General features: G+C 45.4%; 2 protein-coding genes, 1 long non-coding RNA gene and 1 other non-coding gene across 7 annotated transcripts; 1 reads left to right on the forward strand and 3 right to left on the reverse strand.

Annotated features, from left to right (window-relative positions):
• Nucleotides 1–4,788: 4,788 nt before the first annotated feature.
• LOC119161294 (uncharacterized) lies at nucleotides 4,789–13,982 on the reverse strand. Its single transcript, XR_005108444.2, has 2 exons — nucleotides 13,874–13,982; nucleotides 4,789–8,437 (listed from the first exon to the last, which is right to left on the reverse strand). It is a non-coding gene; the product is annotated as an uncharacterized LOC119161294 (long non-coding RNA).
• On the reverse strand, nucleotides 12,895–12,967 carry TRNAS-ACU (transfer RNA serine (anticodon ACU)). Its single transcript has one exon. It is a non-coding gene; the product is annotated as a tRNA-Ser (tRNA).
• Nucleotides 13,983–31,101: 17,119 nt separating the features above from the next.
• On the reverse strand, nucleotides 31,102–35,098 carry LOC142776245 (uncharacterized). Its single transcript, XM_075879573.1, has 8 exons — nucleotides 34,780–35,098; nucleotides 34,135–34,232; nucleotides 33,711–34,047; nucleotides 33,320–33,456; nucleotides 32,588–32,726; nucleotides 32,436–32,510; nucleotides 31,559–31,679; nucleotides 31,102–31,212 (listed from the first exon to the last, which is right to left on the reverse strand). Exons 1-8 carry the CDS (start codon nucleotides 34,964–34,966, stop codon nucleotides 31,179–31,181), a joined length of 1,128 nt encoding a protein of 375 aa, XP_075735688.1. The 5' UTR covers nucleotides 34,967–35,098; the 3' UTR covers nucleotides 31,102–31,178.
• Nucleotides 35,099–35,189: 91 nt separating this feature from the next.
• On the forward strand, nucleotides 35,190–40,009 carry LOC142776244 (uncharacterized). Of its 4 annotated transcripts, none has more exons than XM_075879569.1 (6): nucleotides 35,190–35,446; nucleotides 35,741–35,911; nucleotides 36,001–36,177; nucleotides 36,251–36,325; nucleotides 36,626–36,697; nucleotides 37,045–40,009. In XM_075879569.1, exons 5-6 carry the CDS (start codon nucleotides 36,695–36,697, stop codon nucleotides 39,229–39,231), a joined length of 2,190 nt encoding a protein of 729 aa, XP_075735684.1. In that variant the 5' UTR covers nucleotides 35,190–35,446; nucleotides 35,741–35,911; nucleotides 36,001–36,177; nucleotides 36,251–36,325; nucleotides 36,626–36,694; the 3' UTR covers nucleotides 39,232–40,009. The 4 variants fall into 4 exon arrangements, 3 of the variants coding, with proteins under 3 accessions (XP_075735684.1, XP_075735686.1, XP_075735687.1); XM_075879571.1 differs by having other exon boundaries at nucleotides 37,048–40,009; XR_012887391.1 differs by lacking the exon at nucleotides 36,626–36,697 and having other exon boundaries at nucleotides 35,195–35,446; nucleotides 37,045–37,210.
• Nucleotides 40,010–58,562: the final 18,553 nt, after the last annotated feature.

The following is a 58,562-nucleotide window of genomic DNA, read 5'->3' on the forward strand; positions in this document are numbered from 1 at the left end:
CCTGCCTACTTCACGGCTTCGCGATTGGGAACCTGATCGGATAGGTGAACCCACAGGACATCATATGCTCATTTGATCACAAAAAAGCATGCCATGTATTCATCGATAAGTAATATCTTACAAGTTTAAACCAAGGCAGGATTTAGCGAGTTGTTCGTGAGCATGATGTGGCATGATTCGAGCTTTGTGTTCTCGATCACGTTAGATTCTGCCCAGGCGGGGCTACGAAGGATGAATGAATAAAGCAGTGCAGGTCGTGCAATGTCGAGCAGGTTCGTTGGTGCAGAAGCAGTGCGCAACGAAAGATAAGTTTTCCTTTATTTCTTTGTGTTTGTGAACACCATATTATTTTTCCTCTCCTAATCAATAACTTGCGTTGCGAATACAGTAGGTGTGGGACACGGGCAACGTTGCAGTGAGGTTGACCACGTGAATGGGGTAGGCGACTGTTTTGAAGAAGTTCGGAGCGCCAGGTTAGTTGTTAAACAGCTAGAGCCGAACTTGAAGGGGACCTAATGAGAGTCTATTAGCGAAATTGAACACGTGTGTGCGCGGGCTAGACAGCACCTTCTAACAGTTGTTGAGGTAGGAGAGTTAGCGGAGGCGGCTGGATTGCGGGATTAGGGTTGAGCTTGGCGCTGTCGGGCGCTTGGTTCGATGGTCGGGCGGGCGATGGCTAAGGAGACTAGGAAAACCACGGGCGAGAGTGAGCTGGTGCAGTGCAAAGAATGTAAGCGCTGATGCTTCTTAAATGAGACAAAATTCTAGAGTTTGGCCGACGCGCAGAAGGCAAGCTTCGTGTGCAGGCTGTGCGAGGCACTGAAGGCGGCCGTGCAGCGCATGGAGACTAGCATCAAGGGGCTTCAGGGGGAGCTTAGGGCGGAACAAGAGCAGAGGATAGAACTCCAAAAACAGCTCGTAGCATCGCTTGAGAGGGAGGAGGCTACTGCCAGCCTATTAGAGCAAATGAAGGGTGACCTCCGAAAAGAACGGGAAGGGCGGACCAAGCTCGAGCAGCGGGTAAAGGAGCTAATGGCGCTTTGCCCCGGCCCCGAGCGATGCGAGACGGAAGGCATGGGTAGCGGAGAAGGCGACAGGCAGGAAGGAACAGGCGAGAAGGAGGGTCAGGGGGCCGCAGTGTCTGGCCACAGCACGAAGGCTCCGAGAACATACAGCTCGGTGGCGCGGCAGTGTTCGAGCAGGAGGGTCGGTAACAGAATCGGTCGCCAAGTCATAGCTTTTTTAGTGGGACCCAGAGCCTTGAGGCCAACAGTGTAGCCAAAGATGGACCTAAAGGGGCACAAATATTCAAGCCACACGAAGTCTGTGGGAGAAGAAATCGACGTAAGCACAAAGGCCGAGCTAAGTCAGACGTAGGCTATATTAACATGCAGGGTGGCAGGAATAGGTTAAAGTGGGAAGAGAGAGAAGAGCAGTTGAGGCAGGAGGAGCTGATGGTATATAGGGTTGTGGAGACGCATCTTTGGGACATAGAGCAACCACCTTGCAATCCGGACTACGTATGGGAATATTGCAATAGAACAGAAGGCAGCAAAAATGGGGGTGGAATTGGTGCATTCATACATAAGAGCATGGGTTGGCAAAGAGTCAAGCAGGGATGCATGGAACATCTATGGTTAAGTGGGAATGTAGCTGGGCAGATGACACTCCGTTGTTTGGTGTACTTGTGGACGGGAGCAAAGGCCAGAGATGAAAACCAGGCAATGGTGGAGTGTATATCAAAGGACATTGACGAATTAGGAGGAGCGTGCAAGATAATTATACTGGGAGATATGAATGCGCACATAGAAGATATAGATGGATATACTGACTCAACAGGCAAAATGATCATGGATATGTTTGAAAGGGATGATTTGATCATTTGCAACAGTACTGAGAAGTGTGAAGGGCAAATAACGCTGGATGTAGGAAGGCTGCAGTCAACGATAGATTACGCACTGATGTCACATAGGAAGTATGATAAGCTCAGGGGAATGCACATAGATGAAGGTGGCTCCAAAATCTGGGTAGTGATCACAAACATATCAAGCTAAGTTTTCGAAAAGCAGAGAAAGTGGAAAGGAGACAAAATGAGCAATTACAGGAAAATTTTCATTCAGAAAGGCAAATAGAAATTGCTACTAAAGAAGTTTAGAAAGTAATCACTGAGGATAATAAAACAGTGTGGACATACACAAATTTAATTAGACTGTTTGGGCTAGACCTTGCTAAGGCACAATACAAGTCACCCCGAAAAAGAAGACACAAACCCAAGAGTTGGTGGGATGAGGAAGTTAAGAGAGCCATAGCAAAACGTCAGGAGGCCTCTAGGGAACACAGACATGCTAAGCAGCGGAGTGAACCAACAGATGATGTCGAAAGAAAATGGGACATCTTTTCAAGTTCTAGAAGGGAAGCATCCCTCCTGATCAATGAAAAGATTAGAAGAAAGGGTGCCCAGTGGCTGGCATAAGTACATAAAAAGGACAGAAAAGCAGCTGCGAAATTTTGGAACCATCTAAACTCCCTAAGAAATGAAACAAGCCTAGAGTAGAGGTTTATAACTACAGCTCAAGGTGCTAGGCTAGAAGGGGACGAAGCTATTGAATATATAGAAACAAGGCTGACAGAAAAATTTCAACAAAGAAGTGCCTTATGCACCACAATAGACAAGGATGGATTAAGTGGCACAATGGCTCCATTTTCACGAGAGTGAGAAAGGGCTGTTAAGAGGGTTCCAAGTAGTACATCAACAGACCCAGATGGCATCTTAATTATGCTGATAAAGACATTGGGTCCGAAGTCTATACAGACTTTGAGAGAGGCAGTGAGCAGAACAATAATCGATGGTGAAGTCCCCGATGGATGGAAACTTAGCAGGATGAACATGATCTATAAAGGAAAGGGGGACAAAGCTGACAAAAACAACTACCATCCTATAATAGTGAAATCAGTGGTCTACAGGCTGGCAATGCAGATTATAAAGGAAAGATTGCAGGCATGTATAGAAGATGAGGGGGTGCTGGGGGAACTGCAGAATGGGTTTCGAAAACACAGGAGGTCGGAATACAATCTATTATCAATGACGCAGTGCATCGAAATAACAGAAAAGAAACTCAGGCCCCTGTGGCTAGCATTTTTGGATATCAAGGGAGTGCACGATAGCATGGTTCAAGAGAAATTGTGGGGAATACTGGACACACTAGGCGTGGTACATGTAGTCACTAATCTTTTAAATGGTATTTATAAAGATAACAAGGTAGTTATAAAGTGGGAAAAACAGGTATCCAAGCCTGCAGAGGTAAAACGGGGGCTCAGGCAGGGGTATCTCGGACATACGACCGTGTGCGTCGCCGCTTCTTTTGGCTCGGTCTCGCCAGGTCGGTTCGCCGTTGCGTGTCCTCCTGCGATAAATGCCAATGTAGGAAGCGACCTACTGCGCCCGCGGCTGAACTTCTTCAACCGATCTCCATCCCAACTGAACCTTTCTTCTGTGTTGGTATAGATCTTCTCGGTCCTTTTCCTGAGTCAAAACGGGCAACAAGTGGGTCGTCGTTGCTATAGACTACGCGACTAGATATGCCATCACTCGAGCACTCCCAACCAGCACCGCTACTGACGTTGCGGACTTTTTGCTCCACGATGTCATCCTACACCATGGCGCTCCTCACCAATTACTCGCGAATCGCAGCTGCGCATTTTTGTCCCAAGTAATCGACGATCTTCTGCGCTCTTCCTCAACGCAGCATAAGTTGACTACTTCCTATCATTCTCAAACAAATGGCCTTACCGAACGCCTAAATCACACCCTCACGAACATGCTCGCGATGTATGCGTCTTCCGACCACCATGACTGGGACCTGGTCCTACCTCACGTGACCTTCGCGTACAATTCTTCGCGCCACGACACCACTGGTTATTCACCCTTTTATTTGCTCTATGGCCGTGATCCGACATTACCACCTGACACTCTTACTTCCAACCACTACAACCTCGTCAACCGAATATGCACACGACGATTTTGCTTGTGTCGACCACGCACGTTAGATCGCCCAATCTAGACATTCGGCTTCGCAAGCCACCCAGAAAGCCATCTACGACAGCTGGCATGTTGACGTTCGCTTCTCACCCGGTTCTCTCGTTCTCCTGTGGTGCCCAGTTCGTCGAGTAGGCTTATCAGAAAACTTGTTGTCTTACTACATCGGTTCTTACCGTATCATCTGCCAGGTAACCGACGTCACCTATACGATCATTCCTGCATCTGAGACCACAAGCTTGCCTGCAACCACACCCAGTGATGTTGTGCACGTCAGCAGGCTAAAACCTTACCACCTGCCTTCTCCAAACCGTAATTAATATGCACCGAGATGGCGCTTTTACCGCCGGGGTGTAATTAATGCTACGTAGCTGACATATCAGCGGTCAGAAGACGACAACGAGGAAGTGGTCCGTCGGTTGAGCGTGCCGTCCTCCATCTTAGTCGATGCTATAGGCATAAGTGTCAATATAAATTCTGAATAGACACGCCTCGCTTCATTTTTACATAACAATATTATATTTTGATATTTTGCAAGCAACAAAACAGAGGGCACCAGATTCAAGTTTACAGAAAACAAAGACAGAAAAAAAGCACCATACCACAAGTAAATGAGTAAATACTTTGCATAAGAATGGAAGCTTGAGCGAGTTCATATGGGTTCATCTCTCCGAGATGGTAAATTGAATTCAGAATGAGAGACAGAACAAACATTACGTGAACTTGAGCTAATATGACAGTACCCCAAAGTGTTCATTAATGAAATGCAAAATTTTATTTACAACATCATAGAGCAGGATTCGTGGCATCTGTTCAAATTACAAATTCAGACGAAATGGCCAAACAGTCACATAAAGTTTCTTTAAAATAAAAGATTCAGAGCTCTCATTTGAGTATGCAACTTGTTAATGTTTTTAACAACCAAAAAAAAGATGCTGGCACAATTACCAAAGCATTCATATTCATTCTGATCCCCAAAGATAACTTTCCTACAAAAAGGTAAATTGTCACTTAAAGAAAAACAATACAAAAGACACATGGAATCCCACTTGTTTAGTGAACATGTCCACTGAACCATTCACATTTAATAGGTAACTTTCTATGTATGAACACTTGGCATGTAAACTTTTTATTGCTGCCACCCCTGGGATGTGGCCCTCCATTGCTCAGAGCTGAACGCCCAGCGCTGGGCCGTCTAGCACGCCGAGGATGCTGCCAGAGTCCAGGGAGTCAATGCCGCCGCCTAAAGCCACCAAGCCCAAACTGCCGGCCCACTGTGTATATTGATATAGTCTTTTCTCTCTCTCTCCCTCAAGAATGTTAACAGAGTCAACAAACTTTCAATAGGAGATCTAATATTAGGCATTTACTATGATGGAGTGTACCGACACAAGTCCTCAAAAGGCAGTATTAAACAATTAGTGCTCTTGAATGCACGGAAAACCAAGCAATATCACATGGTCATAGATTATCTTTCAATGATCTATGACCACAGAATCTTGAGTTTCTGATTTATCAAATGTCACAAAGAGAACACATGGTGTGCATGAAGTGCACATGAAACAACCAGAAATCACTTGTGCAGCCCTTAGAATGCTTAGTAATTGTCAGCATTTTCTGCAATGTTGGATGCACATTCCGCCTTGTATGACCTTTGTTCTGGTGAAAACAACACAGTTTTACGAAAACACTTACTTATACTCTACCTAATCATCACGTGCTGTTAATTCCCTTTCCTTTATTCCTTTCAGCGCACTCACAATGATAGCTTTCCTCTATTCGTACAAGAAACAAACTTCTATGCTCCACTCTTCCTCGTTGGGAACTCTGGTAAGCTTTTCTTTGGGATCTTGCCGCATACTCAGTGCAAGGCATGTTATAATCTTATTTCACTGTCACATTACATGAACGACTACATCAGTAACTATATTGTGTTTGCAGGGTACCTGTAACTGCAGTTGCAGTAATGCTTTTTACCCAATTCTGTAGATTACAGTGAAGCAATAAGTACTCCCGAAATACCAACAAAAAAAATATATCTTACAACACTTGGTGACTCAACAGTACTATGTCTTCATCGTCACCCATGAGCACAAATAAATTGGTTTTCACTGACCTAATAATCTACAAAATATTCTAATCATCAATGAAGAAGAGCTTCAAGAAGCAATGAAAAGAAATGATGCATTTTTACTGCACTATTCTACATGAATACATATGTTTTGGAAATAATCACAAAGTGATGTCACTACGAAAACTACAACTTTGTAATTTCTTATGTAACTGAAAGTTACATTGTACTATAATAGCACTCCTAACTTGACATTGTGCACGATATAACAAATACTACAGCAGAGATTAAAATGTTTTCATTTGGTTTAACAGCTACAACGCAGTACCTCTTATGCTCAGGAAAACAAATGTTACTAGAGCCTCCTTAAAAGGGCCCTAAACAGTCTTCGAAGATACAAAAAACGAGGTCTTTTTCTCCAGCAGTTTCTCATCCTTTTGGCACAATTTGCGAAGCCAGAAGGACGATTCAGGTAATTAATGCACAAATCGTCAATTGGCCCATATACGAAAATCATCAGTTGGTAATTGTCTCCTACCCTACTTTCCTACGCTGTCATCCACCTGTGCTTCCATGTCTCACATGACTATTGGACCCAACCAATTGATTTCACTGGGCTTTATCTGTTTCTAACTGCCCAAAAAATCATACTAGCGCATAGCCGACAAGCGCGAAAAACCTTATAAACTCAAAAATTGCCGATGTTGTACACATGCTTCATGAAGAAATAAATGGCGAGAAGTCGATACTGTCCGTAACAAGGACTGTGTTCGAAGGCGCGACAGATACCACTCTCTCGTCTATGCACTAGAAGTGGTTCAGGGCCCTGTGTTAAAGGTGTCTTAAGAAAAAAAAAAAGCTTTACTAAGAGAATGGCTTTTTACAACAAAGCATTTCCACAATAATAGTTGCTACTAATGTAAATTTCTCGCTGTAACAATACTCAATGGCAATAATAAATAATTAAATCAGACCCATCACTCGGCTTGCATGGGAACATATTAAACATACACAAATGCCAGCAAAGACTGAAATACCAGGATTACAAGACATTCAGAAGATACAGTATTTTATTTAGTGTGAATAAATGTAATAAATCAAGTGATAGTTTTACAGATAAACAAGTGCTTACTTTGTGCAAAGTGCTTGTTGCAAAGACTAGAATAAGAAAGCTAAAAAATAATACCAGGAAGCAAAAAAGGCTCTCAATAAAGCTTACATGTACAGGGCACAGAGATATCAACAAAATGAACGTAAAATGCAGAGACCGCATCATATCATTCACCAATCCACACTGCAGATTGCACCAGTCATACAAGTAAAGATAGTTTATGTTATGTAAAACAATATCCCTGTGGCTTTTCGAGATAACGCGTAGACTTTTACAGCACGACTACAATTTCAAGAAGCACATGTAAGCTGATTTACAATTTAGACTTCCAAAATTATTACAATATTTTAATGTATGCAGCATGTCTCTCTGGTTGCTCATTAGCACAAATACATAGCTTTTTCCCCAAACTTGTAGCATGCACAGTAATTGACCACTAATCAAAGACTGCGAAGCGAACAACACCACTAAGAAATATCACTAGCTTCAGAGCAAGAAAGGCCAACCACTGATAAGAACGAATGGGTGTCAAATCGTGGGGCCAGTTTTTAGTTTTACTATTGTAACTTGTATACTAAGCATGACTGAATAGTGTTTTATTCACATAATTTATACCAAGCCAAAAAGACCTCTGCCAAATATGTTTATGTTTAAAACATTCTACCCTCATTTTACGGCATATGTATAGATGCTCTATTGAGAATTAAACCTCCTATTATTGTTAATAGTGGGGCTTTATTGTGTCACATAACTCAGCAATTCTACAGTGCTCCAGAAGAAATCAAAAGTACTATTAGAAAGACAGATCCCGTACAGTAGAAACTTCATTAAAATTGTCACTGCTATTTGTGCTCATGCATATGTCGGGTCCGATCTACCCTAAACCTGAACCTCTTGAAGCATATAGGGCATTGATATTTTTTTTCTCCTGTGTGAGTACACAGGTGATCTTTCAATGTGGCATTTAGTGCGAAACATTTGTCACACAAATGGCATTTATACGGGCGCTCTCCTCTATGGGTCTTAACGTGTTCATTGAAGTTGGACTTTGCTGAAAAGTCTTTCGGACAATAATGGCAATTAAATGGCCTCTCCTTTGTATGAACCCTAAAGTGCTGTGTCAGGTTATACTGACGATCAGTTTCGTAGCCAAAAAGGTCGCATCGCCGACGTTTCTTGTCCACGCCAGTAGTTGCAGGAGGGATGAAAGACCCCGATGCTGCACAAGAAAAACAAGACAAGTTACTCAAGCGTTTCTTTTTATTTGAAAACAAAACAAAGCCTAATTCTAGAATTTCACAACGCACCATTGTTTCAAAACTGTCGTGTCACAAAAGCGAAACCTCGGGTAATTTTGAGCCAGCGAGGATTTTTGCAATTTGTGCATTAGGCGAAGTTCACAGGTGTTCTATTATATTGTCCCTATCGAAATGCTGCCACTGTAGTTGTGTGCTAAACATTTGAAGAAATGAAATCAAAGTAAAGTTGACTTACACAATGCCTGATGACAAAAAAATTCAAGACTAGGCTAGTACGACTTAGGAGTTTTAAGTTTCATTCGAAATTATTCAGCCCAAATCACTATTCGCTTCGAACTACAATGGTATGTATGACATATTTGAAGAAAAATGGGCATAATGTTTCATGACCCAACTAATCTGCACACTATATATTTTTTAATTGAAGCAAAGCTTGTGCAAACACCTGTTTTTTTTTGTTCATAGGAAATGGAAACAACTTTGACTAATAGCAGGATTTCACTTTCGGCAGAACGCAAATGATGATCTGTAAAACTTGTTACGTCTTAAAATTTACTACACTTAGAAGATACAAAGCAGCATAACAAGCTTCTAAACTAAAAAATAAACAATAAAACGATGTGTGGGTAACATGTTCATTTAACCTTAAAGTGGGGCTTCTAGTCAGCACAGATTTCTTTCGAATAGATGTTTTCACGGCTTAGCATCCTGCAACGCAGTGAAGACACCTTTATAAGAGGTCAATTGCGGATTTTTATTGAACCTATTCGTTCATATCGAATAATTCGAAATGTTCAAGAATTTATATTCAAATCGAAGCAAATTCGACTATAATAATTCTCATTCAAATATTCCAAGCATTGAATATTTGCACAAGCCTATTAAAAATAACAATGTCTATATGATAGCATGTGTCATACTGTTACAGTTATTAAGGAAATGTATTATACTCAATCCATTGCTGCAGTATCGTAATATACCTTGATATCATTCAGTAAATGTACTATATAAGCGTGTGCAGGAATGTGCAGCTTGTATGCAGTAAAATATAAGCATTCCTCACGCGCAAGCATAGTGGAAAGTAAGCTACAATAATATAATATAGGACAACTAAGAAAGAACAACAGATAATCTCTTCAGCACTAAAGGCGAAAGCTTAGGGTGATGCCAGTCATAGGGGTTGGTAAGAAAATGCACATTTCATCCCCTGCTTACAAAAGACACATCATATAAAAGACAAGAATTTCTCACTGGTGCACGTAACATATAAAGGAGCTCAACTGCATTAAAGAAATGACCAGGCAAAGAAAAACCTGAAAATAGAATTTTGAAAATGCGTAGCACATTCTCAGATCAATTTTCAGGGATTATTACCAATGAAAGTACATTAATAAAACACATTGTATAACAAAAATAATTGATTAAACATGTATTAGATCAATTAACTTCCGATGACACTCGGTATAATATATAGTAGATGTCTTATCTACCTTTCATGTGAGCATTAAAATATGAAGAATGCCAAACTAGCAAAAAGCACAGTAACCTGTGTAGTGAAGCAAAACGTACTTGCAGAACTAATTATGCAATGAAATTCTGAATGCCTAATTGGTACAAAGTGGCTATGAAAAAACAACAACTAGAAAGCTATAGTACCACGATGAGAAAGTAAAAATGAGCTGCAAGAAAGCTTGCTTGCACAGAACATAGAGCTAACAAAAGTGTGAGCCTAAAAGATAAAAATTACATCTCATCATTAGGCGAGCAAAAATTTAGAAGGCACCAGTCATAAATTTAGAGGTAACAAAGACATAGAAACAAAAGTCACCTTTCCACAAATAAATGGGTAAATATTGAAGAGAGAGTAATGTTGAATGTAATAGCATAAATTTCAAGGTTGCACTGGAACATTCTGTGAAGGTACCTTGACATTAAAAAACGAGAGCATAGAGAGAATTGCTGTTCTAACAAAAAGGCAAGGCATTATTACATACAACAATTCATTAAAGTCACATGCAAAGAGGGTTGCTGGTCCTACCTAATGGGGGAATTTTGTCTGAACTGATTAATGAGCTCGGCTACTTGTGTATAAAACAGATGATCATCCCTCAGTTGCTGAACAACTGACTTCGAATGAAAATGCGTAAATGAAATGCAATTATGAAAGAGACAAATGGAAGTGGGAAAATGCGTAGCACAAATATTACGAGGTCCTTGCTGTGATCCGACAGTGTGCAATGTATACTCACAAAGCTAACAGGAATATTCATTTCTGCAGACTTTGGAAGACCAGAGATTATTGGCAAAGTAGGGTATACACACAGCCCTGTATGACTGTTGTGGTTGGAAGAAACAAAGTTAAAAAGTTGCTTAATTATTTACAGCCCCATTGTCACATGTGGAACATTCGTTTGCCTCCACCCTTCCATGCACAACCATGACCATAACTTTTCTCTATTTGCAAAGTGCACATCAATTCCTAGGTAGGCCCCACTACTCAGGAGAAGGATGGTGGCGTGAACTAATGGAGTTTTTTTTTTCAAGATTCCACGCGGGGTGCAAAGCGTGGTGTGATTGTATTGCACTCACTAATACGAACTGTTATACTAATGACATGATTACATTTGCAGCATCTCTATGACTGGAATCGCAGCAATGTTTGTACCCAATTCTCTGGAATGTCACAAAGAAAATCAATAATGTGTGAATGCCAAGATCACGCTCATACAATTATTACATAATGTACACCTACACAGCATGGTGGCATAACTATATTATCTACGTTTTCACAACTCTCGAGTACAAATACAGAGGTTTTCCATGACCCCACCGAAAAATATGAACTTTACGAAAGTACAAAACATGTTGAGACTTTCTCGGTACAATTCGCTGCATGCTTGTACATGCTGGCGGCATAGGCGTGTGCAAGGTACTTCATCAAAGGGGCCCAAGGTTCACCACAATGCCCCCCCTCCCCCCCTGGCAAAGCCAACATATTGGGCAGATCGGGTGACCCCCCCCCCCCCCCCACCTCCTTGGTGGTGACTCCCTTAAGTCATCAAAGTCCCCAGATTTTCTTTTTTTCAAAGTTTTTTTTTTCATTCAGTATTTATACGGCAGCTTGCCCGTGTGGGTTCACAGGAGCTTCAGTGCTGTGCTACCACCGAAACCTTTGGAGAACAGATGGCATTCATATGGCCACTATCCTGCATGAGCTCCGATGTTTTGCTTAATATTGGTCACACTATCAATCTCTTAGCTGGAGATGTGGCAACGGTGGTGGTGTCTCCATGTGGCTTTTCAGCATTCATAGTCATTGGCTGAGTGATAGACCTTAAAGCTGCAAACAAAAAAAGGTTCGAAGTCAGGTTACTAAAGCACGGGTGGAACAGGGTATGTGTGTTTGGGAGCAGTCCTGGGAGCAGGCAAAAGTGTCTTTTGTAGCAGGCTTGAAACAGGTGGAAAGGCGTTTTGGAGCAGGCATGGAGTAGCCAAAAAGACCTTTTCGTGCAAGTTTAGAGCAGATTTGGCTTTAACTGGTATGAGCTGGTCTCAGTTAGGAACTAACTGATCCCAGTTGATTTCAGTTGAAACTGGTTCCAGTTAGCGAGTTGTCCCAGTTGGGAACTAACTGGTGCCAGTTGAAACTGGTTCCAGTTAGCGAGTTGTCCCAGTTGAGAACTAACTGGTGCCAGTTGAAACTGGTTCCAGTTAGCAACTGGTATCAGTTACAACTCAACTGCTATAGTACTGTCGCGGTTAAACGAGTACAAAAAAAGATGGCCGAGAAACGCTTTTATGATGTGCACGGGGACTTCTTGCAGAAGATAGCTCCATCAACCACCGAAGATGAGAGACGTGCAACAAAGAAGCTGTTTCCAAACAGCGTACGTGCATGTCGATTGCGAAAGGCTAAACGACCTAACTTTTTTTGCTATACCGCATTTTTTTTTATCATCCCCAAAAAGTTTTTATAAAATTTACCACACACATAAACGCACCCACAACTTATCTTCAATTTTTCGAGGGAAAAAAAGAGTTAAATACGCGAGTAAATACGGTCTTAACGGATGTGTTTCACTGCCACGGTGCTGGGCTGTTAACCTTTTGTTTTGCCTATTTATCAACTAAACAAACAGCATATAACAGTCGAGACGCATGTGCATGAAAACAGTTGGGTTGGTGCACATGTTTAATTAATTCACACCGCAATATACAAAAACAGGAAAACATCGACTTAACAAGATGGCGAAAATTGATTGATAAGTGGGGTTTTAACGTCCCAAAACCACTATATGATTATGAGAGGCGCCGTAGTGGAGGGCTCCGGAAATTTAGACCACCTGGGGTTTTTTAACGTGCACCCAAATCTGAGCACACGGGCCTACAACATTTCCGCCTCCATCGGAAATGCAGCCGCCGCAGCCGGGATTCGAACCCGCGCCCTCCGGGTCAGTAGCCGAGTGCCTTAACCACTAGACCACCACGGCGGGGTCTAGAGAAAATCGGGACGAGAAAATTTCTCGTCCCGATGGTAGGGTGGCTACTGACGGGGAAGGCACCCAACTCAACTCAACGCCAGCGAGAGTTTACGCGAGATCGGACATGTCGTCGCCGAGCTAACAGTGATGTTCGTGTGAGATGCCCGAGCTATGCGCCAACGAACGGAAGACTTGAAAGGGCCGAAGCTTCGGTTTTAATTTAGACAGTAGCTGGCTGGCCGGTTTTTTTTTTTTTTTTTTGCATCACTTGTCTCCGACGCAACGGGACGCCAACGGTAAATTTTTGCGTTTGATGAGGCATCTAAGGCTCTCTTCTTCAAAGTTTCATATATCTACTATATCTAGAGATCTATTATGCACTGTTACCTACGCTGAACAAGGACCGTTGTTCGTTTGCCATAATTCGACGCTTACATATCGGAGTTTTAGCGATGTTTACATAGCAGTGGGCGCGCCACGTTAGAAACATTGAAATGCCAGATGTGCGTAAAGTCTAAGCATGATACGATTACAAAGAAACTTCCATTTGCGTGCAACAACCTAGCATGAATCGATAATCGATCGAGTGTTCAGGTTACGAGTTAAAATGTGCACCCCGCTACGCACTTCTTCCTTAGACGATGTAACTAATGCGACTTTAAAGGTGTAACTATAGTTAAACCATTCTGCACATCAGCAAAGATAAAGGCAGAGATCACAGCAAAGTGCCAAGTTACCTCACTATAAAAGCTAAGCGAAACAACAAGCGCGAGCAAAGTGTCCAAACGCTTTGTTCAATACACGTGGCGACGGAAATTTGCGGTTTTGGAAACTAGGAGCATTTTTCACCTCCAATGAACGGAAACACTTCATGCTAATGTCTTTTGCTATGACCCACAAGAACATGTTACTTACTTAATTTTGGTCATTCCTCGTAACTTTTGACATCAGCCGGCGGCGATCAACAAAATAAACGCACTCCACAAAATAGCCGTAAGGGCGCGTAGCAGCACCAGAGAGCGTCACGCGGCGCGACTGAAAATTAAAAAAAAAACATTACCCGACGGGCAGTGCGCACGTGCTGGGGGCGGGAAGAAGGAAAGCCCGAATTATGGGAAGATAGATGCTCTTTTGTTTAGGCCAGTGAAATAAGAGAGAGAGAGATGTAGACTTTCTTAATTTCCGGCAGATTGCTTTATCCTTGACCTGCTGGATCGCCCAAAGTTGCTTGTTCAGGCCCGAACTGACAACGCAGTCCGCCAACGCACCCGATGGTCTTCATTGGAGGCCGCGACCTCCGAATTTCTGACTAAAGCTGGACATTCCCGAAGGATATGGTAAAAAGTTGCTCTGGTGGTACAGTACTGGCATACATTAGAACTATAGTCGTTAGGATATATGTGGTGTATAATGATAGGGTTTGTGTATGTGTGTTTGTAGCTGCCACCACTGAACGGACTGGGCCCTATTTAACTTGGGGTGAGGTGGAGGGTACTCCCGCCTTTGCAGTCGATAGTGTTGAGTTATGTCATTAAATTTAGTGAGCCGATAGTCCCATTCTTACACCGGCGCAGAAAAGTCCGTTTTGGTGGCCGCTTCGTCTGACATGACTCGGAACGCGAGATTTCGAGCCACGGGTTGCGCCACTTCATTTGGACTGTCCTCCGAGTTACCTAGTGGTGAGTGGGCAGGTAACCGCAGGATGTGCATGTATTTGTCCGCCTCGTAAATTTTGCCTGTACTAAGAATCCGCAATGCCTCGGGGAAGATTCTGCCGCTGGCGTAGTTTCGAACGGCTGTCTGCGAGTCGATGATTACACATGAGGCATTAGTGTGGGCTATGGCTATCGCGATCGCCACTTCCTCTGCCATTTCTACATTCCATGTGATGATTGACGTGCTGCTTTTGCATTGTTGTGTGTGATGTACGACAGCAGCCACTAAGCGGTGGCGTTCTTGGTAGTGTGCTGTGCCAACAAAGACTGCCTCATGCTTGCGCCCAAACATCTTTGACCTGGCTCTGGCTCTACAGACACGTCTGCCCTTGTTGTGTTCAGGGTGCATTTTTCTTGGTATGGGTGGTACTGTGAGCTTGGCACGAATAGTGCGTGGTATGTCGTGTTTGTCGCCGTGTTGAATGTGATAAGAAATACCGAAATTACATAGAATCTGGCGGCTTAGCATAGTCTTGGCTAATCGCTCGAATTGGGAAATTCGTTTCGCCTCAATAAGTTCCTCAAGGGTATTGTGTAAACCAAGTTTAAGGAGGAGTTTGGTGCTGGTGTTTTGAAGCAAACCTAGTGCTTTTTTGTGAATTCTCCTAATTAGGCTGTTGAGTTTCGAGTTTACTGCAGTGAACCATCGGTGGTACACCACCGTATAGGTGATGTGACTTAGATCGAATGATTGGATCAAACGGATGATGCTAGCCTCTTTCATACCTTTGTGTTTATTGGTAATGCGCCTAATGAGGCACATCGTGTTAGACACTCTGGCTTCAATGTTGCCAAATGTCTCTCCGTTGGTACCCTTAATTTCTGTAATCAGACCTAGCACTCGGATTTTATCCACGGTGAGTTTATAGTGAGTTTTATATAGTGGGTTTTATATCAGCATGTGCCTGCGCTTGGGGATGTTGTTTGGGTGGCTGACCTCTAAGTGTAGGGCGATATACCAGTAGCTCAGACTTCTCCGCCGAGCAGGATAGTCCAGTTCTTTGTAAATACCATTCCACTGTGTCAATCCCCTCCTGTAATCTGTGCCCAGTGGAACCGTCACTGCCGTCGCGCACCCAGAGGGTGATGTCGTCAGCGTAAATGGTGTGATAAAGTCCTTGGATGGTTTGTAGTTTTGAAGGAAGACCAATGGGGGCGAGGTTAAACAACAAGGGAGAGATCACGGAACCCTGTGGCATGCCCCCGCTTCCCATGGTTATTTCGGACGACCTGAGTGCTCCCACAGCGATTGTGGCCGTTCCGCCTGTAACAAATGCTCTTATATAGTTGTACCTGCGAAGCCCCAAGTTTAGGGTATTGACCTGATTTAGAACGGTGCTATGCGTGACAGGGTCTAAAGCCTTCTTGAGATCTAGACCAAGTATGCTCCTAGTGGAGTGTCCTGTACTGTCTAATATGTGATCCTTAAGCTGCAGCATGGCATCCTGCATTGAAAGATGCCTGCTGAAGCCAATCATGGTGTGTGGAAAAAAATCATTGTCTTCGAGGTAATTTGTCAGTCTGGCCAGGAAAGCATGTTCCATCAATTTGCCTATGCAAGATGTTAAGGAGATAGGTCCAAGATTGTCAGTATTCAGCGGTTTGCCTGGTTTCGAAATAAAAATCACCTGGGCCTTTTCCGAAAACACTGTGGGGGCAAGATTCCGGTGTTCCAGCAGTTATAAATGTAGTCTGTGATATGCGTGGTCAACTCATTGTCCAAATTACGTATTATCTTGTTCATGACATTGTCCAGACCTGGTGCAGATTTGGTGTTAAGTTTTTGTAGGGCGGCATGGATATCTGCTTTGGTGAATTCTTCGTCTAGAGTAGTGTTGACCTGGCCCGTATAATCTGGATGCTGCTGAGTAAGAGCCTGAGAGATGTATTTGAGCTCTACCTCCCTATTAAACTCCGCGTCGGTGCCCTTGTATGCATGGATTAGTTTGTTGATGGTTTGTCCTTCGGCGGTTTCGTTGTCTTCTGGATCGAGCGGGAACCGTAGAAAATGCCATGTTTTACTAAGACTTAGCTGCCTGTCCATCGCATCGCAGGTTTCGTCCCAGTGTTGCCGGCTTAGCTGTGTTGCATACATCTCTAATTCTGTGTTGAGGAGCGTTATCTGTTTCCTGTGGTGTCTGTTGTGTTTCTGTGTCTTCCACCTCTTTTGGAGTGATTGCTTTGCCTCCCACTCGTGGAGGAGCCGGCTATCGATCTAGTCGAGGTGTGCCTCGGGAGGTACGATTCGGGTGGCATTATTAATATCCTGTTTAAGCGTGTGTATTCTGTCCTCTATGCCGCCAATAAGCTGGACCTGGTTTTCACGTGATTTGCGGAACTGGGTCCAGTTTACCAACTTTAGCTGTTTTCCCATGGGTTTACGTGGGCCGCCTTGAACATGTACCTCGATGATGCAGTGGTCGCTTCCCAGGTCCTCTAGGGTACTTTTCCAGGTAGCTGCAGATTTCTTTCTTGTGAATGTCTGATCAGGCATTGCGTCTTTACTGGAGCTAGTGCTCGCACGTGTGGGTGTGCTAGGGTTGGTGATGAGAGTTAATTCCTCCTGCTACGAGTCAAACCAGAGGGCCCTACCTTTAAGAAACACATAAGACTATCGCCAGGCAAAGTGTGGTGCGTTGAAGTCCCCCGCTATTAGGATGGGATTTCAGCCAGCGATGTTGAGGGCACTTTTAGAGAGTGTGAGAAATCTGTGCTTCGTTTGTTTAGGGTTGCTGTATATGTTTAGTATAAAAAGACTTTCGTGTATCCTGCATTGTGAAACAAGTTCAATAAATATATTGTCTATACTGGTAATTTCTGTGTCGTGTTGCGTGAATGTAAGGTTTCGTTAACTAGAGTGGTAAAGACAGTCGTCCCCCCGTTGGCGTGTCCAATCGAGCGATAGTCTGCCAATTTAGCGAGACAGTGCGTCTCCTGCAATAAAATGATATAGGGGTTTACTTTCTTCTTAAGGTATTGGTGAAGATTTCCTTGCTTATTCGCGTAGCTTCTACAATTCTATTGCCCAATCGTGTAGGCGTGATTTTTATCTATGATGAGATGCAGGGGGTAGGAATGTCACCGGCTGTATCACAGTGAATGCTGACGACGAAGGTTGCTTTACAGTCACCATGGGGTCTAGTTCGCTAGGTGGCAGAGGGGTGACTCTAGCCTCCACAGTGATGAGTCGCTGTTGTAGGTGTTCGTTTTGTTGCTGGTTAATTTTAGCTATATTCTCTACACCGTCAGTTAGGGCCGAGATCAGTCGGGATGAATTGCTCATCCACTCATTTATTTCTTTGACTGATTGCTGAATTTTCTTCAGGACTTTATTCTCGGGCGTCACGCATGTGGGTTTGTCATCATTCGCCTGGGTTTCGGCTCTGCGTTTGGAAGGTGGTGGTGGTGTACCTTCCTCCATTTTTTCAGTGGGTGTAACAGCAGAGAGCGGTGGTACTACTGGTGGAGCATGTTCCGTTCATTTAAAGTGGTGTAACTCCTTCTTGATGGTCCTGTTTTCCTCTCCCAAAGCTGTCATTTTCTGGTCGCATTAAGCTAACATCTGTTTTATCTGTGCTATTTCAGCCTCTAATTTATCAAGTTTGCCTTTCAAGGGTTCAGTTTGCCTATCAAAAGAGCACCTCAACATTGCTCCATCGTATCGAAAATATGTTGGGACGTGAAGACCAGCGAACAGTACAATCGCCGTCACTGTGTTGCTGAGGCGTTTCGCAGCGATGACTGTGAGGTTCTTTGTCGTAATCACTTTAGCCATAACATCTCGGGTAGTATCTTCCAACGAGATATGGATATCACGTATCACACCTTTTGACGTACCGTCTGGTGCTGCTTCGTATGTGCCGGTATCGTACGTCTTGTTGCCGACCACAATGCGAGAGATTTCCTGGTATCTATCAGCATGTGCCTCGATGGGTGTGCCCACAATGATGATATTTTGCTGGAAATTTGGGCACATTAATTGTGTCCTCATCTTGGGCTTTTCTCGGAATTTCAGCGGTGTGGTAAATGCTAGTCACCAGTCTCCATGACCTAAAGGCGGCTCCATGATCGGCAAGTCGAAGGCCACCACTAGGTCGGATGATGATTTTGTAGTCGCCTCGGAGCAGTGGAGGCATCCGGCTTAATCTTGTTACTTGACGCAGGTGTTGCTCACGCTGTTTCTTGCTGTTATTCTCTCATTGAAAATCCGCACCGGGTTCCAGTGATTGCCCGCGGGTCGACTTTTTTGATCCCACGTGCTCCATCCTGTGCTTTCTTCGAATTCATCACGAGAAATGTCCCGCAGGGACATCTGCGTAAGCAGGCGCTTGGTGTGTAGCGACACCACGGACCCGAGCTAATGGGGGGGGGGTTTGGACTCCCTCCCACGCCTAGCCGTGCGTGGCTTTGCCGTGTCTGTGGAAAAGGTAATCCTGAGAGTTGAGCCGACGCTGGGTGATTAGACCTTTAAGGCCCCCCGGCAGAGGCAACACACCCCTTTGGCCTCAGCTTCACGTAGATGGCCCCCCTGGGCTGACCCAACCAGGGGAAATCGGCAGTCGCCTTTTCCTGTCTCTCTCTCCCTTCCTGATCTTCATCTTCTCTCTCTTCCAATCTTTACTGTCATCTCCTCACTTCTGTTTACTTCCATCTTCCAGGTGGCAAGGGTTAACCTTGTGTATGTATGTGCCGTCTCTTGGTCACATACTATTGGGTTATAGTGGCTTTGTACAGCTGGCGCTGGCATGCCTTTATAATTGTGCTGCCGCGTCCCCATGTTGGGCTCGATGATGGGCGGCTGGCATGACTGCAATATTTATATGCACTTTATGACCTCTTTTTCATTTCCTAAATTGTCTGATTGCCCTCTTTACGAGGGCGATCAACAATGACAATGAAACAACAATGAATGTATTCATAAAGCAAAAAAAATTTTCATGCACTTCCATGTGATCCACTGTGAGACACAAGAAAAAAACGCAAGAACCATCTCTCCGTTTGTCGTTTCCAAATGCCTCTCCAGTACCCTTGGTCCAGGGTATCAGGCTACATGTATGGCTAGTGGGGATATTCTTCTTGAAGTCCAAACCAAGACCCAGTAAGAAAACCTGACAAAACTCACCTCCTTTGGAAGCACACCTGTATCTATCACACAACATCGTTCCCTGAACAGTTCCCGAGGCGTAGTGTCTGATCAAGACCATATAACCTGACAGAGAGTGAGCTCTTGGGCTGGAACGAACAGCATGTAACGCATGTACAGAACATTAAGATTAGGCACCACGACAAAGAAACCCCGACGAAACACCTCATTCTCACATTTTGCACGAGCACACTTCCAGAATATATTGAAACAGGTTACTTGAACTTAAAGGTCCGACCCTAAATTCCCAACCCTCGACGTTGTTTTAAGTGCCAGCGATTCGGCCACGGTTCTCAGAGCTGCTGCGGCTGTCAAACCTGTGCAAAGTGTAGTTTGCACGAACACGTCACAGACAAATGTGAAGAAGCCACTACCCACTGCGTGAACTGCGATGGTGGACACCCTGCTTACTCTCGCACATGCCCTACATAGAAACATGAAAAAGAAGTACTTACACTGAAAGTAAATGAAAACATCTCGTTCAGGGAGGCACGCAAGCGTCTACTAATGCGGGGTCTTCATTCGCGGAGGTGGCATGAAAGGGGGCAGTGCCACCGAAATCCGCGGCGCCCGCACGTACCACACAAGGTGGGCGAGCGGCAGCGCCATTAACCCCCTCAGCGTAAGTAGCACAGGCTCTTCCGCCACCAAAAGGCTTGCAGGTCCCAAGACCTAAAGCCCCAGGGCCTTCTGTCTCGACAGATAGCCCTAAGACTTCTATGCCCACACGTGTGAATGGCGAGCGGGCATCCAGCACCTCGTCCGAGGTGATGGACACAACAGCAAGTCCACCGTGTCTAAGGCGCCAAAGGAGAGACATGGCACTTTGGAGCGCGCCAGAAAGTCAAAAACCATCATCACGGGGCCTGACAAGGGCTCCTAACTCAACGCAATACTTCTTTAGTACACACATCACTCATTTAAACCCATAATGGATACACAAATAATACAATGCAACGTCAGAGGACTCCTTAGACACCTCGACGATATCTAGGAACTCTTACACAAACATTCCCCAAAAGTGCTGTGTGTACAAGAGACACACTTAAATTCCAGAAACACCAATTTTATACGTCATTATGTAATATTCAAAAAGGACCGCAATGACGCTGTAGTGTCATCTGGTGGTGTGGCCATTATAGTTGATCAGGGCGTAGCATGTACACATCTATAACTACTAACATTCATTGAGGCAGTGACTGTTTGAGCAGTTTTTTTGAACAAACTTGTCACCATCTGCTCTCTTTACATACATCCCCAGTACCGTCTCGAAAAACACGAATTCCAGTCACTCATACATGAACTACCAGAACCTTATGTGGCCCTTGGGGATTTGAATACACATAAAGGACTATAGGGCGACTCTCGCGTCGATGCACGAGGTCGCCCAATCGAACAGTTCCTCTTTTCTAGGGTGCGTGTCTGTTGAATAGGAAAGAGCCAACATACTTTAGCCTCGCCAACAAAACCTACTCATGCATGGATCTAAGCATTGTATCCCCATCGCTTGTATCCCTGCTTCAATGGTAAGTGATCAACAATCCTTCCGGAAGTGACCCCTTTTCGATCATTCTAAGTACACCACTAGAAAAAGGTCCTCCACATGTTCCCAGATGGCAGACAGACAAAGCAGAGTGGGAACAGTTTCACAACACTACTCGTTTAAGTTGGACTGACATATGGCTTTTTTAATTGCAATATGCAATGACAACTCATTTGTCTAAATAAGTTAGTAGCTAATGAGGGTAAACCGTGAATGGGCTGCACGCGTTCTGTCGCTCACGGAACTTATTTTGAGAACCCATGTGCAGGCGCCAGAGCATCGAGGAGTTGCGTCACATGCGGCGAAATTACAGTTACTCGCTCACGGCAAACGCGCTTGCGTAGGGGACCGCATGCACCCAGCAGCGTCGACATGAAAACCGCAGCGACCCGACGAACGCGCTCCTTGTTCACAACAAAGACCTGTGAGTCAACCCCTCTACGCTCGTCACTCGATTCGGTGGTTTTCGCTCGGCGACAGTGGTACCAGAACACACAGCCTTGCTATATAGTAGAATCAGCAAGTCCGATGCACGAAAACTCAATTTTGGTGGGTAACGTATGTTCAAAACACTTTAGAGATTATGGCGAAACCATGAGTGCCTTCGGCCCCATACAGTGCAAAGTAAAAAAAAAACGCAATTGCACGCGTCTTATTAGTGAAGTCGGTCCAATTTCCCACTTAAGCTGAGGTTCGCATCAAAATTCTTGCTTTGGAGGCTGTATTGGAGGAGTGTGGCGCAATTTTCGCGATGTTTATGTATTACAGCTTGGCGCATGAAAACGGAAATGTATCAAATGAGCGCCATGCACAGCGGGGTTCACCACGAACGGTGCGAGTGTAGAGACATCTTAGCTGATAAACACACAGCGGGCAAACGTTGCGAAACTGCCCGCGACTACCGACGATGGCTTCCTGCAAATACGAAACTTTTACGATCCATGTGCACGCAATTTTCGAGCGACAACGATGAGATACGCTGTCGCCATGGCTGTCGCGAAGGGCCGTTCGTCGTCATCGCGTCGCTGGTTTCTGGAAAACTAGAAGAAAGTCACTTGTTGCCCAGAAAGGAATTCCGTAGCCCCCGATTCTCGCTTCGGTTGCAAATTGCTCTTCATGCGTACATCAAGGAACACAAGACTTACCCAAATTTCTAGGCCTCGGGTTCATAGCGATCGCCTTTATCATGCAGTGGCTACAGTTAACTTTGATGCTTCGTTATGCTTGCTGTAATACATGTTGGTTGCTGCATACAATGCTTCGTTAAGCTTACTGCAATACACGTTGGCTGCTTGATACAATGTTAAGGTCGTCGTGCGAGGTTGCCCACAGAACACCTTGCCGCGAAGTTAAACTCCAGATATTCATTCCTAAAGCGCATGACAGTGCGTGTGGAACACGCTAAACTAATAAATTCGCTTACGCACGTACGCTTAACAAAATCACTCCTTTTCAAAAGACAGAAGGGGGGTTCTAAAATTGGGGCCAAAAGCCCGCGCTTCAGACCAAGCAGGAGCAAAGAGTTTTTGAACAGGATCTGCGGCGTTTGGGATGTTAACCCAATTCTTGTTCATGTCACTTCAGTAGGTGCCTACACGTTTGTCTGACGCAAAGCTTTTGGGGCTCCCGCTAAATTGAAGAAACAGCGTCCACAATCCAAACCTAAACGCCGTTTCTGTTTTGCGCATGCACATTGGCCTTGACGCTATTTCTTCGGGACCCCCATTCGAAAACTCCGCAGAATTTTATTGCTCTCAATCTGATGTGTCTTTTTCATATTATAAACAAACGAGAGGTATCTCCCAAGGATCGGTAATGTCACCATTGTTATTTATTCAATGTTTTTACTGCGCTATATGCCTGCACAACACGAAGTACAGGTGTATGTATATGGACGACACACGCTGTTTGACCCGGAAACGTCTTTTCGAGTGCTTTCTGAGAACAACAGTTGGTCTGGAAAATGTCCTGTCAAAGATCTTTTGGGGATAACAAAAGCATTGCACTGAGCACTTGGATATAATTCCTCAAAACCTTCGCACACCAAGTAGATGCATTTCATATGTGAAAACTTTCTCCACACGTTCGTTTAATAGTCATAAAGTTAATGTATATTTTCACCTCGTTTGTTTCTTTTTTGGCAGAAAATTTTCAAATTACGCGTTCTGCCTAATGAAACATGCGCAATTAATCGGCTAGGGTATCGAACTTGGTATTGCAAAATGGCCATTTGAAACAGTGTGTTCTTAAATGTCACAGCCTTAAATTAGTCATTATACGCCACTGTAGTGCGTAATAACAAACTAGCAGCTGGCAATCACTGACCATTCTGAATAGTCAAGTAGCCAAGCCATTCCAAGCCAACTGACTGTCAAAATGGTGTCTGTCAGGAAAGGAGCTGTGTACTTGTAGCGTGTACTAGAATGAAACTAGTGACAACGGCACTAGTGAAGGTTCGTGTCCTTTGTTGTTTGTGTGCATGGTTAAAAGCGAGATATGTGTGAGAGTTTAAGTCGTAGGTGACGGCAGGAGGTAAACTGCCGTGTTGATGGGTGCACTGGGCTGCTCGACGTTCAGGCTGATCATGGATGTATTGTCACCAGCCGATGGTACGAAGCAGCCAGGAACACCAGTGAATCACGTTCAATTGTGCTTCAAAGCAGCCTGGTCCCAACGTGAAAGGATCGACTTCTGCATCTGACACTTGGCCCGACCTCGGGCAAGTCAAGTCAAAGCACATGTACTGCTAGGCTGTCATAGCGGAGCCTATTAACACTAGTGAGTGCATTGGGCATGATACACGTGGTGATGAGGACACTGTGTCAAACTTTTTGAGGAAGGTTACTAACGTGTTTGATTGAGCTGTGTTGAATGCCTTGGTACTGCTTTTCTTTTTTCAGACTATACGTGGACTCGAATGCCTGACAAAGCTTTCAGTTGTGATTAATTACGGTTAAATAAATTTCAGTCAACAAGCTTTGTTTGTTTTGTCACCTCTCTGTTGATAGATACAGTATATATACAATATATACACGAGACCTCGCAGGTGTTTTTCTTTTGATGTATGGAAATATCATGAAAACAAGTAAATCCTAAGTAGTATTACTGGCCACAGTACTGAACCGGCCACGCCATCGTTGTTCTGAAAAGATACAGAAAAAGTCCTGAAGTGTTGTTTTGAGGATGTGCTGAGGTTGTTGTGTGTATGGACAAGGGGACGGGATTAGTGCCATTCTAGTACCATAAGAGGACATTTTGAGGGCGTCATATTGGGCTCCCGGAGGCATACTGAGGACGTCCTGAGGTTGTGTTTGTGTTGTCTGGGATGTAGGTTAAACATAGATGAAGCTGTGCAGTACTTCACAGCTTTTCTTACTGACGCAGCAGCTAAGTGCATACCGCAAACATCTGGTATGCCTGGCAAGCGACGCGTCCCATGGTGGAACACTGAGTGTCGGAATGCACGAAAGGAGCAGAACAGGGCATGGAGGTTGCTTCGGAATTCAACGACAGCTCAAAATCTTGACAGCTTTAAGAAAATGAAATCTCAAGGCAGGAGAACTCGTCGGCAGACCAGAAGAGAAAGCTGGGAGAAATTTTGATCAGGGATTAATTCATATACACAGGTGGCTAAAGTCTGGAACATGGTTAGTAGAATAGCAGGAAAACAAGTACACTCACTGCCACTTGTAATCACACATGGTGACAGCTTGAAAGATCAGGCGAACTTCCTGGGCGAACACTTTGAACAGGTGTCTAGCTCGTCACACTATACGGATGCTTTCCACAAATACAAAACAAGAATAGAAAAGCAGAAAATCGAAGCACAATTGAACGCGATTCACTGGTGTTCCTGGCTGCTTCGTACCATTGGCTGGTGACAATTCATCCATGATCAGCCTGAACGTTGAGCAGCCCAGTGCACCCATCAACACGGCAATTTACCTCCTGCCGTCACCTACGACTTAAACTCTCACACATATCTCGCTTTTAACCATGCAAACAAACAACAAAGGACACGAACCTTCACTAGTGCCGTTGTCACTAGTATCATTCTAGTTACACGTTACAAGTACACAGATCTTTTTCTGACAGACACCATTTTGACAGTTAGTTGGCTTGGAATGGCTTGGCTACTTGATTATTCCAGTTGGTCAGTGGTTGCCAGCTGCTAGTTTGTTATTACGCGCTACAGCACGGAGGAAGGAAAAGGTCTTCCTCCGTGCGCTACAGCAGCGTATAATGACTATATTATTTAAGGCTGTGACATTTAAGAACACACTGTTTCAAATGGCCATTTTGCAATACAAAGTTCGATACCCAAGCCGATTAATTACGCATGTTTCTCTAGGTGGAACGCGTAATTTGAAAATTTTCTGCCAAAAAAGAAACAAACGAGGTGAAAATATACATTAACTTTATGACTATTAAACGAATGTGTGGAGAAAGTTTTCACGTATTAAATGCATCTACTTGGTGCGCGAATGTTTTGAGAAATTATATCCAAGTGCTCAGTGCAATGCTTTTGTTATCCCCAAAAGATCTTTGACAGGAAAATTTCCAGACCAATTGTTGTTCTCAGAAAGCACTCGAAAAGACGTTTCCGGGTCAAAAAGCGTGTGTCGTCCATATACATACACCTGTACTAGAGTGTACTAGAAAAGCTTCTAGTACACTCTACCTGTACTTCGTGTTGTGCAGGCATATAGAGCAGTAAAACATTGAATAAATAACAATGGTGACATTACCGAACCTTGGGAGATACCTCTCGTTTGTTTATAATATGAAAAAGACACACCAGATTGAGAGCAATAAAATTCTGCGGAGTTTTCGAATGGGAGCCCCAAAGAAATAGCGTGAAGGCCAATGTGCATGCGCAAAACCGAAACCGCGTATAGGTTTGGATTGTGGACGCTGTTTCTTCAATTTAGCGGGAGCCCCAAAAGCTTTGCGTCAGACAAACGTGTAGGCACCTACTGAAATGACATGAACAAGAATTGGGTTAATATCTGACAGCGGCACAAGAATTGGGTTAATATCCAAAGCGCTGCAGATCCTATTCGAAAACTCTTCGCTCCTGCTTGATCTGAAGCGCGGGCTTCGGGGCCCAGATTTTAGAACCCCCCCCCCCCCCCCCCCCCCCCCTTCTGTCTTTTGAAAAGGAGTGATTTGTTAAGCGTACGTGCGTAAGCGAATTTATTAGTTTAACGTGTTCCACACGCACTGTCATGCGCTTTAGGAATGAATATCTGGAGTTTAACTTCGCGGCAAGGTGTTCTGTGGGCAACCTCGCACGACGACCTTAACATTGTATCAAGCAGCCAACGTGTATTGCAGTAAGCTTAACGAAGCATTGTATGCAGCAACCAACATGTATTACAGCAAGCATAACGAAGCATCAAAGTTAACTGTAGCCACTGCATGATAAAGGCGATCGCTATGAACCCGAGGCCTAGAAATTTGGGTAAGTCTTGTGTTCCTTGATGTACGCACGAAGAGCAAATCGCAACCGAAGCGAGAATCGGGGGCTACGGAATTCCTTTCTGGGAAACAAGTGACTTTCTTGTAGTTTTCCAGAAACCAGCGACGCGATGGCGACGAACGGCCCTTCGCGACAGCCATGGCGACAGCGTATCTCATCGTCGTCGCTCGAAAATTGCTTGCACATGGATCGTAAAAGTTTCGTATTTGCAGGAAGCCATCGTCGGTAGTCGCGGGCAGCTTCGCGACGTTTGCCCGCTGTGTGCTTATCAGCTACGATGTCTCTACACTCGCACCGTTCGTGGCGAACCCCGCTGTGCATGGCGCTCATTGGACACATTTCCGTTTTCGTGCGCCAAGCTGTCCCAAATACATAAAAATCACGAGAATTGCGCCACACTCTTCCAATACAGCCTCGAAAGCAAGAATTTTGATGCGAACGTCACCTTCAGTGGGAAAATGGACCGACTTAAGACGCGTGCAATCGCGTTTTTTTTTTTTTTTTTACTTTGCACTGTATGGTGCCGAAGGCACTCATGGTTCCGCCATAATCTCTAGTGTTTTAAACATACGTGACCCCCCCAAAATTGAGCTGTCGTGCATGGGACTTGCTGATTCTACTATATAGCAAGGCTGTGTGTTCTGGTACCGTTGTCAGATAGGAAGGAGACGCGGCGCCGAAACGCTTTGTCCCAGAGTCACACTTAACTCATCAACCCATCATCATCCTACGTCTGTCCCGGTACCACCTCCCCCCAGGGTTGTTTGGGGGGAAGATTTGTTTCGGGCAGACGGCCATGCCCTGGCAAGGGGGCCACCGTTCGGCGCCAGGCGCCGAACAGACGCGGCCTGCCTCCCGGCGTACAAGCCGGGGAGGCCCGACAAAGGGACTACCCTCTGGCGAAGCAACTTCGGTCGCAACGCGCAAAGTGAACGTACCCCGGCAAGGTGGGCTATCACAGCGCGTAGGGTGCGCTGCGGTCATGGCCCGTCTCCTGACCACTAGGGCCCAGCGAGACTTGACACAGGGGCTACCCTTCGGCACGGTAGCTCTCGCCACCACACGCAAAGCGGACGTACCCAAGAACGTGGCAGCGGGGCAGCCCTCGGTCGCAGTGACTTCAGTCACCACAACCAAAGTGCCCGTGCCCTCACACTGTCTCGCGGCTGAGAGCCTGCGACGACACTCCCTCAGGGCAGATGGGCTATCGCTCAGCGCGAGGCGCTTTGCGGTCATGGCCCATCTCCTCACCACAAGGGTGCAGTAAGACACAATCCGTCCTGTGGGGTCTACGGGACTACTATTTGGTGCAGGGGCCAGTGCCGCTGCACGCAAACCAGACGTACCCACGGAAACCGGCACGGCTGAAAGCCGGCTTAGTCCTTCTCGAAGAAGGGAACCACCTTCCGCCTCGACGAGTAAAGTAGCCGAGCCTACAGAAGGGGCCAACACGGACCTTGCGGGTGAAGCCCGACAAGGTGACAGGACCACCTTAGCACATGCGAAGCTCGGGTGAAAGACCATACAGACCAAACTCGGGGGCGACTGGCTCACTAGGCCTAGTCGTGGAGCCTTAGAGAAAGCCATCATTAGAAGTTGATGGTTATCTGCCCTCCTGCCTCACTGAAAATCACTGCCGGACGGTGCCACGTCTCGTAAAACTTCTTTGCACCGAGGCGCTGCCACTCTCGGTGGAGAACGAACCAGACCTCCTTCCGTACTTTTGCAAGCACTTCGTGAAGCCCGGGTCGCCTGCCGTCAAAGACGGCACAGCACCGTGCAACCCACACTTGGTACGAGCACTCAACAAGCAGAAGCACGTATTGCTTAGCCGCTTGTCGCGACAGGGGATGGAGAAAACGAACGGTGTTGAAAGGAACACCTGGGTGGCCAAACAAGCTAGCTATCCTTCGATGGAGGGCAGCTGGTAGTGCGCACTGAGAGAACACGTGAACCAGGTCCTCCAGAGTGCCACAAAAAGGGCACGCTCCTCGTTGAGCAATTCTTGCGAAGGGCCTGAACCTTAGAGGCAGGCGATCTCTGGCCAGGCGATACATAAATGTAGCGCGCTTGGCGTCCAGGAAACCGGCAGTAATTAACCGCCAGTTAGGACTGTATTCGGACAGGTCGTGTTCTCTATAGCGCTCAGGTAACTCGGGAGCGAGTCTATCGACTAACTCGCGGAGTTCGATTGAAACTAAATCTATCTCGGGGTCGACCTCTTGGAGACGGGCCAAAGTAGAAGCGGCCCCTGCATAGAAGGCAGAAGGCGTTCCCGCCCGAGGCACGGAATTCGAAAATGCCCCAGGCGAGAACAACCTCAGCCTGGTGCTCAGGAAATACGATGCGAAGCTTCTAGTAAGGAGCATATCTGAATCAAGAGCTACCCGTGTCCATTTAACATGTAATGCCGTAGTCACAACGCTAAGGTCGGGAATACCTAATCCTCCTTCGTCCCTGCGCAACTTCAACACGGGGCGCGCCACAAAAGGAGAGGCACGACCCCAAAAGAATTTGAGAACTTTCTTTTCCAAAATAACTTTGGTGTGGGGTTTAACTGGCATAACCGAACCTATGTACGTGAGGAAACTGAACAACAGTGATCGAATTATCGTGGCCCTAGCTGTAAGTGGACAAGACAAGGCACCGAGTTCCTTAATCCTGTCAGTCAGCTTTTGCCTCGCTAACCGCCAGTTTTCGGTAGTCAGGCCATCTGGCCCCAGTCAAAAATATTCAATGGGTCCAACTGGAAAATTTCCATTTAAAATCAATGGGTGTTGGACCAGTAGGATTTTCGCCACCCATTGAACATTATCCCGTTCGAATCAATGGGTAAACCCTTATATTCCAAAGGGGGATCCAAGTGGCTCACCACTTCAATGCAACTGGTTCAACAGGGGACCCCATTGGCTACCAGTTAAGTGTGGCTGGTGCTGAGCAATTGCCAGTTAGTTGCAATGGTGCGCACCATTTGAAATTGGTTGGTGACAAACTGGTAGCCCCTTTGGCCTCACATGGCCAGCCCATGAAAACGAAATGGTACGCTGGTGGTTGTCCAATTGGTGTGAATTGGCTAACCCGTTGAATCTAACTGGTGGTCAATTAAATATCCCGTTGATTTCAAATGGTCAACCCATTAAGACTAAATGGTACGCAGGTGGTTGTCCACCTGGTGTGAATTGGCTGACCTGTTGAAGCTAACTGGTGGTCAATTGGAAACCCCATTGACCTCAAATGGTCAACCCATTAATACTAAATGGTATGCAGGTGGTTGTCCACCTGGTGTGAATTGGCTGACCTGTTGAAGCTAACTGGTGGTCAATAGGAAACCCCATTGACCTAAAATGGTCAACCCATTTATACTAAATGGTATACTGGTGGTTGTCCACTTGGTGTGAATAGGCTGACCTGTTGAAGCCAACTGGTGGTGAATAGAAAACCCGTTGACCTGAAATGGTCAACCCATTGAAAATTAATGGTAGGCACGTGGTTGCCCGGCAGGTCTCAGTAGACTAACCCGTTGAAGCTAACTGGTAATCCTGTGGTTCCAGATGTTTGGCCCACTGATCGTAACTGGCATTCCAAACAGCCCCCAATTCATTCTAGTTGGTAAGCAAATTCAATGTGGCTGGTAACCACATGACTTCCCACATTGTTGCAAATGGTCAGCACTTTGATGGTAATTGAGACTCCAATGATTCCATATGTTTCAATAAAAGGTTGAGTTGGGCTAGTTGATACATACTTGGATACATGCAGCGCGAACTTAGACAAAGAACACAGACAAGCGCTCGTCTGCGTTGTGACTCTCTGGTCTTCGACCAAGCTGCACTGCATGTATCCAGATGATTGGCCCAGTGACAAAAGCTGGTGTTTAGCCAGTCACCATTCTACCTGGTAAGCCAATTTAATATGGCTGGCCATTAGTTTCTGGTAAGCACTTGGTTGACGCTAAATTGCTAACTGCATTTCAGCCAGCCAGTGGTTGGTATACAGAGAGAGCCAACTGAAGCTAAGTAGTAGTGTAGTAATTGCAGTCTCTTGGCTGACCTATAAACATGATTATCACATTTCTGCGGATGCAAGTAGAAAATGACAATCCTGTAGAAGGCTGGCTGTCATCACACTGCACTTCATTAATTGCAATTTCACAACACAGTGGAAACAGCACAGGCTGGATTACCTAGTGTGAATGTGACATTAATGCACACTCAAATGCATGCACATACAAGATAAAAACAATGGTAGAGAAAAAAAAAATATGAAAGAATGAAAATTTATTCACACATTCCATAATATTTACACTATTTAGAAAATGCACCAATGGTCCTCCTCTGTTAAACTTCCGCAACGCCCTGGTTGTCCTTCGCCCTGCAAATGTTTTGCAGAATTTATACATTTAGTCAGCCACACAATGGCTTACATTCTTCCAAGTCTAGATGTGATTTAACATAAAAACATTAACATAAAAATAGCTATGCATGTTGAAGGGGTACAACAGCTGTGCCAATTACGCGAATTTGATACAATTCCCCGCTTTTGCGCCGAGCTGCCAAAACCATATTGCGCCACGCTGCGCCAAAATGCCAGACGAGCCTCCAAATTTTCTCAGTCTCTTTCTGTACATGCATGTTGCAAGCAGATGAATATGGCCAAGTTTCTCTTAAAAAAAGGGGGGGGGGGGAGTCCTTTGACACAAAGAACACACTTATCTTACCGCTTGGCAAGCTTCTCAATATCTGAAAGCTTCTCAACAATGAAGTGGTTCATCTGTTTGACTGCCAACGGCAGTACTCCTGCAGGCACGCCTTGATGCTCCAGACGTGCTCTGTAGCAGTCTGAAACAACAAAAATTATCAATAAATAGCCTTGAAGAAACCAGCTGCTTAAAGAACTAATAGCATCGATATTACTTTAAGAACACAAAAGTTCAAAATTGAACTTTTAGTCATATTTCTTGATGCAATGAAGTGTTATATGCTGAATGGCCTAGAATATGCCTTAGCAGCACAGGCTTGAACAATACAGAAAGCATTCTCCAGTTAGCAAAAGTGTTCCGTTCCAGCATTTATTAGAAAAAGGAAACTGCGAACTTAGCGTGCACATGCACAAAAATAATCTAAAAAAGTAACATTTCACAGCTCTCCACTCGCACCATGTAACTGTGTGGATTTATATAGTGCAGGAAGAAAGCAGAGAACACTATTTCTTTTTTTGTCATTTTTTATGAAAGAGATATAAGTTATGATGAAAAAAATGCTGGCAGTCTACACACTAGCTCTATTGTTGGCTTTTCTTTTTTTCGACTATCTTTTTGAACTACCAGTGCATTTAAGAGACTTAAGACTTTCACCTGCCTGCACTCCTGACTAAAACAAATGAATTTAATAGTAAGTAAGAGGCAAGGTGTTGGGTCACATTTTTACAACTACATAGTTTATGTAAAATTGTGTTCATAACTGAAGTCAAAGCAGACAGTAAAGTTTGTAGTGGCTTCAAAATAGACTCAATTGCAACCGAGCTTTGCTGTGATTTCATGTACTAAGAATAAGATTGGTTCAATATGCATTCCAAGAGACTGTCTGCACACTTACCACGCATTACGTCCAACTTCCACGGTGTTAGGGGAGCCTTGCGTGGACGGTTAGGGTACCGTGGACAATGTTTTCCTGCATAACAGATATCCACAACAACGAATTCCCCCGTTACCAACTGACACACACTATGCTTTTGTATTATAACCAACCATGCAGGGAGCGCTCCTTAAGGTTGTCTTTCGACCAGATGGTGACTAGCAGGTCCTTGACAAATAAGGAATCCTTATGATGGGACTGCACATGTTCCCATGCACCTTTCTTGACCATAAGCCCTCGTCCAATGTCCACCTGCACGGAACATATGCATTCTGAAGGCATCCATGTGCAGTGCAACCTGTATTGCATATCATAAACAACAAAGGTCTATTCATTTCACCAGCACTTTGTCAGCCAGTTTTGTGGTGCTGCACTCTAGCATTCTTTCTATGAACTGCACATGGTGGTGTCAGCACCACAGTATTCATTGAGAGAAAGTGCAGCCTTTGTGCAAGACCAGTTTACAAAGTGCCTGCACCTTCTCAGTGAGGTTGTGCTGAATCCGCGCAGCACGAGATGGCTAAAACAGCAGCAGACAAGGCCAAGTGTATTCCTTAATATTTCTGTCCAACAAGTACGTTAGTGAAGTTGTTTTAGTAAGTTGTGTTGCTGACAACGAAATTCATTTTTTTTGGTTGTTCATAAGTTCTGCTTAAAATTTACACATATCTATAATGATCACTGAACTCTTTTTGGAATGTCTTGCTCAGCTGTGCAGAGACAAACTTCTATGACAAGTAATCTATAATGCTCAATCTTGCTTTATATTATTTTAACATGCTTTCAAAAGAACAGTTGTTTGTAATTTGGACAGCTGCACATTATTGACATTCCAGATAGAATACCATTGTTTCACTGTCATTCGGTTGCGGATTGGATGAACCTGGGCGAAGGGCTCGCTCTGTCAAGGTGTCTTGTAGATCCTCAGACACGGAGGGGCTCGACTGGCTGCCATCCATGATCCTTTTCATAATTCTGCAGCCTGCATTTATACATGAGGTGCCGTGCTGTTTGCATTGCCCAGAGAGGAAAAAGAGCTGACAAAATATTTTCATTAAATTTCATCAAACAGCTGTAAACAATAGCCATTTGCAGTCTAAACTCGAAATATCTTCACTTAAAGACTGCCGAACGTTTTATGGTAACAAGCTGTACACACTGCTAAATGTCAGAAGAATGGCATTAATGCTTTCACAGCACAAAATCAGTACAATGAAGACATTTTCTGCTTCATACCTTTCATGTCTTCCAGTGCAGAAATAACCTTGTCCTGAAGCTCCATGTTCAGTCTTCTGAGTTGAGCCATCTCCCTGTCTTTTTCTTCATTTTGTTTTCGCAGTTGGCGAATGATGGTAGATTTTTTCTCTACCTGCTCTTCAAGGTTATCAATGGTTTCATGAGCCCCCTGAAGGCGCCCACTGTCCATTGCTTCTTTGTGGTGCTTTTTAGAATGTGGCCCATCTTGATTTTTCGCCTGCCTCTTCATATTTTCTTTCTTGCTTTTTAAAAGCTGAAGCAGGCGTGCCTCTGCACCACTTGTTGTTTTGTTTTTCGTTTTTTCTTTGATAGGGCTCTGGGCGAAAATAGAAAATAACTTGTTACACACTGTTTACACAAGTGTTGACAGGACCTTTTGTAGGAGGTTTAGATAATAATTTACCTCCGCTTCATTCTCGTAGTCCGAAGACGCCGGCGAATAAACCCTCTTCGGAATACGCGTTCTCTCTCTGGCCTCTGTCTCCGCGAAGTCCTCCGATTCTGGAAAACGTGAGGGCGGATTGCAACATTAACATTTACTGAGTTAGTGTCACATCATCCTCTGACGCGTGCACATTTCACGATCTCTAGCATGCACTTTTATTAGTTTTATTGCATTGTAAATTAACCATCGAACCTCGTGTGAATGCTTAAGTACCGTTGTAACACAACGTCATATGCCGCGAGCGAAATAGTAGCGTATAGACCTTGTCATTAGGTATAAAAGCTGCAGTGCCACAAACAAAGGCGCGTCCTACCGCAAAAGGGCCTTATATACTCCAGGCTGATATACCCGACGCTGTTGGTATCTCTCTGCGGCCAGGTAAATACCAGCGTCATCTCCGTAGAGTTTTCAGGTATATGCATAAATTAATAATGACACCATACTTATTTGCGATTGCACGCGGTAAATTAACAAAATGAACTATGCTAGTGGAGATTATCGATAAAATACTTTGTAGTTACTAACGGTGAACAGTGCTTAGCAGTCAGCCAGGCCAAAGAGAATGCATTTCGCCGGCAACATATCAAACAAAAGCAGGCTTACCTCCCAGTGCCAGAATCCGGGCCCTATAGTAATCGCTGTCTCCACTGTCGTCCGTCCATTTGACTAAATAGAGGGATTTGGACTTGAAGTCTTGCTGGTGACGGGGGAAGAAATCTTTAACGTCTTCTATTGGCACCGTTCCAATTTTTTTATCATCTTCGTACCGGACTCGAACGTGGGTAATCATCTTGCAATGCTGAAGAAAACATCTACACACGTGCGCTACAGCTGGTCAAACGCTGGTCGCACACAGCAAGCAACAAGGGTCGACCGCAGCTGCGGATCTGATAGTTTGTCAATGAAAATGTTATTCTTCATTATAAGTAAACAAAAAATCAGAATAATTTTAAAAGTATTTTTTTACTTTTATAATGTTTGTTTAACGCTACGCTGTTTCAATCAATTCACATGCAGACTGCTGGCTGCAGGGTGTCTATGCAATATGGCAGCCGCTGTGGCCGCAGGCAGCCGGTGCACATTGTCCTATCGCTTACATCGCCGTTTCTGTACTTCGTGTCCCGGAGTGAAATAAGCCGTCTTGTTGCTTCAAGACCTCGCGATGGAGCGCGGTCCGAAGAAAAGAAAGAGAGGACCCTACAAGACTTATTTAAATCCCAAGTCTCAGTTCCAGCTACCAAGGAGCACCGCACGCGCTTGCCCGCCGACCGTAAGTTCTGATCATTTTCAACATGGATGGGCACTTTCGATCGGGGTTTTAGCTTGATCCGGGCCCTGCTGGTATCAGATCAGCGGTTGTCCACAACATTAATCTGCATGTTGCTCAACGACTTCGATCGTTGCGCCGTGTTTTACGGTCTTCCTTTTTACCACCCTTTATAGTTCTGCCCGCGAATGATCGAATGTGCTCGGCCGTGTTAAATTGCTATTTTTTATCAGTGCATTTTCTTTTTCATTAATTTAGCGCAGCAATTTAAGTCCAAATCTCATTATTTTCTTCTAGGGTGCCAGCCCTAGCATGCCTTCTTCGAGTGATGAGGCAGACAGCGACACTGAAAGGGCAGATCCACCAAGTCGAACAACATCACTGAAGAGCCGGAATAGTCACATAGCTAGTCCGGGCTCCGAACGTCCGGAAAGTGAAGAAGATTTCCCCGAGTCCGATAATGAGCCGGTAAATTGAGCTGGTAGTAGAATGCTACGAGAACTATTGTTTCTATACGATAAACCGTTTACTATATCGGCGCACTTGTTCTATCACAGGTAACGTCAAGTGGAGGCCGGTTAGGCTCGTCAGCTGGCAGTGCTATGGAAGCTCCTGCTGCAGCCCCTGAAGCACAAGAGCAGAGGAACAGCGCTGATCCGTCACAGAAATTTCCTGCACGCGAGCCTCACGCCCCAGCAGATGAAGTTATTTTACTAAGGCTTATCAGTTAATTAGTAAGCATACACATGCTATTTTATGCTTATGTATTACGATGGGAAATTATAAATTTTGGTTGGTTTTTTTTAGGACTCTCCACTTCAAGACGGCATTGCAAGCCTTTCTGACGCAGATGATTCGTCACTGTTTGATAAGGATGAAGAGGTAACTTTTACACACTAGTTGCACTCTACAAATATGTGCAGCTGGAAGATTCACATCCACTAGAATAGCCTTGAGCAAGTGCATTGGCACTGTGGTTTTCTCTTGCATAATCAGTTCAAGACGAGTTATCACTTGGGACAATAAACTCTGGGAACAACCTGCAACAGGTTTTCAGACCATGTTCTTAACACTGTCTGTTGTCATGTAATTTACGTGCTATGAGTGAACTAGCACAGCTAACTAGAATAGGCAGATTGGGTTACTGTGGCACTAAATGCTTATTTTTTTTTTTCTTCACAGGAAGCTTTTTCAAGTGACCATGCTTCACAGCAAGGTTTCCCTGGAGATTTTCTCACATTAGATGATGACATGGTGTGTTTGTTTTCACTGGAAATAACTAGATTTATGGTCAGGTTTTAAGGGCACTACTTTCACAGGCTCTTTTATGTACTGGAAAATGTCTGTGTAAATTGGGCACTGTTAAGAGGGACACGTAGCGGTGATTTGGTGAATGATTCATTTCAAGATCACTGGCTCTTTCATTTTAAAGAATATCTCACCAGTTGGTCTGTAAAAAGTTATCAGCCTAGCAGGCATGATATTTTGTACTGATCAATAACAGAGTTGTTTGCTCATATTCATTGGGCTTATCACGGTTCACTATAACTGAATTCTGTGATAGCTTCATTGACGAAAGCTTTTTTTTTTTTTACTTTCAGCAGCCTGCTGCAGATCCAGTGACAGAGCCTGATCCATCTTGCAAGGCACGCTTTGGAGACCTTTTTACACAACTTGTCACTGAGAAAGTGGTTCTTTCGAAGGGAGATATTCTCCTAATGGCACTAAAGCATGCTGTGAAGAATAATTTGACTCTTTTGGGTTTAACTAGCTTAATAGATTTAATTAACAGAATTTTTGATAAACCTATATTACCTCACTCACAGTATCACCTACATAAACTTTTTAGCGAAACTGGCACCACTATGACTTTTTTCTTTTTTTGTCCGAGATGCTTTTCGCATATTGGCAGTCTTGAGACAAATTCTTACTTGAAATGCTCGAAGTGCAGTCACACAACTTTTGTGTCTTCCCTTTCGGATGCCCCCTTTTTTGTCACTCTCGATGTGGAGTCGCAACTTCAAAGGCTACTTAAGGACTGTGATCTTCTTGATTTAACAAAGCCCCTTCCGACGAATGGGACATTTTCAGACATCTGGGATGGTACAATGTATCGTACTTTTGTAGCCGAATCTCAACACTGTGGACCAAGAATCAGTTTCTCGTTGAATGCAGATGGGACCCCGCTTTTCAAATCAAGTGGGACATCAATTTGGCCCATCCAGCTAATTGTTAATGAGCTCCCTCCACAGCAAAGAATGTCCAAATTGGTCCTGGCCGCATTGTGGTTCTGGAAAGAAAAGCCAAACATGGCACTTTTCCAAGGTACTTTTGTTGAGAAAATGAACGAGCTGTGTGAGAATGGCGTTGAATTACAACGTCAAGGAAGGGTTGAAAAATATAAGGTCTATTGTATCTGTTCAAGTGTAGATTCTGTTGCTAGGGCACCGATGCAAGGTGTAACCCAATTTAATGGGTATTTTGGATGTAATTGGTGTCTCCAAAGAGGTGAGAGAGCTGGCGGGGCAACTAAATACCCAGTTGAGGAAGTTGAACCCACAGAAAGAAGTGAGCTCCAAATGCTAAATGACATGGAGATTGCTTTGAAAGGGGGGGTGCCTGTGCAAGGAGTCAAAACAGTGTCACCGTTGATAAACCTGCCCCATTTTAACATAGTGTGGAGCTTTGTGCCAGACTATATGCACTGTGTCTTGCTGGGGGTAGCGCGCCAGTTCCTAGAATTGTGGTTCAATTCTGATAGTGCCTGTTCAATAAGCCGACATCAGCACATAGTGGACCGCAGGCTTATGTCTATTAAGCCACCAATGGATGTGAAGCGATTGCCGAGGCCGACAAAAGAGCGGAAATGGTGGAAGGCCAAGGAACTTGAGAGCTGGCTACTTTGTTACAGTGTCCCTGTTTTGCATGGCATTCTTGAGAAGCCATACATGCAACACTGGGCTTGCCTAGTTGAAGCCTTGCACATAATGTTGCAGCGTGCAATCAGCCCAACTGAGCTCACCATTGCCGAGGGGCTATTGTTGGAGTTTCATGTGCGTGCAGAACTGCTGTTTGGCAAGTCAGTCATGACATTCAACATGCACCAACTGACTCATATAGCAAAGAGTGTGCGCCACTGGGGACCACTTTGGGCACACAGTGCGTTCCCATTTGAAGCTGGGAACGGCAGCCTAAAAAAAGCTGTAAAAGCAGCTAACGGAATTCCCCATCAAGTCTGCCGAGTCCTACAGATGGAAAGCATGGTAGTAGAACTTCAACGGCAGGCTATCAGTCCAAGTGTAGCAGAGTACTGCTCGTCTTTTGATGGCACAAAAACGCAAAAAAGCGTACTTAGTAGTGGTGGCTACCGTTTTTTCGGACACGGTTCCCGACGTGCATCAGCAGGTTTGCAGCCATCTTTACATGACACTACCCTTGAGTTCACCAAATACAGAAGAATGTTGGCGAAGGGATCAATTATCACTGATAGCATGTATGCATCTAACAAGAGGACCAATAGCTCTGTTGTTGAACTTCAAAATGGGCATTTTGTTATTGTTGAAGAAATATACCATGGCAGCGACAACAAAGCATATATATCTGCAAGGAAATTAAGCTGCAGTCCAGTGATGTACAACTTGGTGGCCATGTCACATGTGCTGAAAGTAAATCACAAGGCAGCGAATACATCACTGGTCGAATGCTCTGAAATCAGAAAGGTGGTTGTGTTTGTGGAACTCGAAAGAGCTTCCTATGTATGCTTCCCTCCAAGTTCCTTTACATTGTAATGTATTTGAAGTGAAGAACCTATGCTGTGTAAGTTTTAAAGGAACCCTGTTTAGTGCACACTATGCCTCAAAACATGAGCGTTTTTTTATGTGAGTGGCCCTTGAAATGCCTTGAGGCGATCGACGTGAAATCGCCACCCGTGACTAGTTAGCTCTTCTAGTAGGCAAGATGTTTGTCATGATGACTCATACCATTGAAACAATTCCGTTTGAGTATATATAATGTATATAGTTCATCAAAAAGTATATAGTGAATCCAAATGTAAATTAATAAACATTGAGTATGTTATGTATATATAACATTGCCACGTCTATATATGGTAATAGAAGATTTGTACGGAGGATTCGCGGGTGACCTGATCATCTCCAAGCAAGCTCACCTAACATCATTCACTTTCTGGATATGGTGATGATTTTTTGTTTCACGATTATGTTTCAATGCATGGTGACAACATGGTGTACCTCATAAAAATTGTTCTTTAGAGCAGTCATGCCTGTGTAGCTCATGAACATACCAAGAAAATGTTTTTAAATGTGCAGTGAAAATGGTTATGTGTGGGCCCGCACATGAGAGCCTCCCCGGCTGCATATTTGAGACCACTGATATAGAGGGATTTATCGTGCTGTGCAGATTAAATTGATTGACCACATGGCTGTGACAAATTGTGAAATATCTGTCTGTAAGCCAGCTTGCTCTCTAGGTTTGATTGTTTTTGGAAATATTTTTTTTTCGTTAAAGTCTAGTGTTTTGCATATTGTATTAGGTATCTGAATATTACCGAAAAGAGATCGGTGGGTCTGAATTTCTTTAAATTTATTATGTCTCTTTTTGTGTGTATTAATGTTTTATATTTGCATTGTGTACTGAATGTTTTCCTATATTTATTCAGTGGGTGCTGTATTTTTTTTATTCTTACTGCTATTGTATTCTTTATTTTAGTGTGTGTGTCGGGGTACTGCAATATTACATGACGCTTTTTATTCTTTTTCATACAAGTTCAGTCTTGTACACTATGCATAGAATGTGTGCTTGTCATTCATACATAATTCATTGTGCCACTGTGAGCATCCTTAAAGGCCAACTCCAGCGATTTTTCGACCATGTCAAGGTAATGGTGTTTCTGTGTTCCTGAGACACTCTTGTCACGAGCCCAATAGCTGAAATGCTCAGGAAATTCGAAAACAATTTTTAATAAGCAAAAAGGTGCAAAACCGAAACCCGACCGGGCGCCCGGTCTGCATATGATGTACTATTTGTTAAGAACTGGAGGCCGTATACTGGTTCTGCCGGCACGTAGTATGAAAACTGTGAAAGCCAGACCAGCGAAGCACCGGCAAAACACCACAGAGGAAGGAAGAAAGCTCTCCCGTGCTATGGTCGTGCCAAACACCACCGCTGTCGTCTTGGGGCCAGCACAATAAACAATGTAGGGGCCAAAGTAGCGATGCCATCGCCTGCGTCACTTTCGTTGACATGACAAACTTGACATCGCACTGACAGTGTTGCCAATAATTCTGGCAAGCGAGGCGAGTTTTTCGAGGCAATCTTTAAAATTCATTTGCAAATAATCTGCGCATCTCTCAAGCCTGTAATTGGCATAAATGACAGGAATGTGCGTAAGAGTGTACCCAGCGAATTTGATTGAGATTCGTTGACCTCGAAAAACCACCGGAGTTGACCTTTAAGCATCCTTAAATAAGTAAAGACATGCTGTTCACGTGTAAACTGTTAACCTGTATGAAACCTGTTTCTCAGTGCTTTACTGAAATGCCAGTTGTATGGCAATGCCTTTTTCCTCCTTTGGAACTAAAATTCCTTTTATTGTGATTCAATTTACTGTTATAAGTATTTGTAATATTTGAAGTATCTTGTACGCCTTGTGTTGCAGCACTGGCCAAGAAATTTTTTTACACCAAAATATGTTCTGTGCTATTTAAATCCTGTTTGCCTTGAAATAAAATTCTTTTTTTTTCAATGTTATTGTTGCCTTTCATACCTTCTTTCGGATATCTTGTTAGTGAGAACATCTAATTGTTTTCTCTTAGTTGCATAACCTTTTCTATCGTATGAATATTAAAAAAATTCAGTCATATCCTGCAGCAGCATTATATGCAGTGACAGGTAGCCCATAAACACGTGACATCAGGTGCTCACTGGTAGTTAGCCATATTCCCTAGTTTGGGAATAAGACATCGTTGGTACATTGTGATGCTGCAAACAGTAGAAGGTGCGGTTCCAATGTGTACTAGTACTTTAACTGCTGCATTTTCATGATGCATATATGGAAAGCTTAATCAGATGCCCTGATACAGTGGTTGTTTGTAAACCAGGCAAGTGTTGTAAACAAGCTTAATTTAATCCAAGGTTTAAGTAAGTGACCGAGCTCAGGGATTCCAAGCTGAAGCACTAGCTCGAATTCTGTTTGGGTAACACACATAAATGAATTGCTTTATATGGAGGGTTGGATGCATCACCGTAGATTTCCATTTATGACTTTCAATACTGCTCAGGTAGAGAATTGTAAAAAATAAACTTCAAAGTTATGCATGTACTGCAATTGGGGTGTCCTATTGGACTCTCCCATTGCAGCTTGGGTCCCATTGACGTCCATTTGAGTCCCATTGCAACCAACTGGAACCACCTATCATGACAGCAGGTCATCCTGTTAGAACTTCAAATATGCAGAGTTGGTTAAAATGTTAGAAGCCACTACATGGGAAGTCCAATTGGACAGTCCCATTGCAGCATGCACTTCCAATTGGGCACCAGTTAGACACCATTTGAACCCCACTTAGCCCCCTTTGCCACCCATTGCTCCTAACTGGAACATCCAGTTGGACCCATTAACTATTTTTGACTGGGGCTCGAAATGGAAACCTAAGATACGTAGGCGCTTCTGTATCGGGAGGCCATGTACAGGACGTGGACTGGAGGGAGCGCAGTTCAGATACATGACTGCGCTCTTCGACTTATTTATTCTGGCGCCGCTCGCCGAGCAGTACCCCTCCATAACATCCAAGACGGTACAAACAGTTGCCTCGTCCGGGACGACAATAGAGAGGTCATCTGCATAGGCAAACATTGCCACCGGGGGGGAACCTGGCGGAAGGGGAAATCTGCCTATGCTGGTGTCTTTAGAAAGCCTCTGCAGGAGCGGCTCGAATGCGAGCACGTAGAGAGCGGGCGACAGTGGGTCGCCCTGTCGGACCCCACGGCACACACCGAACGACTCCGAGACGCGATCTTGTATGACAACAGCAGAGCTAGGACGAAAGTAGAGAGCCCTGACCATGCTGATGAACTTGGAACTGAAGCCCGCCTGCTTTAAAACTTTAAAGATGTACTTGTGACTGATAATATCAAAAGCCTTTTCTTGATCAAAAGAACAAATGATTCCACTTAGTTTGCGAGAGTTCGACCATTCTATAAGGTCCCTGATAGCAAAACCATGAAGTTGGCACGACCTATTTTGGACACAACACGCCTGGTACGGACCCAAAACAGTACTGAGCACTGGAGTGAGTCGAACGGACAGGCACTTAGCTATGAGCTTGTAATCACAGTTCAGGAGGGTGATGGGCCGCCAGGCTCTCAGGTCGGTGCGTCTCGTCTCATCCTTGCACAGGAGAGTGATCCGCCCTTCCCTTTGAGTTGCTGACAGGGTCCCTTCACGGAGGAGCCTGTTTGCCAATGTGGTAAAAGGCCCCCCCAAAACCCTCCAAAACTTGACATAAAACTCGAATGTCAAACCATCGGAACCTGGGCTGCGATTGTGGTTCATGGATTTAAGAGCTGCAAACACCTCCTCTTCGACGAGAGGAGTGTCACAGATGTCAAGGTCCTCGTAAGTTTTGGTGAAAGGAAACGAGTACGGAGTGGGAGGTGGTTCGGCGTAAAGGTTCTTATAGAACTGTCTTGCCACCTCTAATACTTCGTCCTGCGTTTCCACTAAGCCGCCTGTGTTAGGATCGACCAAAGAGGTTATCGCTGAGCTCTTCCTAGCCAAGTGTCTGCGAAGGACATTTCTGCTGCACCAAGCCTCCATTTCCCACTGCTCTGCGCGTGCTGTGGCCCGCAAGCGGTCCCAGCGTCGCTGGAGCAGGACTCTATATTCTTTGCGCAGTGAAGTAAGAGCCGCGGTTACCCCCAGGCCGCAGGACAATGGCTTTGAGAGCAGGAGGATCGCGTCAGAGACCGCTTTGATCTCGGCGCGCTCCTCCCGCGCCCGCCTCTTGCCCCAATCCCGAAAGCGCTCCGCGACTCCGGCCTTCACCGTGTCCCAATCGCTACCGTCTAAGTTCTGTTCGCCAAGGAGTGAACCTATGAGGTAGGTCGCCACATCTTTTGTGGCGTCCTTATCTTTAAGGAGCCGTGGATTTAAACGCCACGGTCGCTTGCCCCATGGCACCAAACTAGAGTCGGCAAATCTCAGAGCAAGGAGGCTATGGTCACTCAACGCGGAAGAACACAGCCAGCTAGAGTGCATGCTAGGAGCAAGCGAGGGCGAGACATAAAAACGATCGATCCTCGAGCGGCTCCCCCTCCCCGTCCAAGTCATGCCTGACTGGAGAGGACGGAGGGACCGCCAAGCATCGACAAGCCCCAGCTCTTTAACAAGCTCCCGCAACTCTAGCTCGCCGTTTCCGTCTCTAAACTTTGGAGTTCCTTTGAGGGAAACGCGATCCGCTTTTTCTAAAACACAGTTGAAATCGCCTACTAAAATGACACGGGAAGGGCCAACTAGATAAGAATCTAGGGAATTAAAGAAATCTTTCTGCTGTCCGCGCTTTGCTGGAGCATACACATTCACAATTCTAACGCCAGAGTCAAGATCCACTGACAGAACACGGCCGTCCGAATCCCTGGCGTAGCGTAGCACAGAACCGGTGAATCGTGGCATTAAAATGACAGCAACTCCCCGGCAATGTGCGCCACCATAATTCCAGTAGGATTTTGTGCCAAACGTTCTGTCAAAGTTCTTAATCTGTTGCAATTTAGACACAAAAGTTTCCTGCAAAAGGAGAATGTCTATTTTTCGAGACCGAGCTAAATGAATGACCTCAGCTTGTTTCGCTGCTCTAGTAATACCCCGACAATTAAAGGTAGCAATAGTTAGAGAAGAAGCCATGATGAAAGATAGGAGAGAAGACAGACTCTAGAATAGGCAAGAAGCGAAAAGAAAATCACAGAAGAGAAGAAAACAGCAGATACTCGAAGGTATCAGCTGCTGAAAAGCTACCTAATATAAGACCTACGAACGAGAGTCCCCCTCGGAGAGGGAATCCTCGTTCGTGGACGAGTACACTGTGTTAGACATTAACGAACACTCGCAATTGCCTGGTCCACAGTTAGGGCAAGAAGAACTGTTGTTCAACTCACCCGTGGTACCGTCCGTGACAGTCGACGAGGTGGACTCCTCGTCGGACTCTGTCGCTGCGGCTCGCTTCGGAACCGGGAGGTCGTCCTTAGGGCTGCCGGGGCCGCCGCTCGGAGCCGCCGCCAGCCTCTCCTTGGAGGGCCCTGGTGATCGGTTGGCGCGCCGCTTCTTGCCCCGAACAGCGTCCGTCCAGCTCATGGGTTCCTGTGTCTCCTCGGCAGCAGGCGCGTCAGCAGGGCTGGTCCCGGGCGCACCGGCAGGCGAGGCCGGCGACGGCTCGGCGGCAGCAGAGAGGGTGGGGGCCTCAGCTAATTCCGACCCCGCCTCCTGCTCTTCCCCTCCTGGAGCCCGTTCGCTAATGGGCTCCGGCTGTGGCTGGGTCGAGCCCTCGGCGTCCCCCGGAGCAGCCTCCCGATCCTCCGCAACGCCGCTCACCTGCTCCTGGGAAGAAGAAGAGGCTACAGGCGGGGCGGCCGACGAATTCGTCCGCGCCTTGCACTGTGAGGGGCCATGATCGCCGCCGCAGTGCCTGCATTTTACCGCGCACTGGTCGTGACCAAAAGCCCCACAGCGCACACACTGTGGCACAGTGCACTTCGCCGCATGGTGTCCAGTCCTGTAGCAGCGCCGGCAAACCCGCGCGACGCCCTCATACTCAAACTGGACGATGACGTCCCTCACCTCGAGCAGGTTGGGGACACTCTTGTGCATCTCCATTTTGATCATGAGGACGCCGGTCGAGACCCCCGGCAGATACGGTGATTCCTCTCGCGCCACTTCCAAAACCTTTCCAAACCTCTCCAACAGTTGTACTATGATGCGCTTATCCGCGTCCGCCGGGAAGCCAATGATGCGCACCACCTTGACCCGAACACCTCGGTACTGAAACCTGATCCTCGCATCGCGAATGGCGAGGACGGGATCGTCTAAAAACCGCCGATTCGCCTCGTCATTCGCGAATGTCACCTCAAACTTCCCTAAGCCATAATCCTGAACACACGTCAGCTCACTGGGCGTGAAGCGCTTCACGAGCTCTTTGCAAATGTCGGCACTGCCGACGCCCTTAGGCACGCGTGCGTAGTGCACCCGCGGCCTAATCTGCGAGAGCAGACTGGTAGACATCGTGGTACCACCACCACGAGGCTACCAAGTCAGTTAGGAGCTAGCCTAACCTGAAAAAAAAAAAAAAAAAAAAAAAAAAAAAGGCAGAGAAAAGGGGACAAGAAACCTCACCAAAACCGACGAAAACCTGTGCAGGAGTCCGCCGGGTCACCGCATGCGAACAGCGGGTCTCCTCCTACTCGAACCAACCAACACCTCCAACGACGCCGGTTGCCGAAAAGAGAAAAGCTGCTGCCTTCTAAGATGAGAGCCGTGCTGGTACCACTGTCGCCGAGCGAAAACCACCGAATCGAGTGACGAGCGTAGAGGGGTTGACTCACAGGTCTTTGTTGTGAACAAGGAGCGCGTTCGTCGGGTCGCTGCGGTTTTCATGTCGACGCTGCTGGGTGCATGCGGTCCCCTACGCAAGCGCGTTTGCCGTGAGCGAGTAACTGTAAACGTGAAGTCATTTCGCTGCATGGGACGCAACTCCTTGATGCTCTGGCGCCTGCACATGGGTTCTCAAAATAGGTTCCGTGAGCGACAGAACGCGTGCAGCCCATTCACGGTTTACGCCCATTAGCTACTAACTTATTTAGACAAACGAGCTCTTATTGCATATTGCAATTAAAAAAACCATATGTCAGTCCAACTTAAACGAGTAGTGTTGTGAACTTTTCCCACTCTGCTTTGTCTGTCTGGCATCTGGGAACATGTGGAGGACCTTTTTCTAGTGGTGTACATAGAATGATTGGAAAGTGGTCATTTCCGCAAGGATTGTTGATCACTTACCATTGAAGCAGCGGTACAAGTGATGGGGATACAATGCCGAGATCCATGCATGAGTAGGTTTTGTTGGCGAGGCTAAAGTATGTTGCCTCTTTCCTATTCAACAGACACGCACCCGAAAAAAAGAGGAACTGTTCAATTGGGCGACCTCGTGCATCGCAGCGGGAGTCGCCCTATAGACCATTATGTGTATTCAAGTCCCCAAGGACCGCATAAGGTTCCGGTAGTTCATGTATGAGTGACTGGAATTCGTGTTTTTCGAGACGGTACTGGGGATGTATGTAAAGAGAGCAGATGGTGACAAGTTTGTTCAAAAGAACTGCTCGAACAGGCACTGCCTCAATGAATGTTAGTAGTTATAGATGTATACATGCTACGCCCTGATCAACTATAATGGCCACACCACCAGATGACGCTACAGCGTCATTGCGGTCCTTTCTGAATATTACATAATGACGTATAAAATTGGTGTTTCTGGAATTTGGGTGTGTCTTTTGTACACACAGCACTTTTGGGGAATGTTTGTGTAAGAGTTCCTGGATATCGTCGAGGTTTCTAAGCAGTCCTCCGGCGTTCCATGGTATTATTTGTGTATCCATTATGAGTTTAAATGAGTGCTGTGTGTACTAAAGAAGTATTGCGTTGCGTCAGGAACCCTTGTCAGGCCCCGTGATGATGGTTTTTGACTTTCTGGCGTACTCCAAAGAGCCACGCCTGTCCCTCGGCGCCGTAAACACCGTTGGACTTGCTGTTGTGTCCATCACCACGGACGAGGTGCTGGATGCCCGCTCGCCATTCACGCGTGTGGGCATGGAAGTCTTAGGACAATCTGTCGAGACAGAAGGCCCTGGGGCTTCAGGTCCAGGTGCCTGCAAGCTTTTTGGTGGCGGAAGAGCCTGTGCTACTTACGCTGAGGAGGTGAATGGCGCTGCCGCTCGTCTACTTAGTGTGGTACGTGCGGGCGCCGCGGATTTCGGTGGCACTGCTCCCTTTCATGCCACCTCCGCGAATGAAGACCCCGCATTAGTAGACGCTTGCGTGCCTCCCTGAACGAGATGTTTTCATTTACTTTCAGTGTAAGTACTTCTTTTTTATGTTTCTATGTAGGGCCTGTGCGAGAGTAAGCAGGGTGTCCACCCATCGCAGTTGACGCAGTCGGTAGTGGCTTCTTCACATTTGTCTGTGGCGTGTTCGTGCAAACTACACTTTGCACAGGTTTGGCAGCCGCAGCAGCTCTGAGAACCGTGGCCGAATCGCTGGCACTTAAAACAACGTCGGGGGTTGGGAATGTAGGGTCGGACCTTTAAGTTCAACTAACCTGTTTCAATATATTCTGGAAGTGTGCTTGTGCAAAATGTGAGAATGAGGTGCTTCGTCGGGGTTTCTTTGTCGTGGCGCCTAATCTTAATTTTCTGTACATGCGTTACATGCTGTTCGTTCCAGCCATCTAAGAACTCACTCTCTGTCAGGTTAATTAGGTCTTGATCAGACACTACGCCTCGGGAACTGTTCAGGGTACGATGTTGTGTGATAGATACAGGTGTGCTTTTAAAGGAGGTAAGTTTTGTCAGGTTTTCTTACTGGGTCTTGATTTGGACTTCGAGAAGAAAGTCCCCACTAGCCATACATGTAGCCTGATACCCTGGACCAAGGGTACTGGTGAGGCATTTGGAAACGACAAACGGAGAGATGGTTCTTGCGTTCTTTTCTTGTGTCTCACGGTGGATCACATGGAAGTGCGTGAAAATTTTTTTTTGGCTTTATGAATACATTCATTGTTGTTTCATTGTCATTGTTGATCACCCTCGTAAAGGAGGGCGATCAGACAGTTTAGGAAATGAAGAAGAAGTCATAAAGTACATATAAATATTGCAGCCATGCCAGCCGCCCATCATCGAGCCCAAGATGGGGACGCGGCAGCACAATTATAAAGGCATGCCAGCGCCAGCTGTACAAAGCCACTATAACCCAATAGTATGTGACCAAGAGACGGCACATACATACACAAGGTTAACCCTTGCCACCTGGAAGATGGAAGTAAACAGAAGTGAGGAGATGACAGGAAAGATTGGAAGAGAGAGAAGACGAAGATCAGGAGGGAGAGAGAGACAGGAAAAGGCGACTGCCAATTTCCCCTGGTTGGGTCAGCCCAGGTGTGCCATCTACGTGAAGCTGGGGCCAAAGGGGTGTGTTGCTTCTGCCATGGGGCCTGAAATGTCCAATCACCCAGCCTCGGCTCAACCCTCAGGATTCCCTTTTCTCCAGACACGGCAAAGCCACGCACGGCTAGGCGTGGGAGGGAGTCGAAACCCCCCCCCCCCCCATCAGCTTGGGTCCGTGGTGTCGCTACACACCAAGCGCCTGCTTATGCAGATGTCCCTGCGGGGCATTACTCGTGATGAATTTGAAGAAAGCACAGGTTGGAGCCCGTGAGATCAAAGAAGTCGACCCACGGGCAATCACTGGAACCCGGTGCGGATATTCAATGAGGGAATAACAGCAAAAAACAGCGTGAGCAACGCCTGCGTCAACTAACCAGATTAAGCCGAATGCCTCCACTGCCCCGAGGCGGCTACAAAATCATCATACGACCTAGAGGCGGCCTTCGACTTGCCGATCATGGAGCCGCCTTTAGGTCATGGAGACTGGCGACTAGCATTTACCACACCGCTGGAATTCCGAGAGAAGCCCAAGATGAGGACACAATATGCCCAAATTTCTAGCAAAATATCATCATTGTGGGCACACTCATCGAGGCACAAGCTGATAGATACCAGAAAATCTCTCGCATTGTGGTTGGCAACAAGACGTACGATACCAGCGCATACGAAGCAGCACCAGACGGTACGTCAAAAGGTGTGATACGTGATATCCATATCTCGTTGGAAGATACTACCCGAGATGTTATGGCTATTGTGATTACGACCAAGAACCCCACAGTCATCGCTGGGAAACGCCTCAGCAACACAATGACGGCGATCGTACTGTTCGCTGGTCTTCGCGTCCCATTATATGTTCGATACGGTGGAGCAATGTTTAAGTGCTCTCTTTACCGCAAGCAGATAGACACGTGTTAATAATGCGGTCGCCTGGGGTACCGCGGAGATGTATGCCCAACCCGAAAGACCACGTTTGTCGTAGCTGTAGTGCGGCCAACCCCTCGCAAGATCACCAATGCAAGCCCACTTGTCAACTATGCGGCGGCGACCACCAGATGGCCGAGAAGGCGCGCAGGGCGCGTTACAAGATGTCGTACCTGGTGAAACGCTTGCGATGGGAGTGCCAACAACAACAACAACAATATGAAGACTACCCGACGAAGCCTTTCTACAACAGCTTACAGCAGGACACTACTCCTGCCTGGAAAGAAAGCCTGGTCGAGACCTCGGTCGCGGTCTCGCTCCCGGTCGCAGTCAACATCTCAGAGTCGTACGCCTGGACCTGGCGCATACTTCAAGGTGGGCTGGGCAGACGTAGTCAAGGGGGTGCGCTTGGGGTCTAAGGAGGCCACTTCTCAAGGCAAACTTGATAAATTAGAGGCTGAAATAGCACAGATAAAACAGATGTTAGCTCAATGCGACCAGAAAATGACAGCTTTGGGTGAGGAAAACAGGACCCTCAAGGAGGAGTTACACCATTATAAAAGAACGGAACGCGCTCCACCAGAAGTGCCACCACTCTCAGCTGTTAAACCCACTGAAAAAAATGAAGGAAGGTACACTACCACCACCTCCCAAATGCAGAGCCGAAACTCAGGCCAATGATGACAAACCCACATGCGTGACGCCTGAGAATGAAGTCCTGAAGAAAATTCATCAATCAGTCAAAGAAATAAATGAGTGGATGAGCAACTCATCCCGACTGATCTCGGCCCTTACTGACCGTGTAGAGAATATAGATAAAATTACCCAGCAACAAAACGAACACCTACAACAGCAACTCATCGCTGTGGAGGCTAGAGTCACCCCTCTGCCACCTAGCTAAGTAGACCCCATGGCGTCTGTAAAGCAACCTTTTTCGTCGGCATTCAGTGTGATACAGCCGGCGACATTCCTACCCCCTGCATCTCATCATAGCTAAAAATCACGCCTACGCGATTTGGCAATGGAATTGTAGAAGCTACGCAAATAAGCAAGTAAATCTTCACCAATACTTTAAGAAGAAAGTAAACCCTTATATCATTTTATTGCAGGAGACGCACTGTCTCACTAAATTGGCAGGCTATCACTCGATTGGACACGCCAACGGGGAGACGACTGTCTTTACCACTCTAGTTAACGAAACCTTACATTCACGCAACACGACACACAAATTACCAGTATAGACAATATATTGAAGTTGTTCCACAATGCAGGATACACGAAAGTCTTTTTATACTAAACATATACACCAACCCTAAACAAACGAAGCACAGATTTCTCACACTCTCTAAAACTGCCCTCAACATCGCTGGCTGAAATCCCATCCTAATAGCGGGGGATTTCAACGCACCACACTTTGCCTGGCGATAGTCCTATGTGTTTCTTAAAGGTAGGGCCCGTCTGGTTTGACTCGCAGCAGGAGGGATTAACTCTCATTACCAACCCTAGCACACCCAGACGTGCGGGCACTAGCTCCAGTAAAGACGCAATGCCTGATTCACGCCTCGCCGCGGTGGTCTAGTGGCTAAAGTACTCGGCTGCTGACCCGCAGGTCGCGGGTTCAAATCCCGGCTGCGGCGGCTGCATTTCGGATGGAGGCGGAAATGTTGTAGGCCCGTGTGCTCAGATTTGGGTGCACGTTAAAGAACCCCAGGTGATCGAAATTTCCGGAGCCCTCCAATACGGCGTCTCTCATAATCATATGGTGGTTTTGGGACGTTAAATCCCACATATCAATCAATCAATCATCTGACATTCACAAGAAAGAAATCTGCAGCCACCTGGAAAAATACTCTAGAGGACCTGGGCAACGACCACTACATCATCGAGGTACATGTTCAAGGCGGCCCACGTAAACCCATGGGAAAACAGCTAAAGTTGGTAGACTGGACCCAGTTCCGCAAATCACGTGAAAACCAGGTCCAGCCCATTGGCGGCATAGAGGACAGAATACACACGCTTAAACAGGATATTAATAATGCCACCCGAATCGTACCTCCCGAGGCACACCTCGAAGAGATCGATAGCCGGCTCCTCCACATGTGGGAGGCAAAGCAATCACTCAAAAAAAGGTGGAAGACACAGAAACACAACAGAAACCTCAGGAAACAGATAACGCTCCTCAACACAGAAATAGAGATGTATGTAACACAGCTAAGCTGGCAACACTGTAACGAAACCTGCGATGCGATGGACAGGCAGTTAAGTCTTAGTAAAACATGGCATTTTCTACGGTTGATCCAGAAGACAACAAAAGCACCCAATGACAAATCATCAACAAACTAATCCATGCATTCAAGGGCACCGACGCGGAGTTTATTAGAGAGGTAGAGCTCAAATATATCTCTCAGGCTCCTACTCAGCAGCATCCAGATTATACGGGCCCGGGCCAGGTCAACACCACTCTAGACGAAGAATTCATCGAAGCAGATATCCGTGCTGCCCTACAAAAACTTTAATAACAAACATTAATAATTGCTGGAACACCGGAATCTTGCCCCCGCTGTGAAAAAAGGCCCAGGTGATTTTTATTTCGAAAACCAGGCAAACCACTGAATACTGACAATCTAAGGCCCATCTCCTTAACATCTTGCATAGGCAAATTGAGGGAAAATGCTTTCCTGGCTATACTGACAAATTACCTCGAAGACAATGATTTTTTCCCACACACCATGATTGGCTTCCGCAGGCGTCTTTCAACGCAAGATGCCGTGCTGCAGCTTAAGCATCACTTTATAGACAGTACAGGATGCTCCACTAAGGGCACATTTGGTCTAGATCTCAAGAAGGCTTTTGACCCTGTCACACGTACATAGCACCATTGTAAATCAGGTCAATGCCCTAAACTAGGGGCTTTGCACGTACAACTATATAAGAGCATTTCATACAGGCGGAACGGCCACAATCACTGTGGGAGCACTCAGGTCGTCCGAAATAACCATGAGAAGCGCGGGCATGCTACAGGGTTTCATGATCTCTCCCTTGTTTAACCTCGCCCCATCGGTCTTCCTTCAAAACTACAAATCATCCAAGGACTTTATGACACCATTTACACTGACGACATCACCCTCTGAGTGTGCGACGGCAGTGACGCTTCCGCTGAACAAAGATTACAGGAAGGGATTGACACAGTGGAACGGTATCTACAAGGAACTGGACTATCCTGCTCGGCGGAGAAATCTGAGCTACTGCTATATCGCCCTACACTTAAAGGTCGGCCATCCAGACAACATCGCCATGCGCAGGCACATGCTGATATAAAACCCACTATATAAAACTCACTATGAACTCACTGTGGATAAAATCCGAGGGCTAGGTCTGATCACAAAAAGTAAGGGTACCAACGGAGAGACATTTGGCAACATGGAAGCCAGAGTGTTTAACACGATGCGCCTCATAAGGCGCATTACCAATAAACACAAAGGCATGAAAGAGGCTAGCATCATCCGTATGATCCAATCATTCGTTCTAAGTCACATCACCTATACGGCGGTGTACCACCGATGGTTCACTGCAGTAAACTCAAAACTCGACAGCCTAATTAGGAGAGTTCACAAACAAGCACTAGGTTTGCCTCAAAACACCAGCACCAAACTCCTCCTTCAACTTGGTTTACACAATACCCTTGAGGAACTTATTGAGGCGAAACAAATTTCCCCATTCGAGCGATTAGCCAAGACTATGCTAAGCCGCCAGATTCTATGTAATTTCGGTATTTCTTATCACATTCAACACGGCGACAAACACGACATACCACGCACTATCCGTGCCAAGCTCACAGTACCACCCATACCAAGAAATATGCACCCTGAACACAACAAGGGCAGACGTGTCTGTAGAGCCAGAGCCAGGTCAAAGATGTTTGGGCGCAAGCATGAGGCAGTCTTTGTTGGCACAGCACACTACCAAGAACGCCACCGCTTAGTGGCTGCTGTCGTACATCACACACAACAATGCAAAAGCAGCACGTCAATCATCACATGGAATGTAGAAATGGCAGAGGAAGTGGCGATCGCGATAGCCATAGCCCACACTAATGCCTCATGTGTAATCATCGACTCGCAGACAGCCGTTCGAAACTACGCCAGCGGCAGAATTTCTCCGGAGGCATTGCGGATTTTTAGTACAGGCAAAATTCACGAGGTAGACAAAGACGTGCACATCCTGTGGTTCCCTGCCCACTCACCACTAGGTAACTCGGAGGACAGCCCGAATGAAGTGGCGCACAACGTGGCTCGAAATCTTGCATTCCGAGTCATGTCAGACGAAGCAGCCGTCCCAAACGGACTTTTTTGCGCCGGTGTAAGAATGGGACTATCGGCTCACTAAATTTAAAGACATAACTCAACACTATCGACTTGGGGTGAGGTGGAGTACCCTCCACCTCACCCCAAGTTAAATAGGGCCCAGTCCGTTCAGTGGTGGCAGCTACAAACACACATACACAAACCCTGTCATTATGCACCTCATATATATTAACGACTATAGTTCTAATGTATGCCAGTACTGTACCACCAGAGCAACTCTTGACCATATCCTTTGGGAATCTCCAGCTTTAGTCAGAAATTTGGAGGTCGCGGCCTCCAATGAAGACCTTCGGGTGCGATGGAGGACTGCGCTGTCAGTTAGGGCCTGAACAAGCAACTTTGGGCGATCCAGCAGGTCAAGGAAGCTGCCGGGAAACTAGGTCTCTCCATTGACCCCTAGATGGAAACCCATCCCAGCAATCTGCCGAAAATTAAGAAAGTCTACATCTCTCTCCTATTTCACTGGCCTAAACAAAAGAGCATCTATCTTCCCATAATTCAAGCTTTCCTTCTTCCCGCCCCCAGCATGTGCGCACTGCCCGTCAAGTAATTTTTTTTTAAATTTTCAGTCGCGCCGCGTGACGCTCTCTGGTGCTCCTACGCGCCCTTACGGCTATTGGACTCTTTGTGGAGTGCGTTTATTTTGTTGGTCGCCGCCGGCTGATGTCAAAAGTTACGAGGAATGACCAAAATTGAGTAAGTAACATGTTCTTGTGGGTCATAGCAGAAGACATTAGCATGAAGTGTTTCCGTTCGATGGAGGTGAAAAAAGCTCCTAGTCTCCAAAACCGCAAATTTCTGTCGCCACGTGTATTGACGAAAGCGTTCGGACACTTTGCCCGCACTTGTTGTTTCGCTTAGCTTTTATAGTGAGGTAACTTGGCACTTTGCTTGTGATCTCTGCCTTTATCTTTGCTGATGTGCAAGATGGTTTAAATATAGTTACACCTTTAAAGTCGCAATTTTTACATCGTCTAAGGAAGAAGTGTGTAGCGGGGTGCACATTTTAACTCGTAACCTGAACACTCAATCAATTATCGATTCATGCTAGGTTGTTGCACGCGAATAGAAGTTTCTTTGTCATCGTATCATGCTTAGACTTCACGGACATGTGGCATTTCAATGGTTCTAACGTGGCGCGCCCACTGCTATGTAAACATCGCTAAAACTCCGATATGTAAGCGTCGAATTATGGCAAACAAAGAGTGGTCCTTGTTCAGCGTAGGTAACGGTGCATAATAGATCTCTAGATATAGTAGGTATATTAAACTTTGAAGAGGAGAACCTCAGATGCCTCATCAAACGCAAAAATTTACCGTCGGCGTCCCGTTGCGTCGGAGACAAGAGATGCAAAAAAAAAACGGCCAGCCAGCTATTGTCGAAATTAAAAGCAAAGCTTCGGCCCTTTCAAGTCTTCCGTTCGTTGGCGCATAGCTCGGGCATCTCACACGAACATCACTGTTAGCTTGGTGACGACATGTCCGATCTCACGTAATTTCTCACTGGCGTTGAGTTGAGTTGGGCACCTTTCCCGTCAGTAGCCACCCTACCATCGGGACGAGAAATTTTCGCTATCTTGTTAAGTCGATGTTTTCCTGTTTTTGTATATTGCGGTGTGAATTAATGAAACATGTGCACCAACCCAACTATTTTCATGCACATGCATCTCGACTGTTATATGCTGTTTGTTTAGTTGATAAGTATGCAAAACAAAAGGTTAACAGCCGATCACTGTGGCACTGAAACACATCCGATAAGACCGTATTTACTCGCGTATTTAACACTTTTTTTTTTTCCGAAAAATTGAAGATAAGTTGTGGGTGCGTTTATGTGTGGGGTAAATTTTATGAAAACTTTTTGGGGATCAGAAAAAAATGCGGTAAAGCAAAAAAAGTTAGGTCGTTTAGCCTTTCGCAATCAACATGCAGGTACGCTGTTTGGAAGCAGCTTCTTTGTTGCACGTCTCTCATCTTCGGTGGTTGATGGAGCTATCTTCTGCAAGAAGTCCCCGTACACATCATAAAAGGGTTTCGTTGCCACGTTTTTTTGTACTCATTTAACCGCGACAGTACTATAGCAGTTGAGTTGTAACTGATACCAGTTGTTAACTGGAACCAGTTTCAACTATTATCAACTGGCACCAGTTAGTTCCCCACTGGGACAACTTGCTAACTGGAACCAGTTTCAACTGAAATCAACTGGGATCAGTTAGTTCCTAACTGGGACCAGCTGACATCAGTTAAAGCCAAATCTGCTCTAAACTTGCACGAAAAGGTCTTTTTGGCTACTCCAAGCCTGCGCCAAAACGCCTTTCCACCTGTTTCTAGCCTGCTACAGAAGACACTTTTGCCTGCTCCCAGGACTGCTCCCAAACACACATACCCTGTTCCACCCCTGCTTTAGTAACCTGACTTCGAACCTTTTTTTGTTTGCAGCTTCAAGGTCTACCACTCAGCCAATGACTATGAATGCTGAAAAGCCACATGGAGACACCGCCACCGTTGCCACATCTCCAGCTAAGAGATTGATAGTGCGACCAATATTAAGCAAAACATCGGAGCTCATGCAGGATAGTGGCCATATGAATGCCATCTGTTCTCCAAAGGTTTCGGTGGTAGCACAGCACTGAAGCTCCTGTGAACCCACACGGGCAAGCTGCCGCATAAATACTGAATGAAAAAAAAAAAAACTTTGAAAAAAAGAAAATCTGGGGACTTTGATGACTTAGGGGAGTCACCACCAAGGAGGGGGGGGGGGGGGCGTCACACGATCTGCCGAATATGTTGGCTTTGCGAGGGGGGGGGGGGGCATTGTGGTGAACCTCGGGCCCCTTTGATGAAGTACCTTGCACACGCCTATGCCGCAAGCATGTACAAGCATGCAGCGAATTGTACCGAGAAAGTCTCAATATGTTTTGTACTTTCGTAAAGTTCATATTTTGCGGTGGGGTCATTGAAAACCTCTATATTTGTACTCGAGAGTTGTGAAGACGTAGATAATATAGTTATGCCACCATGCTGTGTAGGTGTACATTATGTAATAATTGTATGAGCGTGATTTGGGCATTCACACACTATTGATTTTCTTTGTGACATTCCAGAGAATTGGGTACAAACATTGCTGCGATTCCAGTTATATAGACGCTGCAAATGTAATCATGTCATTAGTATAACAGTTCGTATTAGTGAGTGCAATACAATCACACCACGCTTTGCACCCCGCATGGAATCTTGAAAAAAAAAACTCCATTAGTTCACGCCACCATCCTTCTCCTGAGTAGTGGGGCCTACCTAGGAATTGATGTGCACTTTGCAAATAGAGAAAAGTTATGGTCATGGTTGTGCATGGAAGGGTGGAGGCAAACGAATGTTCCACATGTGACAATGGGGCTGTAAATAATTAAGCAACTTTTTAACTTTGTTTCTTCCAACCACAACAGTCATACAGGGCTGTGTGTATACCCTACTTTGCCAATAATCTCTGGTCTTCCAAAGTCTGCAGAAATGAATATTCCTGTTAGCTTTGTGAGTATACATTGCACACTGTCGGATCACAGCAAGGACCTCGTAATATTTGTGCTACGCATTTTCCCACTTCCATTTGTCTCTTTCATAATTGCAGATTCATCGAAGTCAGTTGTTCAGCAACTGAGGGATGATCATCTGTTTTATACACAAGTAGCCGAGCTCATTAATCAGTTCAGACAAAATTCCCCCATTAGGTAGGACCAGCAACCCTCTTTGCATGTGACTTTAATGAATTGTTGTATGTAATAATGCCTTGCCTTTTTGTTAGAACAGCAATTCTCTCTATGCTCTCGTTTTTTAATGTCAAGGTACCTTCACAGAATGTTCCAGTGCAACCTTGAAATTTATGCTATTACATTCAACATTACTCTCTCTTCAATATTTACCCATTTATTTGTGGAAAGGTGACTTTTGTTTCTATGTCTTTGTTACCTCTAAATTTATGACTGGTGCCTTCTAAATTTTTGCTCGCCTAATGATGAGATGTAATTTTTATCTTTTAGGCTCACACTTTTGTTAGCTCTATGTTCTGTGCAAGCAAGCTTTCTTGCAGCTCATTTTTACTTTCTCATCGTGGTACTATAGCTTTCTAGTTGTTGTTTTTTCATAGCCACTTTGTACCAATTAGGCATTCAGAATTTCATTGCATAATTAGTTCTGCAAGTACGTTTTGCTTCACTACACAGGTTACTGTGCTTTTTGCTAGTTTGGCATTCTTCATATTTTAATGCTCACATGAAAGGTAGATAAGACATCTACTATATATTATACCGAGTGTCATCGGAAGTTAATTGATCTAATACATGTTTAATCAATTATTTTTGTTATACAATGTGTTTTATTGATGTACTTTCATTGGTAATAATCCCTGAAAATTGATCTGACAATGTGCTACGCATTTTCAAAATTCTATTTTCAGGTTTTTCTTTGCCTGGTCATTTCTTTAATGCAGTTGAGCTCCTTTATATGTTACGTGCACCAGTGAGAAATTTTTGTCTATTATATGATGTGTCTTTTGTAAGCAGGGGATGAAGTGTGCATTTTCTTACCAACCCCTATGACAGTGTTGAAACACTGATGTCTCTTATA

This window comes from Rhipicephalus microplus, chromosome X (assembly GCF_043290135.1).
Source record: "Rhipicephalus microplus isolate Deutch F79 chromosome X, USDA_Rmic, whole genome shotgun sequence".
In the NCBI taxonomy this organism is placed as follows: Eukaryota; Metazoa; Arthropoda; class Arachnida; order Ixodida; family Ixodidae; genus Rhipicephalus; species Rhipicephalus microplus.

Bases quoted from the DNA above. Each gene is read 5' to 3' on its own strand.
- LOC142776245 (XM_075879573.1), bottom strand. From the start codon at position 34,966: ATGATTACCCACGTTCGAGTCCGGTACGAAGATGATAAAAAAATTGGA. The intron at 33,457-33,710 runs GTATGAAGCAGA...GTATAAATGCAG, and splicing joins TGCACTGGAAGACATGAAAG to GCTGCAGAATTATGAAAAGG. The intron at 32,727-33,319 runs GTATTCTATCTG...TGTTCCGTGCAG, and splicing joins CGAATGACAGTGAAACAATG to GTGGACATTGGACGAGGGCT.